The sequence below is a fragment of the Neoarius graeffei genome, chromosome 11 (genome assembly GCF_027579695.1).
Source record: "Neoarius graeffei isolate fNeoGra1 chromosome 11, fNeoGra1.pri, whole genome shotgun sequence".
In the NCBI taxonomy this organism is placed as follows: Eukaryota; Metazoa; Chordata; class Actinopteri; order Siluriformes; family Ariidae; genus Neoarius; species Neoarius graeffei.
In genome coordinates, this window is record NC_083579.1 from 34,159,123 (window position 1) to 34,209,585 (window position 50,463).

The following is a 50,463-nucleotide window of genomic DNA, read 5'->3' on the forward strand; positions in this document are numbered from 1 at the left end:
TATAGCTTGTGTCTTTATCATTCATCATTCAGTACGTGCCTCCTGGTTCAGTATTTCTACATTTTCTACATTTTTTTCTCCGATTGATTATTATCTCTTGTTTCTTACAAAATGCAAAATATGCTTTGGTTATGACAAATGAGATACGTGACACAAAGGAGGAGTTTGTCATTTTTTCAAGTTTGCTGCTTCCTGCAGTACAAACTGCTGTTATAATGACACATTCACAATCCTTTTCTTTCCTCCACATCCGACCCCATGTTCCCTAATGTCTTGTAATCAACTGACAGATTCCTCTTGAGCTACTGCTTATAGAAAAAAGGTCAGAGCTGAGCACATGTTGGGGTGGAGCTTAATTATTGGCTGGAAGAGTGCAAGCCAAGGCCTGAAAATCCATCCATCCATTATTCATAACCACTTATCCTGTTCTACAGGGTAGCAGGCAAGCTGGAGCCTATCCCAGCTGACTACGGGTGAAAGGCGGGGTACACCCTGGACAAGTCGCCAGGTCATCACAGGGCTGACACATAGACACAGACAACCATTCACACTCACATTCACACCTACGGTCAATTTAGAGTCACCAGTTAACCTAACCTGCATGTCTTTGGACTGTGGGGGAAACCGGAGCACCCGGAGGAAACCCACGCGGACACGGGGAGAACATGCAAACTCCGCACAGAAAGGCCCTCGCCGGCCACGGGGCTCGAACCCAGACCTTCTTGCTGTGAGGCGGCAGTGCTAACCACTACACCGCCGTGCCACCCCGGCCTGAAAATAAAAAGTAAAAATCCAGAGCCACTGGAAGGGAATACGGAGGGATCAGATTGGTCAGTGAATTTTTCAAAGTCATGTTTGAGATGATTATTGTGAACAGGTCCAGATTACAAACTGCATCTTTAAGTCACTTAGTAGTTGAATTTGAATAATAATAAGGTGAAGCCTGTTAGAACAATTAGACACATTAACTTGTATTTCCGGTAACAATTAAAACGGGAGCGTCCAGATTTGTTGCTGCATTCAAATTTAACGGTTGTTTCATGACGTTATTGTATTGGCTTCACACTTGCTCTGTAGTTCCTGACAGTTAAGGAATTTGGTTGTTATACCTACGATACAGGGGCGGCGCGGTGGTGTAGTGGTTAGCACTGTCGCCTCACAGCAAGAAGGTCCGGGTTCGAGCCCCGTGGCCGGCGAGGGCCTTTCTGTGCGGAGTTTGCATGTTCTCCCCGTGTCCGCGTGGGTTTCCTCCGGGTGCTCCGGTTTCCCCCACAGTCCAAAGACATGCAGGTTAGGTTAACTGGTGACTCTAAATTGAGCGTAGGTGTGAATGTGAGTGTGAATGGTTGTCTGTGTCTATGTGTCAGCCCTGTGATGACCTGGCGACTTGTCCAGGGTGTACCCCGCCTTTCGCCCGTAGTCAGCTGGGATAGGCTCCAGCTTGCCTGTGACCCTGTAGAACAGGATAAAGCGGCTACAGATAATGAGATGAGATGAGATGAGACCTACGATACAACTTGTATGATTCATTAAATCTGTATGAGGAGTATTACTCATAGATGTGAATCAAGGTGGCAGATTGATGGCAACAGGACACTCATTTGGCCACACCCCTTTAAATAATTCATATAAAATAACAAGTCATGACTCTCACAAACACACAACCTGCTGGACTTGTCCTTTTTACGAAAAAAAAAGACGCAAGGTGCATTGGTGCCCTTTTCTTGTTAATATTGCCAACCATGACTTACTCAAGAAAAGCTCTTCTGAATATTAGCTGCACAATGCCATTTAAGCTGCATCTGAACAACATCAGCGAATCTGTTCTGTAGTATTTGTTCTGTTTAACTTATTTGTATTTGTTATACCAAAACAAATACAGTGCATCATCCCTACAGCGAAGCACAGTGGTGGTAGCATCATGTTTAGAGTTAGCTTTGGGCTCTTGGTTGCTTCTCTCTTACCTGTCAACACGTAAGGAATAGCCGAAATATTATCGATTTTTAGATTTTTGTCTTATGGGTGTATTTTAATAGTCTTCCTAGTTTTTCACCAAATTATTCGAATTTATTCTGCAAATACTTCTTCCGTGTGATCACAGTGCGCATTAAGCACGAAACAATCGAACCAGAAACAATCGGGTTACGCAGGCAGAGGGTCTCGTTCACAACATTTCTGCTATTATCGTTCCGCGACCAGGTTTGCTAGGCGCTTGAAAGCTCAGACTTCGATATCATACTTGAAAGTCAAGCATCCGCATGAAACCGAATAACATTTCGTGCCATCGTGAGCTGAACACGGAGTCATTCCGTTTTTCCAGTCGAAAGTTTTGAAAGTGTACTCACCACACAGAGAGAGAAGCAATGGGAACCCCGGTGAAAAGAATGAGGCAGGAGGTTTCTTCCTAAATGGTTTGACCTATTTAAAGGGCAGATTGTTTCCGCTGTTTATTAAATAGTTAAAATGTTTTACAATTCATCTGTACGTTCCACTTGTAGATTCTTTTCAGATGAGTCACATGTATAGAATGCGCATACTTGTGCATTCATATTGACCCTATTTCTGAAAGAGATATCATTATTTTGAATTATGAGATGGACATGGGGGCGGCACGGTGGTGTAGTGGTTAGCGCTGTCACCTCCCAGCAAGAAGGTCCGGGTTTGAGCCCCGTGGCCGGCGAGGGCCTTTCTGTGCGGAGTTTGCATGGTGTCCGCGTGGGTTTCCTCCGGGTGCTCCAGTTTCCCCCACAGTCCAAAGACATGCAGGTTAGGTTCATTGGTGACTCTAAATTGACCGTAGGTGTGAATGTGAGTGTGAATGGTTGTCTGTGTCTATGTGTCAGCCCTGTGATGACCTGGCGACTTGTCCAGGGTGAACCCCGCCTTTCACCCGTAGTCAGCTGGGATAGGCTCCAGCTTGCCTGCGACCCTGTAGAACAGGATAAAGCGGCTACAGATAATGGATGGATGGATGGATGGATGGATGGACACGATCATGAACTTCATATAGCAAATTATGATGTGAAAAAAGTGCTCTTGAAGTTTTTTGTTTTTCAATATATTATGCCTCAATATAGTTGTCTCATTTTTAGCTTGTAAGGATTTTTTTTTGTCTTCAATAAAAGGTTTTATGAGGGCTTATAAGGCTGGACTCTGAAATGGGTTGACAGGTACGTTCTCTGATTTATCCCGTATTTACCCAGTTACTGACTTTTGAATCATGGTTGTTGCATTTTCTTTCTACTTTTTTCCCCCTAACAGATTATATTACAGATTATATTATTTCAAACAGAGTATATTTATATTTTTACAAGCAAGTCCTGATTTTCCAGAACTTTTTTTTTTTACCAGGCTTGTTTAGCTCCTTGGCCTTCACGACACTATTTGTTCATGTAATAAAGTCTGGGTTGTTCCAGGAACAGGTCTGTTTCTAGTTTGCCACTTTAACTGCCAACAGGTTGACTCCAGGCCGATTAGATCAGACCGATTAGATCAGAACTAATTTAGTGGTTTCTCAGCCAGTGTACGCAATATTACTGACGATTTTGTGTGCAAATATGACACACATTTTTAGGTTGTAACACTACAAAATGTACAAAAGGGGATCGGTAGAGTGCCTCTGATTCATATCATCAGCTGTATTGTGAGATCAGGTGTGTCCGAGTCTCTGGGTGGATCACTGGGAGGAGAGTGCAGTGCTGGCTGAGTTCATTAGTGTGTAATGCAGTTTTACTGCAGTTTTTTTCCTCTCTAAAAACTTTCAACAAAGGATGGGAACACCCATTTGGCACTGTGCCACAATTTGGGGTTTGTCTGCGGCCTGAACGAGTGATTCTGTTCCTATCAGTTTAATATGAGGTTATTTAACTGTATGAGACTCTGCACTAAATAAATGGTAGTGTGAGTAACAGAGACAGAGAGAGCGTTTGAATCGATGCTTTCTCTCCCAGTTCATATTTCATGTTAATTCAATGTGCTATGCGATGATAGAAAATTTTCTGACAGGATGTAAAAAATAAAAAAAATCACCAGGTGAAGAAAATATAACAACGATCATTGTTTGGATAATTTAGTGTTACTGTTTGATGATAATACAACGATATTCAGGAATTATATTGTCAGGTTGTGATGTGATGTGTGATGTTTAAATTCTGGGTGTGCTGCTTCAGCCCCACCTCAAAACTGCAATTACAACAAGGAACAGGTTCATATAACCTGATAGAAGACTATCCCTACTTTGGATCACTTTTTTCACTTCGCTTCACCTCACCCAAGGAAATATTCCTCAAATGTTCTTGAACAATGAGTCTTTTTAAGTAACAAAGACAAAAAAACAAGCAAAAAAATAAGTAAGCTGAAAATATGATTATGAAGCGTGGCATGATGAGTGATGATGCAAATGTACAAACAATCTAAGCTCTATTCATTTCGTTTCATTTCGAAGAAAAAGGAAAATGAAGTCAAAGTCAACGTACGTGTTCTTGCTGAACTGTTCACCGCTTTGTTGATGCTGACGTTCCTCTTGACCTCTTGACCTTTTTCTGAGATCACAAGCAGAGCTCCTTCTCCATGTGTGTGTCCTGCATATCAGTGTGGTTTAATAAGAGGCTCAGCACCGTGTCCTGTCTGTGTGAGTGTATGAGTGTGTGTGTGTGTGTGTCACACACAGGTGATATAAACCTTCCTGAAAGCCTCACTTCCTCATTCTCTCTCTCTCTCTCTCTCTCTCTCTCTCTCTGTTCTTATCAGCATTCCCTGTACCGGTAATTATAAACCCATTTCCTTTGCTCATGATATTTGCATACACATCTACATAGATGCAAGTGTGTGTTAGAGAATTTGTTAGATGTCACAGCACAACCTTTGTATAGCCAGAATATGAGGAAATAAATTCAACTGGAAGTTTGTTTCTGCAAACTCTATGTATAGGTTCAGTTATATACGCTGACATGGACTGTACTTTTCATTTCTGACATAATTTTATGCAAAACATTTTTGGAACAAAGGTTTAAGAAGGAAAAAATAGACTATTTTCTTTAGTAGATGGTAAGAGATTTTTAACAATATTTCACGGTAACTTCGTTAAATAATTTATGGACAGCACGGTGGTGTAGTGGTTAGCACGGTCGTCTCACAGCAAGAAGGTTCTGGGTTCGAACCCAGTGGCTGGTAAGGGCCTTTCTGTGTGGAGTTTGCTCCGGTTTCCCCCACAGTCCAAAGACATGCAGGTTAGGTTAACTGGTGACTCTAAATTGACCGTGAGTGTGAATGGTTGTCTATGTGTCAGCCCTGTGATGACCTGGTGACTTGTCCAGGGTGTACCCTGCCTTTCGCCTGTAGTCAGCTGGGATAGGCTCCAGCTTGCCTGTAGAACAGGATAAAGCGGCTACAGATAATGAGATGAGATGTTTAGATTGTAGTTTTATGCACATAAAGGAACCAGGTCATCCTACCCTTCCCAGAATCCAGTTGGTTATTTATTTATTTATTTATTTATTTACATATGGACCACTGCAGTGGTGTAGTCTACATGATACACAGGTATGACTTCCGTATAAGGGTCTGTCTCAGAAACTGGGGCACCGCACTAAATATACTCACAGTCAATAAACTATACGGTTTTGAATGGTGATGTTGGTTTTAATTTGAAATAAAATGATGAAAGAAATAATACAGATAAAACTAAATCTTTGATGTGAATACTCTATTCAGAATTTGGCAAAAATTCTGCAAATTTGTGGAAAAATGGCGGCTTGATCTGGGACATGATAAATGGTTGACTACATCGCATTCCCTTAAAAAGGTTCTAGTCCACTGAAAAGTCTACACTTATCACGAATTGTATTTTAAGTTGTAACTTTATACACCTAAGGATTGGTGCGCTCACAGAATAATCATAACCGTAATAAAACATCATGCAAAATATTTGATCACTGTTGTAACTCCATTTTCTGCAGACCCAAAACCAATACGATCGTGTGTTTTGATCTAAACGGAAAGCCTCAGGGTCAAGGTCACTACCTCACCAAAAGTAGTAACTTAAAATCACTAAGCCATATAAACATTTAGTTATAAATCTGTGATTTTCTTTTTTAAAACAAAAGCTGAAAGTTAGGTATAGAATATGTTTCTTACAGAATATGTTACGATGGTCGCTGGTCTTGTATGAATTTCTGAGCTATAAAATGAGTTGTGGTCTATTTTTTACCGTAGCGTGTTATTTGTGTGCGGGGAAGGACACACATTAACAATTTGCATGTGTAGAATGGGATTTTCCACTCCAACAGTTAGAAGTTGATCGCGCTTCCATTTGCGGTCTCTCTGTTACGTGGGTGACCTGTTCGGACGTTATCACTGAAAAGGTGAGTTTTGACAGTTTTATTTTGTTTTAGTCTTGCAGTATAAGGCAATAGAATGTTTCTTTTTCATCTTACTTTCATAATACCTAGTGTTTGCATATTGTTGGCCAATATTTTGCAACCATGGTCAATTTAGATCGAACTTTTGATAGAATCTACGGCCAGTCATTTTGTCCCGCCCCCGCCTCGCGCTCCGTCCGGTGCGGTATTGATGTCCCGTTGCTCGCGCGCCGCAGCAGAGACCCGTGCGACCTTCAGCCAGTACAGTCGCTGTTCTTTTACCACCGCCGTTATTCTCATCTTTCCGGTGTGTTCTTGATTTTTCCATTGTGTCCTATTTCGCCATATCAAATACCCAAAATGTATCATATTATTCATATTTAAGCGAATAATCAATTCAGTCATCATAACTTGGCATTTTTAACCCAAGCAATCAAAAAGAGGAAATTTATTCAATATTTTCACTCATCTGTGAAGGAGGGGCTTTAATTCTTCATGATGTAGTTATTTTATATGTAAATCAAGTTTACAAAACTATTTGAATTGTAATAAAAAATTTTCCACAGTGGAGGCCAGATAAAGCAAGATACTATCTTTATTCTTATTAAACATGACAAAAGAAACATTGAGTGTTAGGTAAATGCAAAAAAATAGTAAAATTAGAAAATTTATTTTTTGAACATAATGTCCCAAATGAGAGACCAGTTTCTGAGACGGACCTATATCCTCTTAAAAATGCATGAGGATACGTAATAACATCATTTTGTGATGGAGCTTTCACACTTTCATGCATTAAAATCATCGTCTGTCAGCACTGACCTCTTGGACCTCTGGGGCTTCTGTCGCCTGTGACCTGTGATCTGTTGCCAAGCAACAACAACGCACTTGCTTGGCGGTCATCTCATTTTAACACATAAGAAAATTAACGACTATGAATCACAGAATTGGGCGGCACGGTGGTGTAGTGGTTAGCACTGTCGCCTCAGAGCAAGAAGGTCCGGGTTCGAGTCCAGTGGCTGGCGAGGGCCTTCCTGTGTGGAGTTTGCATGTTCTCTACATATCTGCATGGGTTTCCTCCGGGTGCTCCGGTTTCCCCCACAGTCCAAAGACATGCAGGTTAGGCTAATTGGTGGCTCTAAATTGACCATAGGTGTGAATGTGAGCATGAATGGTTGTCTGTGTATCAGCCCTGTGATGACCTGGCGACTTGTCCAGGGTGTACCCCGCCTCTTGCCCATAGTCAGCTGGGATAGGCTCCAGCTTGCCTGCAACCCTGCACAGGATAAGTGGCTACAGATAATGGATGGATGAATCACAGAATTGAATGATGAAGCGAAAACAAAGTCAAACAGCACTCTTTGAGTGTTTTCGAAAGCTTTCCCGTGAAGCTACTGCTGCTTCGAGTGACACGAACATTAAGGTTGGAGAAGAAAAAGAGCCAGATGAGACTGAGGCCGTCCTACATACAGTGGGGCAAAAAAGTATTTAGTCAGCCACCAATTGTGCAAGTTCTCCCACTTAAAAAGATGAGAGAGGCCTGTAATTTTCATCATAGGTACACTTCAACTGTGAGAGACAGAATGGGGGGAAAGAATCCAGGAAATCACATTGTAGGATTTTTAATGAATTAATTGGTAAATTCCTCGATAAAATAAGTATTTGTTCACCTACAAACAAGCAAGATTTCTGGCTCTCACAGACCTGTAACTTCTTCTTTAAGAGGCTCCTCTGTCCTCCACTCGTTACCTGTATTAATGGCACCTGTTTGAACTCGTTATCAGTATAAAAGACACCTGTCCACAACCTCAAACAGTCACACTCCAAACTCCACTATGGCCAAGACCAAAGAGCTGTCAAAGGACACCAGAAACAAAATTATAGACCTGCACCAGGCTGGGAAGACTGAATCTGCAATAGGTAAACAGCTTGGTGTGAAGAAATCAACTGTGGGAGCAATTATTAGAAAATGGAAGACATACAAGACCACTGATAATCTCCTTCGATCTGGGGCTCCACGCAAGATCTCACCCCGTGGGGTCAAAATGATCACAAGAACGGTGAGCAAAAATCCCAGAACCACACGGGGGGACCTAGTGAATGACCTGCAGAGAGCTGGGACCAAAGTAACAAAGGCTACCATCAGTAACACACTACGCCGCCAGGGACTCAAATCCTGCAGTGCCAGACATGTCCCCCTGCTTAAGCCAGCACATGTTCAGGCCCATCTGAAGTTTGCTAGAGAGCATTTGGATGATCCAGAAGAGGACTGGGAGAATGTCATATGGTCAGATGAAACCAAAATAGAACTTTTTGGTAAAAACTCAACTTGTCGTGTTTGGAGGAGAAAGAATGCTGAGTTGCAGCCAAAGAACACCATACATACTGTGAAGCATGGGGGTGGAAACATCATGCTTTGGGGCTGTTTTTCTGCAAAGGGACCAGGACAACTGATCCGTGTAAAGGAAAGAATGAATGGGGCCATGTATCGTGAGATTTTGAGTGAAAACCTCCTTCCATCAGCAAGGGTACTGAAGATGAAACGTGGCTGGGTCTTTCAGCATGACAATGATTCCAAACACACTGCCCAGGCAACGAAGGAGTGGCTTCGTAAGAAGCATTTCAAGGTCCTGGAGTGGCCTAGCCAGTCTCCAGATCTCAACCCCATAGAAAATCTTTGGAGGGAGTTGAAAGTCCATGTTGCCCAGTGACAGCCCCAAAACATCACTGCTCTAGAGGAGATCTGCATGGAGGAATGGGCCAAAATACCAGCAACAGTGTGTGAAAACCTTGTGAAGACTTACAGAAAACGTTTGACCTCTGTCATTGCCAACAAAGGGTATATAACAAAGTATTGAGATGAACTTTTGTTATTGACCAAATACTTATTTTCCACCATAATTTGCAAATAAATTCTTTAAAAACCAGACAATGTGATTTTCTGGATTTTTTTTCCTCATTTTGTCTCTCATAGTTGAGGTATACCTATGATGAAAATTACAGGCCTCTCTCATCTTTTTAAGTGGGAGAACTTGCACAATTGGTGACTGACTAAATACTTTTTTGCCCCACTGTAGTACTGCAGAGAACGAGCCCGACGTTAGCGTAACGTTACCTGCTAAGTGAAATTAGCATATGTTATCATTAATGTAACCATGATATCACAGGCGATCGCTCTAATGCCGCTTTTCCACTACCAACGCGGCTGAGTTGGGCTGAGCCGTGCCGTGCTGAGTTGGGCTGAGTCAAGCTGAGTGGGGCTGTTGGAGTTGCATTTCGACTACAACCGCGCTGAACCGTGCTGGCTGGAAGTGGGTGGACACATTGGGTGGAGTTAGCGAAAGTGGGTGGACGTCACGTGATGTCGTTAGGCGGTGCAAACAGTGATATCAGTGACCTTTTAAGCGGTAGTCTCACGACCCGGATAGTAAACAATAAACATGGAGGACATGGAGTCGTTAGTGTTGCTGGTCTTGGTGCTGTGGCTTGTTGTCACCGACAACGCCAACAGATACTGGCAAGAGCGTATAGATGAGGCGAGGCGCATAAGGCTTCAGAAATTCTCGTAATTCGTAATTATTCTTCTTCCGGGTTTACGGTGTTTACAGATCCCAGCGTGCTCGCGGGGCGTGTGTGGGCATGTGAGGACACTCCTCCTCACCAATCAGTGCACAGGGGAGTGTCTCCTCACGCCCCTAGCCCCACTCGGCTCGGTTTGGCTCGCTTCAGCCCTACTCCAAAACCATGCGAGTTTTGGGTGCTGAGCAGGGCTGAAGCGAGCCGAGTCGTGCTGCTCTGAGGTAGTCGAAACGCGAGCCATGTCGGGCTGAAGTGAGCTGAAGTGAGCTGAAAAAGGGTAGTGGAAAAGGGCCATAAGACAACGAGGGAGGCTCAGCCTCCTCTAAAAATGACGAACATCGTGTAGGATAAATTGCGCTAGGCTTATGTTATAGCCGACCTTATAACATTGCTATTTCAGATCCAGAATCATAGAAATATATGTGCTCAACCCAACTACAGTGCGAAATCATTCCGTTATAACTTTCCCCAGTTCGCCTAATGTGTGTGTGAGTTTTTCCCCCTCGTGACAGCGCGATGCAGCCCAGCCTCAGTGCACTTCAATGGCATTTGGGAGCTATGCGCTTGTCAATCTCAAAATGCAAGAAGGTTATTGGACAAATACTGCGAAAATGCCCGCCCACGGAGTCCCACGGACTTCCAGCCTCAGTGGACTTCAATAGCATTTGGGAGCTATGCGCTTGTCAATCTCAAAATGCAAGACGGTTATTGGACAAATACTGCGAAAATGCCCGCCCACGGAGTCCCACGGACTTCCAGCCTCAGTGGACTTCAATAGCATTTGGGAGCTATGCGCTTGTCAATCTCAAAATGCAAGACGGTTATTGGACAAATACTGCGAAAATGCCCGCCCACGGAGTCCCACGGACTTCCAGCCTCAGTGGACTTTAATAGCATTTGGGAGCTATGCGCTTGTCAATCTCAAAATGCAAGACGGTTATTGGACAAATACTGCGAAAATGCCCGCCTACGGACTCCCAGCCTCACATGGGAGAGACATGGCAGTTTCCGCGAGGAGACTGGTGATTGGTGAAAGCGGCCGGATATTTTCTTTGATTGACAGCTTGTTTCAACTATAGACAGGCAGCGGTAAATCTCAGTTCAGTCCCATGCGGATTCGCAAGTGCTGTGGTGTATTGTAAGAGATCAGCTTACATTTCGATTTCATTCATTACATACGGTTTCTACCAGCTTTTTTAGTTTGTATATATTTTCATTGTAAATAAAGTGTAAATATAGTATTGTCAAGTTTGCTATCTTAGTTCCAGAAATGTCGTTTATTTGAGTGACTGAACTTGAACTTGAGGGGGCTAGTCAGCTAGCAAGAAAGCTGCGCACGGATGCCAACCATTGCTGATTTAATTTTGGCGAAGCCATTTGCCAGTCTTCCTTTCGAGGAAAAAATTAAAATTAAAGAGCAGGGTAGACCAACGCCTCAAATTGACTTGGTGAAAAAGGTAGGGAATAATACTCGTTCCTTTCAGCTGTCCTGGTACAAGAAAGTGAATTGGCTAACAGCAAGTGACCCACATCAACAACAGTAAATAGGCTACTTTAGTAATATGTCATGGATGGACCAAAAATATAGAATCTATTTAAAATGTTTATGCTGAGTATATTATGTTGGAATATATATTTTTCTGGATATGAATTAAACACCGCTACAATTTGGAAACAAACAAAAACACAGCCGAGAACATTTCACACTACAGACCTGGATTAGAAGTGAAGGGTTATCAAAATTGTCAATAAAACATTTCTCAGTCAAAATAAGTAAAATATAGGGAAAGTGTCATTGAATGAAACATATCTGTGAAGATTCTCAGTCATCCAGGTACATAGTAATCTGTGGTTGGTAGAAGAGAGCAACTGGACTTGCTTGAAGATTCTTGAAAACGTTTCACCAGTGCTTGTGCCTATTCCAGAACACTCTGCTGTTACTGCTGAGGTTCCCGACAAAGAGCTGCTTTCAATAATGATCAATTTTTAAACAACATGCCACAATTTTAAAATATAAAATGTTAAAATATACCCCTCCCCCCCAACACCACCATCATGTATATTGGACAGTAGGCTAATGGGCCAAAAGAACCTGTTATTTCACAGTTTGTGACCCTGCCAACAATCAGCCAGATCAGAGGCAAGAGTATGGGGAAAATTTATGTGTTTTTCTTTTTTCTTTTAAAATCTGGAAATATCGTAACCGACCAGCCTCCCCTGTTTGAAAGACTACCAGCCGCCACTGCATGATATGACATTCATGCCCATGATGAGTGTATGTAAACTTCAGACCACAACTGTATATACAGTGTAACTCCTTTAAAGGTAAGAAGTGCCATTTTGTTTCCTGATGCTGTGAGCGGCCATTTTGATTTGACCTGACTTGCTGATGTTGGGGTTGAGGAGACCGACCTGTATAGGAATTATGAGTTGAGCGGGTGCTTTATTTGGTTTGTTTGTTTTTTCCTGGTCAGAGGTCAGGAATTACAAGTTACATAAAGCTCAGGCTGATTGGACTGTCCTTCTCTTTTTATTCCCCTTTTAATCTGCCGCTGTTTATTCTCCAACCGGCCTCTCCGTTATCTCTTTTATTTTATTCATTCATTTATTATTTCTCTCTTTGTATCTTAATTTTTTATCTCAACTGCATTGTTTTATTTTGTAGCTGTTGTAATTGATAATATTCTTAGATTTTTAAGAGCTTATTGGACATTGAAAGATGTTTTTACATGTGCATTATAGTAAATTTGATGTAACTTGCCTTGACTGACAAGCACCGTTTTGGCCCTGACTCTGACCTGTTTGTTCCAACATAAAAGATTTGTTATTATGGATCCATAAATCTCTCATGTAGCTTTCTCTGGAAAAGATCATCTGCTAATGCTGTAAATGTAAATGTATGTAAATGCAAATGTCCACGTTTTGCCTATGGAATTGTCTCCATGCTCTTTTATGCTCTCTGGATCGTCCACAATGCTTTAAATCATTGTTTTGTTCCAGAATACAACATTTAATATTTAGCATCTTTTTTTTTTTTTTATTTAATTTAATCTGAAATCAGATTTTCCTATCTGGAAGGGGGTGTGCAAACTTTTGCACTCTGCTTTATAAATCTCTTCGTCTCAAATCTCTTGAATGGCCAGGGGCGTGTGGGATGACGTCATCACGATGTCATGTGATACGGAGTGTCACCTAGTGGAGGTTGAGAAAAAGTGTACTTTGAGTTATTAGTGAGAGAGCAGGATATTATGGGATGTGAAAAATATTATTTTATTATGATTTAAGGTTTATGGTAATTAGTTTATAAGATTAGAATAAAATGTATATTTATTTAGTTTCCTACGTTTGAGTATTTTGCCTATGTTTACATCGTAGTTTTAAACTGTTATTATTTTTTATCCATCCATCATCTGTAGCCGCTTTATCCTGTTCTACAGGGTCGCAGGCAAGCTGGAGCCTATCCCAGCTGACTACGGGCGAAAGGCGGGGTACACCCTGGACAAGTCGCCAGGTCATCACAGGGCTGACACATAGACACAGACAACCATTCACACTCACATTCACACCTACGCTCAATTTAGAGTCACCAGTTAACCTAACCTGCATGTCTTTGGACTGTGGGGGAAACCGGAGCACCCGGAGGAAACCCACGCGGACACGGGGAGAACATGCAAACTCCACACAGAAAGGCCCTCGCCGGCCGCTGGGCTTGAACCCGGACCTTCTTGCCGTGAGGCGACAGCGCTAACCACTACACCACCGTGCCACCCCTATTGAATACTTATACATTTTAAATTTTTAGTTGCAAATTATATTTGAAGATTTATTTGTAATTATTTCATTTTTATTTGAATATTTATTTGAATATTTATTTTGTTTTTTGTTTTTGTCTATCTATTGCAATTTTATATAAATTAATTATTGATATAAATTAGATTGATTCTTTAATATTATTGAGCTTATTTCGTTTAAGCCTTTGTAAATATTGCAATTTCATCTCATCTCATTATCTGTAGCCGCTTTATCCTGTTCTACAGGGTCACAGGCAAGCTGGAGCCTATCCCAGCTGACTACGGGCGAAAGGCGGGGTACACCCTGGACAAGTTGCCAGGTCATCGCAGGGCTGACACATAGACACAGACAACCATTCACACTCACAGTCAATTTAGAGCCACCAATGAACCTAACCTGCATATCTTTGGACTGTCGGAGGAAACCCACGCAGACACTGGGAGAACATGCAAACTCCACACAGAAAGGCCCTCGTCGGCTGCTGGGTTTGAACCCAGAACCTTCTTGCTGTGAGGCAACAGTGCTAACCACGACACCGTGGTGTAATGTACGCTGGTGAATTGGGGATTTGTTAGGAATTAAAGTACGTAGCCTAGAGTTACCAGATATAGTATCATTTATTAAATGTAAATTCTGAGGAGAAACATTTAAGGATTTTTTTTTTCAAAAGGGCCAGATGGGGAGAGTTGGGACAGTTCATCATCTCATCTCATTTCATTATCTCTAGCCACTTTATCCTGTTCTACAGGGTGGCAGGCAAGCTGGAGCCTATCCCAGCTGACTACGGGCGAAAGGCGGGGTACACCCTGGACAAGTCGCCAGGTCATCACAGGGCTGACACATAGACACAGACAACCATTCACACTCACATTCACACCTACGGTCAATTTAGAGTCACCAGTTAACCTAACCTGCATGTCTTTGGACTGTGGGGGAAACCGGAGCACCCGGAGGAAACCCACGTGGACACGGGGAATATTGCAATTTTATGTAAATTAAATGAAAGATTAAATAAAATATAACTGAAGACTGATTTGGGGTTTTTATGTTTTGCATGTGTTTTTTTCCATGTTCATAAAAATAATTTTTCAATATTTATTAATTTATTTGTATTTGATTTTTTTAAAAATTATTATTATTATTTTAAAAATATATATTTTTCCTCCCATTTATTAACACAGATGGGTAACGTCATGCCCACACACATTTTCAATCTGACATTTCACTGTTGCTCTGGTAACTCCTGTGGAACGTGTGTGTGTGTGTATTTTATTCAGCTCTGCATGCATCTCATCCTTGCTGACGTGAACGATGCTGACTCTTAAAGGGGAAGAGAGAGAGAGAGAGAGAGAGTGAGCAAATCAAAATAGATTCATTTACAGAGTAGGATTGGGACGCAGCCTGAGCTGGAGAGAATCAGCTGCTCTGGCTGTGGTGTACTGTACACACACACACACACACAGATCCTGGAGCAGATACCGCACAGAGGAGAATCAGGGTGTAACAGCACAATGCCAGCTCCATGTATGAGCCTGGCAGGACAGCAGAGAAACTGGAGGCAGACTGGCAAGGCAACGTTCCCGAGGCACTCCATCCTTCCAGAAGTAGACAAGATGAAAGGTAGGTGAATGGATTATTAACACTAACGAGCCTGATGATGTATGCTGTATTTTTTGTGGATGTGTGTTAATGACATTTACCTACATACTGCTATGTTTTTTGCTGCTCAGGATGTTTCATGAACATATACAGTATAGAATTGTGTCATCATATTAGATGGTACCATCCCAAGCTACAACGAACTTACTGATTCCCCAGGGTTCTCTCAGAATCATATGGTTCTCGATTATGTAATACACACACACCTACTCACACACACACGCACGCACACACACACACACACACACACACACACACACACACACACACACACACACACACACCAAAGATTCGAACAATCTGACCAAACAAATCATACCTTCCTCACAAGCTCTGTTCTAACATCCAGCATCTGAGTTTCGAGTTGAGCAATCAGAGTCAGGTGCTCTGGATGTGTTATCTCATCCACGTCGTCCCCAGAACACAGTCTCAGTTCAGACAAATAATGTCTTTGTAGTTTTCTCTTCAGGCCCTGGGCTGTGCTGGAGAACAACACAACATTCTCAGAGTCAGCACGGGATGGGTCTGGCGTCGGCCTGCTGGTTATTAAAGATCTTACAGTGATGATAATCAGAAAATAAAATGTTCAGTTTTCTAGGTTTGTTTTTACACTGTATGAATTCAGCGCTCTTTTAAGGTCATGCTGTACAGGATCCCGATGGAATCTCGTCAGAATTCTGTACCAGGATATCCGATGATGTGTGTTCGCCATGTCGGATTGTAAACAGAAATAAAATTCGGATGTTCTGTTTATCAATCAGTGTCAAGTTGAAAACTGGCTCACATAAACACAAATATGATAAGATGATTTTTTTTCTGTCCATCAGCATGTTGCTATCGCAACTAGTGTATTTGTAGCTGGCAAGTGAGTTTGCAAACTCCACGTTCAGCACCCCCTCAATCACTCCCCAAACCCCTCCCCCTCAAAAACGTTGTCTATCCACCAGTGGCGGGTCTTGAAAATTTTCTCAGGAGGGGCAAATTATCCAATAATGTCATAAGGTGACTCATTCAGCAGGCACATTATAGGTGGCCAGACATTATTGATTCTTTTTTTTTGTTTTCTCTCTGCATATCACAGTTCCATGCCACTTCTGTCCACTAGATGGCAGCATATGACAGAAATCTTTTCCTTGTAGCTACCTAAGCTATAGGCTGTGGTGTAAAGTTGCAAACAACATTCACAATCGAAGAATAGTGTGGCTCCACAATGACCAATTTCAATTACGCCCTATTCACTATTCACATTATTTCAATATTGTATGATGTGAATGATATCTTTATAAAAGATATGTCCAACAACTAAATAAGAAAGGAAACCATATTTTTAAAAAATAATACATACAGTGGTGCTTGAAAGTTTGTGAACCCTTTAGAATTTTCTATATTTCTGCATAAATATGACAGAAAACATCATCAGATTTTCATACAAGTCCTAAAAGTAGAAAAATAGAACCAAGTTAAACAAATGAGAAAAAAATATGATACTTGGTCATTTATTTATTGAATAAAATGATCCAATATTACATATCTGTGAGTGGCAAAAGTATGGGAACCTCTAGGATTAGCAGCTAATTTGAAGGTGAAATTAGTGTCAGCTGTTTTCAATCAATGGGATGACAATCAGGTGTGAGTGGGCACCCTGTTTTATTTAAAGAACAGGGATCTATCAAAGTCTGATCTTCACAACACATGTTTGTGGAAGTGTATCATGGCACGAACAAAGGAGATTTCTGAGGACCTCAGAAAAAGCGTTGTTGATGCTCATCAGGCTGGAAAAGGTTACAAAACCATCTCTAAAGAGTTTGGACTCCACCAGTCCACAGTCACACAGATTGTGTACAAACGGAGGAAATTCAAGACCATTGTTACCCTCCCCAGGAGTGGTCGACCAACAAAGATCACTCCAAGAGCAAGGCGTGAAATAGTTGGCGAGGTCACAAAGGACCCCAGGGTAACTTCTAAGCAACTGAAGGCCTCTCTCACATTGGCTAATGTTAATGTTCATGAGTCCACCCTCAGGAGAACACTGAACAACAATGGTGTGCATGGCAGGGTTGCAAGGAGAAAGCCACTGTTCTCCAAAAAGAATATTGCTCCTCATCTGCAGTTTGCTAAAGATCATGTGGACAAGCCAGAAGGCTACTGGAAAAATGTTTTGTGGATGGATGAGACCAAAATAGAACTTTTTGGTTTAAATGAGAAGCGTTATGTTTGGAGAAAGGAAAACACTGCATTCCAGCAGAAGAACCTTATCCCATCTGTGAAACATGGTGGTGGTAGTATCATGGTTTGGGCCTGTTTTGCTGCATCTGGGCCAGGACGGCTTGCCATCATTGATGGAACAATGAATTCTGAATTATACCAGCGAATTCTAAAGGAAAATGTCAGGACATCTGTCCATGAACTGAATCTCAAGAGAAGGTGGGTCATGCAGCAAGACAACGACCCTAAGCATACAAGTCGTTCTACCAAAGAATGGGTAAAGAAGAATGTTTTGGAATGGCCAAGTCAAAGTCCTGACCTTAATCCAATGGAAATGTTGTGGAAGGACCTGAAGCGAGCAGTTCATGTGAGGAAACCCACCAACATCCCAGAGTTGAAGCTGTTCTGTACGGAGGAATGGGCTAAAATTCCTCCAAGCCGGTGTGCAGGACTGATCAACAGTTACCACAAACGTTTAGTTGCAGTTATTGCTGCACAAGGGGGTCACACCAGATACTGAAAGCAAAGGTTCACATACTTTTGCCACTCACGGATATGTAATATTGGATCATTTTCCTCAATAAATAAATGACCAAGTATAATATTTTTGTCTCATTTGTTTAACTGGGTTCTCTTTATCTACTTTTAGGACTTGTGTGCAAATCTGATGATGTTTTAGGTCATATTTATGCAGAAATAGAGAAAATTCTAAAGGGTTCACAAACTTTCAAGCACCACTGTATTTATTTGCCAATCTTGAAAGTACTGTTCTACAGAATGTTCTGTAAATAGATTTTGTACTTCAAACTCCATGACCAGCAAGAATTTCACAGACTGTGGAACTTAAGGACAACAGGAAAGTGCACTTACTGTAACAAAACATTGTAAATAGTTGGCTAACATAACAATAGCAGTTGAATAAATAGATGAGTGGAGCTTTAGATCTTGCAATTACTGGTATTTACCAAGGATATTACCAAAGTGCTAACTCTCAGAGCAAAGTGTGGCAAATATAAAAATGCAAATTGAAAACATCAAACGTGAACTGATTGTGTGTGTGTGTGTGTGTGTGTGTGTGTGTGTGTGTGTGTGTGTGTGTGTGTGTGTGTGTGAGTGAGTCACGGAGTCAACCAAACCCAGAAAAACACCATGGTGACTGGAGCCCTCAGTTTCGTCTTTGCCTCGTAGAGCTAACTCGAACACTCCACAAAATTTCACGCGTTGGATGAGCCGGTTTAATATGTGCCTGTTCTTGCTCACCTCATCGTTGTGGCGGCAAACTGCTAGCCTGTAGCCCTCATCCAGCTGTGTAGCGATGTTCACTCTCCCAAAAGCCGAAAATTTCAGGCAGCTGCCCATGTGAATCTTTGATGACTCATGTTTTTTTATTTTCTCCGACAAATGATGCATGTCCGAAACTCCAGTGACCGTCCAAGCAGCGTTGTCCGTGGAGCCACCTCCAGGGTGGAAAAGTAAGCAGGGGGAGCAGAAAACCGCTGAGGCGTCCTTGCAGCCAGCTCGCCAGGATTTGCGCTGGGACCATGTTGAAGTAAAACCTCGAGTATATGATTTCCCCCCTTGTCGAAATTTGTTTTATGTTTCGATTTGGTCGAGGGGGGTCCAGCTTGTTTTGTTGCCAATTTAGCTCGATTTGATCGCTGACTAAATGGAATTTCTTTTAAGGACCGCACTGAATCGCTTTCCGAATCCATCTCACCTCAGAAACTGAGAGGATCGAACGCAACTTTGCCGCGTTTCGCAGTGACGTAAGCACGTTAGGGCAAGCCCCCCCCCCCCCCCCCCCCCCCCCCCCCCCCCCCGGAACCCATAGATATTGCATTGAAGTGTCAGTCAGGAAAAAATATATATATTAACATGGGACTCTATCAGTGAACTCTTGGGCGATTTTCAACGTGACTGAAATTGCCCCAAAAGGGGCGGTACTCTAGAAGCAAGACCACCCTGATTGGACAATGATACCCAGAGACAGAGTAAAAGGCCTAGAGCAACACTGGTGAAAGTTTGTTTAAAAAAAAAAACTTTTTTTTTTCGTTTTGGCAGTGCATCGCCCAATCGCCCTTATGCACCACCCGCCCTTGCTATCCACCCCGCGTTTACACTGAAATTCAGTGTATGAATCTAAATACATTTGTTGCACAATAAAATACACATTTCATGATGCACAATTTATCAATCTTTCAGAAGAGGAATCAAATGAACCAAACAACCTCCATAAGAAACCCCAAAAGACTCAATATATCACAAAAAGTACAAAATATCAGCAAAATATAGAGATCTTTTAAGTTGACCTATAGCATTGGAAATTCCCCTTACAGGAAACCTTTATGATGTGACCTCAATGAAAGTGAACCAAATCAATAATAGTATGTTAGTTAGGTTATAATCATTTTTCTGCAAGGTACACAAATTCTCATCTCATCTCATTATCTCTAGCCGCTTTATCCTTCTACAGGGTCGCAGGCAAGCTGGAGCCTATCCCAGCTGACTACGGGCGAAAGGCGGGGTACACCCTGGACAAGTCGCCAGGTCATCACAGGGCTGACACATAGACACAGACAACCATTCACACTCACATTCACACCTACGGTCAATTTAGAGTCACCAGTTAACCTAACCTGCATGTCTTTGGACTGTGGGGGAAACCGGAGCACCCGGAGGAAACCCACGCGGACACGGGGAGAACATGCAAACTCCGCACAGAAAGGCCCTCGCCGGCCCCGGGGCTCGAACCCAGGACCTTCTTGCTGTGAGGCGACAGCGCTAACCACTACACCACCGTGCCGCCCATGACAAAACTGTGTGGGGAAAATGGAATATATATATATATATATATGGCACACTCCAGACAGCGCACGTGCCAAGCGGACTTTCAGGCGCACGCCGTAAACGACTCGCACCTGCACAGGATTAAGGTGCAAACAGTGTGCCTATATAAAAACTGTGAAAACACATTTACTTTGCGAAGTATTGAGTTGCATTGCTGACCCATTACCGAGCCTTATTTCCTTGTTTGGTTTCCTGATCCCTGATTTCCTGTTTCTCGTCTTTGATTCTGCTGAGTCTACGATAGCTTGTTTGTGCCTCGCTCGACCTATTGCCTGTTCCACCGTTTTATGATTTTGCTTGCCGTTCTGGATTGTTTACCTGTCTTCACTTGGATTAATAAACACACCTTCTGCACTTACATCCGTCTCCCAACCATCTTTGACAGAATACTTCACACTCCCTGACAAAGAGACGCACATTCACCTGTTCATACATCATGTTCAGGAGCAAACTAATGTTATGGCGCTAAAACAGCCACCGTCAAATGGTGCAGTTGGAATGCTGGACTCGACTTGGATCAATAGTGGCCTCAACTCGGACTTGAATTTGTTTTTAATGACTTGGACTTGACTCAGACTTGAACGCTGGGGACTAGAGACTGGACTCGGGCTTGAGGTTTAGTGACTTGACTACAACACTGATATATATAAAACACACACACACACAAAATAGCATCTGGTGGATTGGCGCACCTAAGCTTTCCCTGTTGTAATCAAATACTAGATCGTTTATACTACCTTAGGTATGTTTTTATTTGTACCGAGGCCATTTATACATTCGTTCATTAAGAAAAACAGTAAAAAGATTAATGAGAAATGACTAAGAATAACAGAATGTTTCACTCTCCTGGCGTTTTCTACAGCAGCGTTAATGTCCAGTGGAATGACGCAGGCACCAGTCTCTGTAGGAAGAGGCGTGTTCCGTACAGTCTGGTAGTCAATAGATGCCAAAACTGTGTACAGCTCTTTTAACATTTGGTAATATGAGAAAGTCTTTAAAACAAGAACAGCAGAAACTATTAAAAAGATTGATGAAAATAAAATTGTTTTTTGGGCAGCATGGTGGTGTAGTGGTTAACACTGTCGCCTCACAGTTCTGGGTTCGAGCCCAGTGGCTGGCGAGGGCCTTTCTGTGCGGAGTTTGCATGTTCTCCCCGTGTCCGCGTGGGTTTCCTCCGGGTGCTCCGGTTTCCCCCACAGTCCAAAGACATGCAGGTTAGGTTAACTGGTGACTCTAAATTGACCGTAGGTGTGAATGTGAGTGTGAATGGTTGTGTGTGTCTATGTGTCAGCCCTGCGATGACCTGGCGACTTGTCCAGGGTGTACCCCGCCTTTCGCCCGTAGTCAGCTGGGATAGGCTCCAGCTTGCCTGTGACCCTACACAGGATAAGCGGTTATGGATAGACAGTTGTTTTTTTTTCCACAAATGCTCATTTCAGTTGAAACTTTTATAATTCATGACAACAAACTGGGCAGAAGAATGAACATTTCTTCTTCTTCTTTTGACTGTTCCCGTTAGGGGTCGCCACAGCGGATAATATCCCTCCATCTCCTCCTGTCCTCCATATCTTTTTGTGTAGCACCAACCGTCCTCATGTCCTCCTTCACCATATGCATAAATCTCATCTTTGGTCTTCCTCTTTTCCTTCTACCTGGCAACTCCATCTCTAGCATTCTTTTCCCAATAGAGGAATGAACATTTAAACATATTTAAACTTAACACTGCGTCATTCCACTGGACTTGAAGGTAATGTTCTGTAAGCTAGGCGGGCAGAAACTGGAATATTGTTGTCCTGTATGTACAAGCAATGTAGGCTAACAAACATAAGTGTCATACTAGACTGTTTCATTCCATGCATAATATTATACTCATATACAGATGACACAGCTGTATACCTTTATCTTTTGCATGTTTCTCCTATGATTTTACTGAGGAATGAAACAAAGTGAGGACTAAAACACTCTGTGGTGCTGCTCATCTCATCTCATTATCTCTAGCCGCTTTATCCTGTCCTACAGGGTCACAGGCAAGCTGGAGCCTATCCCAGCTGACTACGGGCGAAAGGCGGGGTACACCCTGGACAAGTCGCCAGGTCATCACAGGGCTGACACATAGACACAGACAACCATTCACACTCACATTCACACCTACGGTCAATTTAGAGTCACCAGTTAACCTAACCTGCATGTCTTTGGACTGTGGGGGAAACCGGAGCACCCGGAGGAAACCCACGCGGACACGGGGAGAACATGCAAACTCCACACAGAAAGGCCCTCGCCGGCCACGGGGCTCGAACCCGGACCTTCTTGCTGTGAGGCGACAGCGCTAACCACTACACCACCGTGCCGCCCTGTGGTGCTGCTATAGAAAAATAATCAATCCGCAAGTGTTTTATTCCTCTTACACCACAGCAATTTGCCAAGGCAAACAATTTTGAAAAAATAAATCCTGGCAGGGTTTTTTTTTCCTGTTTATAGATGCATTTAATATGATGGGATGTCTGAAAAACAATTTATTTCCTGTTGTCAAATAAGTTACAGCAGCTATAAACACTATTAATGGTAGTTATCAACATTCATTTCCAAATACAGCTTTATAAAAGGTGAGTAGGCAGATACAGTACTGTGCAAAAGTCTTAGGCACCCTTTTTTCATCCAAACTTAGTTATAGATTTCTGTTTTATAATTTCTACGTTGGGCGTCACGGTGGTGTAGTGGTTAGCGCTGTCGCCTCACAGCAAGAAGGACCTGGTTCGAGCCCAGCGGCCGGCAAGGGCCTTTCTGTGCGGAGTTTGCATGTTCTCCCCGTGTCCGCGTGGGTTTCCTCCGGGTGCTCCGGTTTCCCTCACAGTCCAAAGACATGCAGGTTAGGTTAACCGGTGACTCTAAATTGAGCGTAGGTGTGAATGTGAGTGTGAATGGTTGTCTGTGTCTATGTGTCAGCCCTGTGATGACCTGGCGACTTGTCCAGGGTGTACCCCGCCTTTCGCCCGTAGGCAGTTGGGATAGGCTCCAGCTTGCCTGCGACCCTGTAGAACAGGATAAAGCGGCTACAGATGATGAGATGAGATTAGATGAGACTTCTACGTTAGGGCAGCACGATGGTGTAGTGGTTAGCACTGTCGCCTCACAGCAAGAAGGTCCTGGGTTCGAGCCCAGTGGCTGGAGAGGGCTTTTCTGTGTGGAGTTTGCATGTTCTCCCCGTGTCCACATGGGTTTCCTCCGGGTGCTCCGGTTTCCCCCACAGTCCAAAGACATGCAGGTTAGGTTAACTGGTGACTCTAAATTGAGCGTAGGTGTGAATGTGAGTGTGAATGGTTGTCTGTGTCTATGTGTCAGCCCTGTGATGACCTGGCGACTTGTCCAGGGTGTACCCCGCCTTTCGCCCGTAGGCAGTTGGGATAGGCTCCAGCTTGCCTGCGACCCTATGGGACAGGATAAGCAGCTACAGATACTGGATGGATGGATGGACTTCTACATTATTGAGTCAGTACAAAAAAGAGAAAAAAAAGAAAAAATGTTGTATCCGAGCAGAATATTACATAAGAGACCATTTTTCAGATTAAAAAAGAAACCATAATGAAGGCTGCTGGGTTTTGGTGCAAAATTACGAAGCGAGTGTGACCGTCACAGTGTCCAGAAGAACTGTGGCTGGTTCTGTAAGATGCTCAGTAAAACCTACAGCTCATTTCCGCATAAAACTGCACTTGCTGTACCTGAGACTACTATTTTTTTAAAGCAAAGGGTTTATAGTATGCTGTTTATAGTAGTTCTTTAATGTTGAAACATTTCATTTCATTATTTTTGAAGCCATCTTTGCTCTACAGCATTTCATTACATGTGCCTAAGACTTTTTCCCAGTACTGTATATCAATAGTTTACGTTATTTAAGAAAATAATAATTTTGGTCAGTGTCAGAAACCTGAAATGAACAAATTAGCAACATCCATCAAATGTCATATTGTGAATCACAGAGTTTAGGAGGACGTTATGTGGCTGTTACAGGTTTGTAAAATGTTTATACATGACACAGATCACCTTTAACCTTGAACAGAGTCACTGAGTCTGATCTGATGCTGTTTTCCAGGAGATGACCCCGATGTGAAGTCCAACATGGAGCAGAAGCAAGCGTCCTGTTCCCCCTCAGCACAGATCAGTAGGCACAGAAGAAACGGAAACGCTGCTGCAGGTGCGAAACAGCTCAAGCTTGACCATCAGTCCGTCTGTCTTCCTTTCCGCCTTCACTTCATCTCATTCAGTCCAAGTTGTGGTGTTGATGTGGTGCAGTTGCACAACAGGCCTCTTTGTACTATTCACCAGAAGTAGGAGAAGAAATTGTGGGGAAAATCCCCAAACAAAACTAAAAAGACAAGAGCTTTTAAAGCTCTCAGGGGGAAAAAAAAAAGTCCATTAGCAAATCAGATTAAAAAAAGCATGTGACTCTCTCTGTGCACCACCATGAGATTTAACCATGAGACTGATGTGTTTTCACACCAGGGGTTGAAAAAGTACTGAGAAATTATACTTCACTTAAAGAAATAAATATACTTCACTTAAAAAAATAAATTAAAAAGTTGCTACTTTTTAAAGTCTCATCTCATTATCTCTAGCCGCTTTATCCTGTTCTACAGGGTCGCAGGCAAGCTGGAGCCTATCCCAGCTGACTACGGGCGAAAGGCGGGGTACACCCTGGACAAGTCGCCAGGTCATCACAGGGCTGACACATAGACACAGACAACCATTCACACTCACATTCACACCTACGGTCAATTTAGAGTCACCAGTTAACCTAACCTGCATGTCTTTGGACTGTGGGGGAAACTGGAGCACCCAGAGGAAACCCACGCGGACATGGGGAGAACATGCAAACTCCACACAGAAAGGCCCTCGCCGGCCATGGGGCTCGAACCCAGACCTTCTTGCTGTGAGGCGACAGCGCTAACCACTACACCACTGTCCCGCCCACTTTTTAAAGTACTTAAAAGTATTAAACAGTAAAAACGTAAATGTTTTAAACTTTCATCTTAATCATGTAAACTTTCATAACAGATCTAAAACTACTTCATGATTTTTTTATTTGAAGCAGCAATGCCTTTTTGCCCGAAAACATAATTTAATCTCTGTAAATTTGCAATATTTTCGCTTCTATCTGGACGTTTGACCTCATAGTCAACCTCCCCCATTCATTTGACCTTGAAGGGCCCTTGCCAATTGGCGATTAATTTTGAGCTTGAGGTGGGCAGTAAAATGAGGACTTTATCTCCTGGTGCAAATTCCCTTAGCCGTGTCCCTCTGTTGTGCAGGTGAGATTGACATTCTTGGGCCTCTAGCAAATTCTCCTGGGTTATGTGGATTAGTGCATGAATTTTTGCTCTCAGGTCATGAATGTATTGAATTTCATTTTTGCTTTGAGAAAGTCCCTCTTCCCATTTCTCTCTATTTATGTCTAAGACACCACGGGGCTTGCACCCATACCATAAGCCCTGGTGGAGGCTTGTGGGACCTCGCACACTGCAAACAACAGAGGGTCTAGCCACCTGTCCCAGTTTTTAGCGTCCTCGTGAACAAACTTACGAATCGTGTTTTTAAGTGTTTGGTTAAATTGTTTGACCAGCCTGTCTGTTTGCAGATGATAAACACTAGCATGAACCGATTTAATCCCCAATAATTTGTACAGTTCACACAGTGTGCATGACGTAAAAGTAGGGCTTTGATCAGTCAGGATTTCTTTCGGAAGATAGAAAGATAACCGATTCAGGAGATAATGTAGAAGAGTGCCTCAGCAACACTACGTGCTGAAGTATTGCAAAGAGGCACTGCTTCTGGATATCGTGTTGCATAATCCACTATGACTGGTGCAAAGTGATACCCGTGTTGCAGGTCTATCTAATCACCTGATGAGATCCATGCCAATTTTTTTCGAAGGGGATCTCAATTAATGGTAATGGGCACAATGGCACTTTTGGTGTGGCTGTTGGATTTACCAGCTGGCATTCGCAACATGCCACACACCACTTGCGGACACTGACACAAATCCCCGGCCAATAGAAACGGGCCATAAGACAATTTAGTGTTTTATCCTGCCCCAAATGCCTAGCCATAGGATTATGATGAGCCACATGGAATAGAAGTTCTCTACGGCTCTTCGGGACCAACAATTGTGTCACTTCCTCTTTAGTTTGAGTGTCCTGCATTACTCGATATAGTCTATCCTTAATAATACAAAAATACAGGAAGGAAAGCACAAGGTTACGTTGGAGGATTTGGCCATCAATTACTTTCACTTGGTCAAAGCCGTGTCTCAGAAACTCATCATGCACCTGCTCCAATGGGGAAATCCCTTAAGGGATTCCCCAGAGAGAGAGGAGAGCACCCCCCCCCCCCCCCATGTCATCATGATGTGGAGCTGACACAGACGGCCCTGGGACTGTCTCCACATCTAACGTTTCAGCGGGATTCCTCTGTGACATACTACTGCAGGACCCACCCACCACTAACTGTTTCATTCACATTTTAAACCCTGGTCAATCTATTCCCAGGATAAGTAGATGGGTGAGGCTCGGACTAACCACTGCCTCCACACTATGCTTTTCTCCCCGGAAGTGAATAGTGACAGGCATTAGCAGGTATTTGTGAATGTCCCCGTGCACACATTTGACCCTCACCAATCGTGCATTTCCCAGTGCCCTGCACTGAATCAGGCTTTGATACATGGAGGTCTGATTACAACCAGAATCCATCAAAGCCTGATGTGTACCCCCTTGAATATTCACAACGATTCTATATGCTCCTGCTCGATCAGGGGAAGCCGGTGGTGCATCAGGAACGTGAATCAGTAGCCCCGCCTCCATGCGGAAGCACTGATTCCCTGCCTTCCCTCCGCACTGACAGACCTGTATGGGCTCGCTCCTGTTCTGGCGAGCATGGATGAGTCCACCTGTGGAGAGCGAGAGGGGGTTAACAGCGGCACAAACACAGATGGAGAAGGGAGGGAAGAAACATGAGGACAGACATGAGGGCAGGGAGTGGGTTTCAGGGGAATTGGCTCCCATTTCCACAGAGCTGGGTTAGGGGAAGGGCGAGGAGAGAGAGGGAGAGGGAGGGGGAGAAAACGAAAGTGAGAGAGAGGAAGAGAAGCTGCGGGAGCGCCTGCTCCCGGAAACACCATCAGGTGTTCCTCAGACAGCTGGATCACCTCCTCCAGCGATGCCACTTGGTGACACCAGATCCATGCTGACGTCTCGCTAGGTAGTTGGATGACGAACTGCTCCAGTGTCACTCGCTCAAGGATGGGCTTGACATCGCACTCACCTGCCAGCAGCCACTGTCAGCAGGTGTCCCAGAGCTGTTGTGCAAATGCAAATAGCCAGCCCACTTCAATGAATGCCAGCTAGCGAAAGTGCTGGTGCTGCTCTTCTGGGCCATGGTCGACCCACTGTAGGATGGCCCGCTTCAGATTGGGGTACTCCAGCATGCAGGTGGCTGGGAGCTGCCAAGCAGTGAGCTGGGCTTCCCCCGAGAGGAGCAGCAGTAGGCGAGCCACCCACTGTGAGGTTGGCCATGAGCTCGCCTCCATGACATGCTCGAACAACTTGAGAAAGGCTTCAGGGTCATCCTGCAGCCCCATCTTGGCCAGCTGGGTGGGCACGCTGGCCACAGGGACGGCTGCTGGAGCACCTGTTGACTGGACCCAGCTCCGTATCACCTGCTGGTCTTCCACCTGGGCCTCGAGCAGAGCCAGGAAGCGCCGCCCCGATACAATGGATGGCACTGGAGGTCACTGGTGAGCATCTGGAGGAGCTCTCTGACTGGTTCAGACTCCATAGCGATGTTCATTCCTCAGTCCCGGGTTTTGGCACCAGTGTAACAACTCTTTGACATTGGGAAACAGAGGAACTGGGAGCAGGCTTCAGAACAGGTGTGTTCTTTTTATTGTTCACACTTTTCAGTGACTATTCATGAAACATAAACACACTTAACACACAGACGCGATGGGGTGTCACAGCTCACTCTCTCGTTTCTGGCTGTCTGAATGGCACACAGAGACACAGGTTAATAGACAGCCAGTAATTAGACACAGGTGCACCTCGCCACATGTTTCCTACTGGTTCAACCTGACTCCTCGCCATTCAGAGCCGATGCTCAACTACACCCCCGCTGCCACAGACATCCATCATTACTTTAAGACATGAAGTGACTTTTAATGAATACAAATAAAGAAAAATCATTGAATCAGAAGAAGGTGTGTCCAAATTTTTTACTGGTACTGTAAACGGATTAATAAACACATGTAATCATTGATGTGGTGATGTTTTCTGTAAGGAGATGTTTATTTAACATTTATGGAAGAAGTCTCCAGTGTCAGTATTAATGCTGTACCTTTGTACTGTATGTTCTATTAGAAGTAGAATGCAACAGCCAGCGACTGTAGTTGTGTTTCACAGAGTCTCACACGCTGAAGGTAGATGAGAGGCTACGACTGGCTCGGGAACGAAGAGAGGAGCACCTCAAACAGCTCGGTATTTATTCCAGGAGCATCATTTTCTCAAAGTTTTTTATTTTCACAGGATTTCTTTTTTTAATGAACTGTTACCTTGTGGTTGTGTTTAGCATCACGGGAGCGTGGTTGGCTGGCCCGAGAGGAAAGAGCCCGGAAGTTCTATGAGAAACACCTGGAGGAGCGTCAGAAAAAGCTGGAAGAGCAGAGGCAGAGGGAGGAGAGGAGGAGGAATGCTGTGGAGGAAAAACGCAGACAGAGGCTCAAAGAAGAGCGAGTGAGTCTCAACGAATTCCTCAAGGGGTTCAAGGAAAGAAAGTTTCCAGGAACCCTCAAAAAGAAATAGTTTGTTGTAAGGATGTACTGTATATATAACCTTTAAAAATCCTTTATGGTTCTCTAATTAACCCCTTTTTTCTCACAGTTTTTTATTTTGTTTTTGTTTTTTTGGTCATTTGCCAGTGGCTAACGGTGTTCTCGTAGAAAAATGGGCTCCTCATGGGTTAAGGTTTCTTATCTTACTAAATAGATCCTGCTCAGAATTCTTTGTGTAATTTCAATGCTGTTAGAAAAATGGGTTCTACTTAGAACCTTTGAAAGGTCCTCCAAATAGACACACTGAAGAATAATTTAATATTCTACTAAAATTTTTTTTAAGAGCGTTCGATTTTGTCATTTATTGGTTGCTATGATTAGATTTTCTATTTATACAACCTTCAAAAGTTCCTCCAAATGAACAGGATGAAGAACGCAGAATTAACCTTTTTTCTAACCTTTTCATTCGACTTGGAACCCTTTCTGAAAGGGACATACTTTGTCCTATAGTAGAAGAATGGGTTCCTCAAGGGTCCTTCGAATAGTTAAGTTCTTCATGGAACTCTCTCTGATAGGGAAACACTGTTGATTGGTTCTACATAGAACCTACATAGAAGCTTTAAGGGTTTCAACACACTCTTAGAAGAAAAAGAATCATTTAAAAATTCATCATTGATTCTTTGTGTAATATACATATAGCACCTTTAATGGTTTACCCACAGTCTTAGAAAAGAACAGGGGTTCTTTGAGTAAATTTAGATATAATGCTTCTTAGCTTCTTCAAAGGGTTCTATATTTTCTACTTTTAAGCATCCCTTTAAGGCGTCCCATAGGTTCTCGAGTCCTAGATCTTTTTTCTAAGAGTGTACTGAAGTCCAGGGCTTTGGACAAGGACTTAATTATCTATGACTTGAGCTGTTGACTTGGACGTGGATGTTCTATATAAATATTATTACCCAAACTATGCTGCTGGAGCCGATTAAAGTTCTCTAGTCAACTGACTTTACTAGAACTCTGGGGTGTAACCTAATGTTCTGGTCTTTTCTCTCAGGAGCGGTATGAGTCTGTGGTACAGAAGACCATGGAGAGGAGCCAGAAAGCCAAACAGAGAAGTACACAGAGGAAAGTGTACAATACTAAAAACAACACAAATGGTAAAATTCTGCAAGTGCATGTCTTTAAAGGACTAACCCCCTCTCCTTGGCTTCTAGTGTGTTCTTTACTACTCTTGTACTTTCCTCTTTGCTTTGCTTTAAGTGCCTGTGCTTTGCTTCTCTCCAGCTAAACGCCGCTCTCTTAGTCAGTGGGAGATAAACCTGGTTAATCGCCTTCAGACCCCTACCATCTCTTATCTAGCCAGGAGCAGGAGTGCCGTATGTCTGTCCAGAGGAGAAGGTAACCAGAGATAGTGCATTAAAGGTGCATTATGTAGTATATTAAAGGTGCACCTTGTAATTTAAAAAATGTTTCTCAAACTGTCACCTTAAAATCAGTGACATCTTAGGAACATTGTGAAGCATTCACAATATTGCCGTGTAACAGTCCAGGACACTTTCTTCATTTGAGAATGTTATTTTCAGTTTTTTCTGACCCTAAAATTGGCTCCACCTCCTGTTAAACAATACTGCTTAGCTTTGCCTTCTTAAAAGATAATTCACTAAAAATAAGTAGTTTCAGCCAAGGGAGTAAATTACCTTGCAGACAACTGAAGGAAGGTAACCAGAGGGAGTGCATTAAAGGTGCGATTTATAGTATATTAAAGATGCAGTTTGTAATTTTCAAAATGTTTCTTGAATTATAATCTTATAATTTGGACAGCAGAGGGTGCAATAATATATAATAGAAGGATTGCATGTGACTTCACTATAGGCGGTAACACAGCTCTAATGCCATGAAAACACACCAAAAATAGATCTAAAATAGGAAAGAGTTGGTGCAATTGACTGTACAAATAGATATAACAGGAAATTAGAGGGGGCGGCACGGTGGTGTAGTGGTTAGTGCTGTCGCCTCACAGCAAGAAGGTCCTGGTTCGAGCCCCGTGGCCGGCGAGGGCCTTTCTGTGCGGAGTTTGCATGTTCTCCCCGTGTCCACGTGGGTTTCCTCCGGGTGCTCCGGTTTCCCCCACAGTCCAAAGACATGCAGGTTATGTTAACTGGCGACTCTAAATTGACCGTAGGTGTGAATGTGAGTGTGAATGGTTGTCTGTGTCTATGTGTCAGCCCTGTGATGACCTGGCGACTTGTCCAGGGTGTACCCCGCCTTTCGCCCGTAGTCAGCTGGGATAGGCTCCAGCTTGCCTGCGACCCTGTAGAACAGGATAAAGCGGCTAGAGATAATGAGATGAGATGAGGAAATTAGAGGTATTGGACTGCCAAAAGCTAAAGAAAAAAAGAAGCAAATTGAGGTAATACAAATGTTCATAAATGTTCATGGACACCTTCGTTTTGATTCACAGTATTCCCATATGGGCAGCACAGCGGGGCAATGGTTAGCACTGTCACCTCACAGCAAGCAGGTTCTGGGTTTGAACCTGCCAGCTGACTGGGACTTTTCTGTGTGATAGGCATGTAATGATATATTGTGTGACAATAAATTGCAGTACAAATCTGTGACGATTTGAATAAATGAAATTTAAAAAAAGCACAGTAATTGTCAGGCTGTGTAGTCTAAGGCCCTGTCCACACGGCAACGGATTCAGGTGAATCTGATAAAATTGTTTATCGTTTCGGCCTGGCGTCCACACGGCACCGGCATTTTGGGTGCCCCAAAATGAAATCTTTTGAGAACGGGTTCCAGAGTGGAAAGATCTGGCAATGGCGCCGTTGCGAAGTCATCTGGATGAGTAGAACAGATTTGTTTATGATGACGTCACAACCACATGTGCTTCACGGCAGGTAGAAATGTAACGAAATCGATGCGAGTTGTCAACAAATCCTATAAGTTGGTTCATGAAATGCGCTTACAAAATATTTTCACTGTGAATATTTATTGTGTAATGGTGCAAAGTGAGAGAGAGAGAGAGAGAGAGAGAGAGAGAGAGAGAGAGAGAGAATAGCCCTTAGGGCAGAGTCAATCCAGCCAGCAAAAATGGGGAAAAAAAGGAGCGATCTCACCTCTTCAGATGTTGGTTTAAGTCCTACAATACATTCCTCAAAAAGGGCGTAGAAGAACAAATTAATCCATCAACGTGTAGCATTCAATTTATTCCGGACCATTAAAGACGCCGCCTTCCGCGTAGAATCATACGTCATCCTCGCCGCCATATTGGATGGGTCAAAGCGGAGAATAAAGATGCCTCATTCATGTGCTGCGTTTAACTGTACCAACAGGTTTGCCATCCAAACGAGATCACATGGGATTACCTTTTACAGGTGAGACTGGAAAAATACTTTTCATTGTATTTGGTCATTATAACGTAATTTTACGAACAGATTTTTCTGACTTTGTGGCTAATATGAAGTCTCGCACATAATAGTTTATGCGCATGCGTCCTTACTTCTTCTATTGTTCTGGTGTCTCCGATGGGACCGTCTTACAGTGCACCTAGAGGTGTGGCATGTGTATTGCATCGTTTTCAGCAAGCGTTGCGTTGCCATATGTACCTGATATTTTACTGATCCGTTGTCCATGTGGACGCGATATTTTTTTTTAAAAATCTCGTTGCCGTTGTCGTGTGGATGTAGCCTTAGTTTTTCTTAGCTGCAAGTTTTGTTTGGACAGCAGAGGGTGCAATAATATATAATAGACGGCTTGCATGTGACTTCACTATAGGCGGTAACACAGCTATAATGCCATGAAAACACACAAAAAACAGATCTGAAATAGGAAAGAGTTGGTGCAATTGACTGTACGGTACAAATAGATATAACAGGAAATTAGAGGTATTGGACTGCCAAAAGCTAAAGAAAAAAAGAAGCAAATTGAGGTAATACAAATGTTCATAAATGTTTATTAAGAAAAGGCCTGTTTGTTTTTAATTTTTTTTTATTTTTAATTAAAGGAATGTTTTAGCTAATATCCTATTATTTTTGCTCCAACCTTTACAAATGTGAGTAAATAATTATTGTTGGTTATTAATAAAATGAAAAATGTTTTTTTTATTTAACAAAAGAAATATTAAGTTGATTAAAGAATAGGAAAATAAATGTTTGGTAATAAAATTTTCTTCATTTAATTTCAAAATATAATGGGAAAATGGAATTGTGAACCCAATATTGCGGATCAAATCGAATCATGAATTGGGTGAATTGTTCCATGCCTACTGTGTGCAGTTTGCATGTTCTTCATGTGTTTTTGTGGGATCCCTCAGGGTGCTCTGGTTTCCTCCCACAGCCCAAAAATATGAGGATCGGGTCAACAGCTTACTCTAAATTGCCCATAGGAGTGAATGGCTGTCAATCTCTCTGGGTTAGCCCTGTGATAGATTGGTGACCTGTCCAGAGTGTACCCCACCTCTCACCTAATATTATATTCATTTTAAAGCTTTTTTTCTTGCCCTGAAATTGGCTCCACTTCCTATAGACCCCTTGCGCGTGACATCACACATCACGCCATAATTTCTCCTGGGGGAAAACCAGACACCATTTTTCCTGTAAGTAAGGCTTAATCTGTCTTAAATATGGCTCATTTTTGTGCTGCTTTTCTTGTTCCAATTGTTCAAATAGAGGAAAAGATAAAATGTATTACTGTCTCCCTGGAGCTTTATCTTGAACTTCTGATTGTGGCTTAGGAACTTGACCTGGGCATTTCTTTAGAAAGGAAATATCTCTGATCTGGGAGGAGGAGATTTTTTTCACAGCAGTAGGAAGAACCCAGTACGCCTTTTTTATCTGTAACTGTCAGTTAATCCCTTTGTTTCACTCCAGCTTTGACCCCACAACAACGATGCTATGTGAGAACAGCTCTCTCCAAGGCCTGCCATACAGTCACAATGTGGGGCCACCATCTTGCCATGTTTTTCACTGACAATCCGTAGAGTTAAAGGTTTTTCGGTCATTCTTTGCGAGTGATTAACCTGGAATAGAATATAGGTTGCATTCAGTCACGTGACTTTTGCTTGCGAGTTTACTTCCGGTGAATTAAGTGGTGGTCAAGTAAACCGATTTGGCTGCCATGATGCAAACAGCTAGTAAAACTGTCTCTGACTGTTTTCGCAGTTTAGAGGCCGATGCACAGTCAAGATACCTTCAGAAAGTTGCTCTTTGTGATGGGATAGATCCTTACACGCTAGTAAAGAAGGATTTTTTCAATGATTTGAAAAATTAACCATCCGTTGAGTTCCCCAACATCTCAAACTACCCGGTGTTGCAGATATCGTTCTACATAGACAAACAGATGAAAATCTGGAAGAGCATGGAGGCGTACAACTTTTTATATGTAGCTGGGTTAAAGATCTGGTGATCAGGACACTAGGAAATAAATCCTGTATCGTTTATGCCTGGATAAGGAGGCATTTTGGGGCTTTTTGTACACATTTTTGTGGTGGTTGCTAGGATGCTACAAGTTTTAGTATCGGGTATAAACAAACCACACCTGCTCGATTCTCAACCCTCCCTGCTCTTCTCTTCCAACAAACGATAAAGTTTTTTAAAAATTAAAACAGAGAAAATACAGTGACGAGGTACACTACCGTTCAAAAGTTTTGGGTCACCCAGACAATTTTGTGTTTTCCATGAAAAGTCACACTTTTATTTACCACCATAAGTTGCAAAATGAATAGAAAATATAGTCGAGACATTTTTCTGGCCATTTTGAGCATTTAATCGACCCCACAAATGTGATGCTCCAGAAACTCAATCTGCTCAAAGGAAGGTCAGTTTTATAGCTTCTCTAAAGAGCTAAACTGTTTTCAGCTGTGCTAACATGATTGTACAAGGGTTTTCTAATCATCCATTAGCCTTCTGAGGCAATGAGCAAACACATTGTACCATTAGAACACTGGAGTGAGAATTGCTGGAAATGGGCCTCTATACACCTATGGAGGTATTGCACCAAAAACCAGACATTTGCAGCTAGAATAGTCATTTACCACATTAGCAATGTATAGAGTGGATTTCTGATTAGTTTAAAGTGATCTTCATTGAAAAGAACAGTGCTTTTCTTTCAAAAATAAGGACATTTCAAAGTGACCCCAAACTTTTGAATGGTAGTGTACATTCCAACATCTATGTAGGTAATGCTAGGCCACAAATCTACACCGTCACTCCAGTCATTTTGAGGAATTTTGTACATATCATAACCACTAATAAATTCTAATTCCCGTGTAGATCTACTGTATCCTTCGCTTCTTTCTGACTTAGATTATCCAAGTAATCTGGTGGTAAAGCTTTTGTAGCTGTAGTTTTCTTCGAACTACAGACGTCTGACATCTTCAGTATCGCTTGTCTTCAGTATGTAGACAAAGTTCACTTGCCCCCCAGGACAAGGGTAGCAACAGTTGTTAATGTACACTACCGTTCAAAAGTTTGGGGTCACTTTGAAATTTCCTTATTTTTGAAAGAAAAGCACTGTTCTTTTCAATGAAGATCACTTTAAACTAATCAGAAATCCACTCTATATATTGCTAATGTGGTAAATGACTATTCTAGCTGCAAATGTCTGGTTTTTGGTGCAATATCTCCATAGGTGTATAGAGGCCCATTTCCAGCAACTCTCACTCCAGTGTTCTAATGGTACAATGTGTTTGCTCATTGCCTCAGAAGGCTAATGGATGATTAGAAAACCCTTGTACAATCATGTTAGCACAGCTGAAAACAGTTTAGCTCTTTAGAGAAGCTATAAAACCGACCTTCCTTTGAGCAGATTGAGTTTCTGGAGCATCACATTTGTGGGGTCGATTAAATGCTCAAAATGGCCAGAAAAATGTCTCGACTATATTTTCTATTCATTTTACAACTTATGGTGGGAAATAAAAGTGTGACTTTTCATGGAAAACACAAAATTGTCTGGGTGACCCCAAACTTTTGGACGGTAGTGCAAGTGTGACATCAGTGCAAGGGGTCTTTAGAATCAGTACTGCTTAGCTGCGCCAGTTTATTTTTTTATTTTTTTATTAAAAGATGACTCTGAAAGCATAGGTTTCAACAGAATGAAGGGGTCAGTTTGGAGAAGGAGAAGGCAATCGCAGCGAGCCCTAAATTTGACAAACTGCTTCTTTAAAAATAGCAAATCCCAATCACCCAGAGATTTATAGAAAACTGCAAGTGAAGCAGCTGTATTAATGCTAGTGCTTGCTTTTCTCTTGTCCTCTTTTCCTTCATTCATCTTCATGCTTCTTTTTTAAACAAAAACCCATATTGTTATTGTTTAGTTGTTCATATTTGTCGACGTGCAGTTTCATGCCACACCATGAGCAATAGCAGTCCTCAGAAACCTGGTGGAACATCAACCAGACACAGCAAGGCCATCAGGCCCGGGGTGAATGACGGAAGCCGCCAAACCTCTGGAAATAAACCAGTGAGCTTTCTGCTTTACTTATTAAGATTGCTAATAATGTGCGCTGACATGGGAATGTGATGGAAGCTCTTTGTCTCTGTGTGTGTTCTGGGTCTCAGGATTCAAATCCCGAGAGGCGAGAACAGAAAAAGCCCCATTCTCACACAGCGAGTGTTAAAGTCAGCTCCACATCAGGGACAGAGGACAAAACAATATCCTCGTTAACAGGGTATGTCATATATAAGTTATGTAAAGTATGAGGTATATATATACGTATGTTTCCTTTGAACAAACACTAAAGCTATATGTTAGCTAAGGAAGGAAGAGCAAGATGGTGCCAGTGAGCATGAGCATGGCAAGTGGTCTGTCACGTCTGCTCGGGTTCTTGTTTGCTGTCGCTTTGTTGTCAGGGTCTCGCGCTCTTTCTTTCTATGATTGCCAAGGAATAAAACTCTCAGTTTTGTGGTGGTATAGGAAACTTGTCAATGACAAGGTGGTGTGATGAAGTTGAGTTACTGTTACCATTTGATGGCTGTTGGAAACAGTAATGATCAGTGATTGGTCAATAGGAATAATGGTGATCAGTGGTTGGTTGTTGGGAAAGAATGGTGATCAGTGATTGGTCAGTGGGAGTAAAGATGAGCATTAATTGGTTGTTGGGAGCAATGGTGGTCAGGGATTTGTCAATGGGAAGAATGGTAAGCAGTAATTTGTCATTAGGAACAACGATGATCAATGATTGGTTGTTGGAAACAATGATGACCAGTGATCGGTTGTTGGCTGGTGGTACATTAATTGATCCAGCTGTCTTGTGTTGTAACTTGTATAAACCAGCAGCTCTGGTGTGAGTTTGAGAGACGTATCAAATAAAGGACAGTCACTAAAGTCTGCTCAAAAAGTTGCTATGTCTTTTGCCATGCCTGCTGATGATATCACTTACACTACCATAGTAACTGGTTAGAATTACGAAGTGGAGTTTTATGTGACAAGCAGAGTGATAAACACGGTGAAACGTCCCATTCCCATGAATTTTCACAAAATATCAGCATTCTTGGAAAGCCGCTTGACCAATCAAATCAGTGGACTGGAGCTAACTTGTATAAAAAGATAATAAACAGATTCTCTCTGTGTTACTAGACCGAAGCTGACTCTAAGAGTGTCCCCCAGTCAGGAGTGTTTGCCCCCCCTGCCTGAGGAAGAATATCCGAAGCCAGAGAGCACGCCGAACTCCCATCAGCCTCAGCTTAACCAGTCAGCTACGGTGTGCTCATACAAGGATGTTGGGTGTGATGGACTGGTCCAGGAGAACCCGGGCTCTAACAGACCTCTGACTGCTCCTGCATGCTCTCACACTCCTACTGGTGAGGGAAAGAACAGCTTTTGATCCACAACCAGTTTAAAAACTTGAATACAGGACAGAATTAGCAAGTTATAAGTTTTTTCCCCCCACCATGTTCCTAAAGTTTTGGTACTGGAAAACTTGAGCTGTTTTTTTCCCCTATTATCCATCCTTTCAGCAACAAATTTTCCATTTGGGTTGGTTTCGGTTACTGCACAAGATCATGGTACAGAGCTAGCAGCACTGTCCATTATATATACAATACATGTGGTATGTATCTGGGCGGCATGGTGGTGTAGTGGTTAGCACTGTCGCCTCACAGCAAGAAGGGTCTGGGTTCGAGCCCAGCGGCCGGCGAGGGCCTTTCTGTGCGGAGTTTGCATGTTCTCCCCGTGTCTATGTGGGTTTCCTCCGGGTGCTCCAGTTTCCCCCACAGTCCAAAGACATGCAGGTTAGGTTAACTGGTGACTCTAAATTGACCGTAGGTGTGAATGTGAATGGTTGTCTGTGTCTATGTGTCAGCCCTGTGATGACCTGGCGACTTGTCCAGGGTGTACCCCGCCTTTCGCCCGTAGTCAGCTGGGATAGGCTCCAGCTTGCCTGCGACCCTGTAGAACAGGATAAAGTGGCTACAGATAATGGATGGATGGTATGTATCCATGAAAGCACAACAGAGAACATTTAGGGCACTGTTAACTTTAGTATCCAAATGATTTTGCATAGAAAGTACAGAATACCCACAATGCATCTTGCTGTTTGTGGGAAATTGGGAGTAAAAAGTACCGAGTAAAAACAGAACAAAATTTTATATTTTTTTGGCACTGTTTGTGCCATTCAAAGGCGTTTTTATTTCTCAACATTTAATTTCATTTACTAATTGTGTGCTGACATTACATAAGGAATTACACTCTCTGTGTCATGCCGTTATAGGAAAATAATCCACGACAATATAGTGTGATGAAGCGCAGTTAATGTTACCACTCGAAAGTTGATTATTTTCCTATAAAGAGCATGTCTTGAAGTGTTTTATTCCTCTTGTACCGCATCAATTTTGCCAATGATTGTAATTTTTATTTATTAACAAGCGACGTGGCATACCCGTACTTTTATACTACACTCATAGTATACATTTAATGTTATGAAATGCACATGAAACAAGTTAATTCCTCTTATAGCAGCTTGAAGTTACAAAAGCATTGCTTGTGACGTTAACAAGAAATCTGAAAGTCCAGAGATGCTCCTGTGAAGGAAAAATGGAGAATATATCAAATAGAGTATAACTAGAAATTGACATTTTTTAAATTTTATAATAATTTTGGTCAGCAGTGACCTTAAAATTAATATCTTCAATCTGCTGTCTTGTCTCTATCATTGGCAAGAGGAGAAATTTGAAATGTTTTGTCAGTAGTGTTACTTAGAGCACTTCCTCCATGTTAACGTTAACAGTGGTGTTGTTATGTGCTGTAATGATGATGCGGTCACTTTTACCGTCGTGCATTTTACCATTACAGTCATCTCTGAATGTGGTGAAAAATAAATAACCCCAAGTTCCATTGGTTCCTGTTTGGGCTTTTTTTTTTCTTTTTTCTTTATAGTAGCTGCAAACTAAGCACAATTAATTTCTTGCCTCACAATCAAGTAAAACAATTTGGTTATTCGTTCAAGGTGAAGCATCTGTGCTTTTTTAAGTCAAAGCAGCTGTTCTTTGTTGTTGTTGTTGTTGTTGTTGTTGTTGTCGTTGTTGTTGTTGTTGTTGTTATAGAGCGGAGTGTCGGAACTCAGAGCAGACCCTCAGCAGGAACCACAGATCCTGAAGAGGCTTCACGTCTACTGGCGGAGAAGAGACGACAAGCTCGACTGCAGAGAGAGCGAGAAGAAGAAGAACGCAGGCAGAGGGAGGAAACAGAGCAGTAAGGGGAAAGAGAGAGAGAGAGAGAACCCATACTGTCAAGAATTCATACTCCTGCAAGCTTATTTCTTTATATAGTAAATGCATGTCTGTGTGTGTTTTCAGGCGAGGGAGAGAAGAATTAGCCTGTCGAAGAGCTGAGGAGCGAGTAAGGCATGAGGCAGAGGCCCGGCGTGAGGAGAAAAGGATGAGGGAGGAGGAAGAACGAAGGAAGGCAGAAGAGGAAAAGGCTCAGAGACAGAGAGAAGAAGAGAGGAGACTTCAGCAACAGGTCACAGATGTGTTTATAAACTTGTGTATCACGGTGGTGTTGAATTCTCCAGTCTGATTGGTCAGAAGGTAGATATAGTACTCTGACACTAGTGCGGCTACAAATTTAAAGTAATACGCTCCTTCGAATAGCTTATCGTTTCTATAGTAACAGCACATTTACAGGGATTTGTACGACGGACATGTCACATTAAAAAAACCCGTATAAATTGGTGGTATGGCGAAATTTTCTGGAAGAAGATGTTTGTTTAAAATTTATGGAAGGAGTCTCCAGTGTCAGCTCTCTCATTCAGTGTCAGTCTGAGGTAAAGCTTCAGGGCAGAGGACAGAGGAGTTTCTGTGTTTTATCACTCACTTGAATGATGCTTTAATCCGTATAAACCTACAGAAAACCTTCACCATAAAATCATTATTTCTACTTTACCCGTAATACAAAGGTGCGGTTTGTCATTTTCAAAAGTGCCTCTAGACCTATGATGATTACATACTTTTAAAGATCCGCTACAAAATGCATGATTCACAATAGGTTGCTTGCATCCGACGTCACATCCGCCTCATTAGATACAGTGGTGCTTGAAAGTTTGTGAACCCTTTAAAATTTTCTATATTTCTGCATAAATATGACCTAAAACATCATCAGATTTGCACACAAGTCCTAAAAGTAGATAAAGAGAACCCAGTTAAACAAATGAGACAAAAATATTATACTTGGTCATTTATTTATTGAGGAAAATGATCCAATATTACATATCTGTGAGTGGCAAAAGCATGTGAACCTTTGCTTTCAGTATCTGGTGTGACCCCCTTGTGCAGCAATAACTGCAACTAAACGTTTCCAGTAACTGTTGATCAGTCCTGCACACTGGCTTGGAGGAATTTTAGCCCATTCCTCCGTACAGAACAGCTTCAACTCTGGGATGTTGGTGGGTTTCCTCACATGAACTGCTTGCTTCAGGTCCTTCCACAACATTTCGATTGGATTAAGGTCAGGACTTTGACTTGGCCATTCCAAAACATTAACTTTATTCTTCTTTAACCGTTCTTTGGTAGAACGACTTGTGTGCTTAGGGTCGTTGTCTTGCTGCATGACCCACCTTCTCTTGAGATTCAGTTCATGGACAGATGTCCTGACATTTTCCTTTAGAATTTGCTGGTATAATTCAGAATTCATTGTTCCATCAATGATGGCAAGCCGTCCTGGCCCAGATGCAGCAAAACAGGCCCAAACCATGATACTACCACCACCATGTTTCACAGATGGGATAAGGTTCTTATGCTGGAATGCAGTGTTTTCCTTTCTCCAAACATAACGCTTCTCATTTAAACCAAAAAGTTCTATTTTGGTCTCATCCGTCCACAAAACTTTTTTCCAATAGCCTTCTGGCTTGTCCACATGATCTTTAGCAAACTGCAGATGAGCAGCAATGTTCTTTTTGGGGAGCAGTGGCTTTCTCCTTGCAACCCTGCCATGCACACCATTGTTGTTCAGTGTTCTCCTGAGGGTGGACTCATGAACATTAACATTAGCCAATGTGAGAGAGGCCTTCAGTTGCTTAAATGTTACCCTGGGGTCCTTTGTGACCTCGCTGACTATTTCATGCCTTGCTCTTGGAGTGATCTTTGTTGGTGGACCACTCCTGGGGAGGGTAACAATGGTCTTGAATTTCCTCCATTTGTACACAATCTGTGTGACTGTGGACTGGTGGAGTCCAAACTCTTTAGAGATGGTTTTGTAACCTTTTCCAGCCTGATGAGCATCAACAACGCTTTTTCTGAGGTCCTCAGAAATCTCCTTTGTTCGTGCCATGATACACTTCCACGAACATGTGTTGTGAAGATCAGACTTTGATAGATCCCTGTTCTTTAAATAAAACAGGGTGCCCACTCACACCTGATTGTCATCCCATTGATTGAAAACACCTGACTCTAATTTCACCTTCAAATTAGCTGCTAATCCTAGAGGTTCACATACTTTTGCCACTCACAGATATGTAATATTGGATCATTTTATTCAATAAATAAATGACCAAGTATCATATTTTTTTTCTCATTTGTTTAACTGGGTTCTATTTTTCTACTTTTAGGACTTGTATGAAAATCTGATGATGTTTTCTGTCATATTTATGCAGAAATATAGAAAATTCTAAAGGGTTCACAAACTTTCAAGCACCACTGTACGCAAGACATGAAGTGGTGGTCAACCGAGTTCACTGTTCATAAAGTGTTACTATCGCCGGGGTGCCTTGCTGGTCGTTAAAATGCCTTGCGCTTGCATTGTTGTGCTCTGTTCGAATCAAACAAACCGTGAAACTGATAAAAGTTTCTTCCGGGTTTCCTATGAAGGGATAAAAAAGGTGAAAGAGCAAAGGATTTTACCAAAAGATGACGAGAAAGGTGGCTCTTGAACCTTTCACTGAGATGGAAGGTAGCCGAGTCGAAGAACGCTCAAGTTTTCAGTAATCACTTCGTGAAAGGTTTGTAAATTCCTCCGATTTATTTTGTTTGGATTCGCAAGTCACTTTTCTCACCATTTTCTGTTATTTCATGATATTTTGAAGTTCAGGAGACACTTGTGTCCTCAGATGTGTTTTTGTGTACTGTTTGATTGTGGTCGCCATATTGTAAACTAACGCGTACTTTATTTATCAGGATGTCTTAGCAATCTTGACGATATGCAGCATTTATTTATTCTCACTGCATTTTCTCTGTTTTAATAATTATTATTAAAAAATGTATTGTTTGCTGGAAGAGAAGGGCAGGGAGGATTGAGAATTGAGCGGCTGTGGTTTGTTTATACCCGATACTAAAACTTGTAGCTTCCTAGCAGTCATCACAAAGACACGTACAAGAAGCCCAAAAAGCCCTACTTACCCTAGCATAAATGATACAGGATTTACCTCCTAGTGTCCTGATCCACAGATCTTTAACCCAGCCACATATAAAAAGTTGTACTCCATGCTCTTCCAGGTTTTCATCTGTTTGTCCGTGTAGAACGAGGTCTGCAGCACCAGGTAGTTTGAGATATCAGGGAACTCAATGGATGGATAATTTTCCAACTCATAGGAAAAATCCTTCTTTAATAACATGTAAGGATCTATCCCATTACAAAGAGCAACTTTTTGAAGGTATCTTGACCGTGCACTGGTCTCTAAACTGCGAAAATAGTTGGAGACGGTTTCACTAGCTCTTTACATGACGGCAGCCGAATCTTTTTGCCTGCCCACCACTTCATTCACTGGAAGTAAACTTGCAAGAAAAAGTCACGTGACTGAATGCAACCTATATTTGCCATTTTTTTCTGGACCTGGAATTAGCGCCACCCCTAATCTCAAAACAAGCTGCTTATGTCTGGTGCTTTCTGTAAAAAAAGGCCAACTCATAATCATGCATAGTTTAAAACACATAAGAATGTTAAATCCATAGTAGTGATCCATGTTTTAATTGCTGTTGCAGTTCACATCACAGCCAGCAGAGGGCTCTAAACATCTCAAACTGCTCCTTTAACTTCAGTAACGAAGCTCAGTATGCATCCAACTTCCTTTGTACGTTTCTCAAAGGTACTACATACTGTCCTTTCTTTCAGAAAGAAGAAGAGGAAGAGAGGCAGAGGCTCGAGAGAGTGACACGATTCCAGAGAGAGGAAACCGAACGGCAGGAGAGAAAGAAGGTAAGCTGGCCATCAGCTCAGGAGTGAATGTAGGTCATCCCGAGCACTGAGACTGAGAGCTGGCCTCATCCACTGTATTTATATCTCACATCCTAGAAAATTACAGGGCAACCATCTCAATCTGCATAGTGAAAAAGCCACAAAGAGCTGTTTTATGTGCTAATATGTTATATTGGTCTCCACAGCGGTTAGAAGAAATTATGAAAAGAACAAGGAAGACAGATGCTGAGAAGGTAATAAAGAGAATTACGTATTATTCTTTTACTTTTTTAATTTGAACAAAACCACAGATGTGTAATATTTTCTCTACGTGGCAGAAGCAAAGATATTACTAAGGTCACCTTCGTTTTTATGTCTTTATCCTTTATAATGAACAAATAAAATGAAAAGGTAAAAAAAAAGAATCATCCTTACTGGAATGTTTCTCCACAATTTTGTGATCGTAAGAAAACCATGTATTCATACGTATACTGACATTGTCTCATAGAAACCTGCCTTGTCGTCCACGCCGCTGAATGAGAACATGAAACCCCTCCACAGCCTCCCCTTAGAAGAAGTGATCAAGCTTCCCAGCCCAGCCAAGGGCTCCATGATAAGCTTAGCCAACGAGGAGGACATCCTTCCCACGGTGGCCTTCAAGGAGCGCAGGTCTATTCGCACCCTCACGGGTTTGGAGGAGATACAGGCCCATCAAAGGGCAGGTGAGGACCCAAAAATAATTTTTAAAAATATGCTTTCAGGAACATCTGTAACATGACGTAGTAAACTATAATGGCACAGAGAGTCAATCGGTCAATTAGCTTTAACCAGGAGCCACCGATGGAGATAACAATTTAAACTTCCCTGAAACTGAAAAGCTTGATTTATACAGTTTGACGAATCTCTCTCAACCAGCTTATTCTGATGGGTTCTTGGGTTATATTTCCATTTAAACCACAAAGGTGATTCAAAAGAGCTTGGGTTTTGATGTCACAACACAGGCGAATAACTAATCACTTCCAGTATGCAAATTACCAAAGGATAACATGATGCCTGACATCATTTATCCACAGAATGAGCTTTTCTAGCTAATATTAGTGACTAACCATATTACACTCACTGGCCACTTTATTAGAAACACCCACATATCCACCTGCTGTTTGATGCGGTTCTCTAATCAGCCGATCCCTTGACAGCAGCACGATGCATCAAATCATGCAGATACAAATCAAGAGCTTCAGTTAATGTTCACTTCAAACATCAGAATGGGGAAAATTGTGATCTCAGAGTGTGATTTTCTTTCACTGTGGCATGGGTGTTGGTTTGAGCCAGATGGGCTGGGTTGAGTATTTCAGAAACTGCTGATCTCCTGGGGGTTTCACACACAACAGTCTCTAGAGTTTACACAGAATGGTGCGAAAAACAAAAAACACTGAGTGAGTGAGTGACAGTTCTATGGGTGGAAACAAACGCCTTGTTGATAAGAGAGGTCAGAGGAAAATGGCCAGATTGGTCTGAGCTTTTTTGCCAGGAAGGATAGATATAGTAACTCATATAATCACTCTTTACAACCGCGGTGAGCAGAAAAGCATCTCAGCATGCAACAGCAGAAGAACACATTGGGTTCCAGTCCTGCAGCCAAGAACAGGAATCTTAGAATCAAGAACAAGTTCCTATTAAAGTGGCCGGTGAGTGATAAATAAAGGTTGACAAATAAGCCGACGGTTGGCTCTATTTTAATTAAACAGTAACAAATTGGCAATAATAATTAATAAAAATAAAGACTCTGGTGTTAAAACCCCACTTGTGTTAACTTGCTACAAATGTGCGTGAGTTTATTAGCAGCTAACTAGCCGGTTAGCTATTTAGGCTAGCAGAATGACAAGAAAATCTTTCCAATTTGCATATCATGTATATTTATAGATCCTGGTATTGATATGATGGTGAATTTGTAATGTCAGGTAGATTATTTTTGAATGGTTTCACATTCTTGGATAGCTTGACCCAGTTTTTATTGTTTTGTTTTTCATTCTTCAGAAGTCATCTAAAGATGAGATCTCCAAGGAACATGCAACTCTGTACTTTATATATGAAAGCAAGTAGAATCGCTTCACCTGCACTTTAAGAACCTTCGACACCTTTCATATCTTTGAAGTGAAGCAGAAGTATTTGACCCCCTGCTGCTCTTCTGAAACGTTATTGTTTTTTTCATTGCCGTTTTGATAAATCGCTACGTAAAGGTTCTGACTGCAAAGTTGAATTCTGGGCAAAATGTTCGATTTCTATTGCTGTTGGAGTTTCGAGATGTTTCGCTGCTGCACACACCGTGTATCCCATGTGTAGGTGTTTTGCCGAGATAAAGAGCGTCCTGCATTTTACGATTTTGGAGATCACCGAAGCAAGTGAGCAACAATATTATGTGACTGCCGTGGGGCGTGTTTGACCTACTTTTAACCAAAACAAGTTGGTGTGGACAAACATCATGGACTCGGCTCTCCTGCCAGCTAAAAGCCAGCAGAAAAGAAAAAGAAAGCCTGCCTAATGAGTGCAACCACAAGATAGAGCAAGGTTAGATGATGTCATTTTTCTGGACAGATAACTAAATTATTCTAGCTAGCGCTTAGCTATCTTAGCCTTAGAGTGCATGAGCTTGACTCCACAGTAGCAAGTATGGAGTTCTACACCTAATGTTTTAATCTTACACAGAAACGAGAACACAAAAGCAGTAACAGAGAAAAGATATATTCATCTTTTGTTTCACAGATTTATTCGCGAACGTCAGCCACAAATTACATCCCTGTGACTCAAAACTCTCCGAAGTCGATGCAGAGTTATGATGTTCTCCGTGTGTCGCCATCTTGGTGTCATGCAGTTCCGTAGTTATGCTAATTAGTTAAAGCTCCTCACGTTCGGCTGTTTCTGTAGGACCATACTGTTTACCTCAAGAGGGAGGAAAACGGTCCCAAAACGGAGAAAAGCGACCCTCAGGACATCAGAATGATCACATCTCATCCGCATGATATTGTTCTTGTGAGATATAGGAAAATGCCATGTACAATAAAAAATTTTTGAAAATTTCAGATGACTTTGCAGTCAGCACCTTTAACTAATAACTTCCCAGTGTAACCTTTTACGGTCAACTTCATAAACCTGACACAATCATGTTAAACCCGTGTCATGGCACATCATCATATCCAGGCTTGTCATGTTAGTGTTGCAGATAACCGTCTGCTTATATCACATGCTTTTTTTGCAAAGTGTCCTCTAGTGCTTCATAGTAATGGTAGATCTTAAGGTCAACATGCTTTATCTTGCATGTCCTGAACTGTTTATTTCTGTTATACTATTACAATTTAGTATTTATTAAAAAAAAACAACTCACATCATACTTTTTATCCATTTGTACAGTGGCGTGCACAGACATTTTGGGGGGCGAGTGCTCTGGGGGGAAAAAGGGCACTTTTTTGCGCATGTGGAACACCTTATTATAAAAGTCTGAGATTTAACCCTCCTCTTGTGTTCATAATCATATCAAAGTTTTGGGTATTTTTCTGTAGTTCCATCTTTAAAAAGTCTGATAAAGTCTGAAAGTCTGATCTTCCCGTCACTGACTTGAGTCTCAAGACTGTGTTTATTCACAAATTTCCGTGAGATCATCTTAAAATTTGTAACGAAATATACACACTCAATGGGCTCAACGGAGCTCTCCTTTATTTGCATAACGGCGTGCATACCGAGATATTCTTAATCATGTTATAAAAACAGGTCGGAATTGATGGAGAGTGGGGTTGCCTAAATGGTTTAGGCTACATTTAAAATGTTGTTCAGTTTGTTTCTCCATATGGAAAGGGAGCAAATAAGCTGGCAAAGGCTGCCATGTGCAGTTGTTTCTGTATGCGACGGGCTACTTCACGACAAAATAATTACAGCTTGGGCTTAGAGGGCAAACAATACATTTTCACTCGATTCATGTGTTACCTGGCTGGTGGGGCAGAGGAAGAGCTGACTGACTGCCCGATGTGTTGTCTGCGCTACGACAAGGCCGTGGCTTCCAGGACGCTATGCTGCTGCAACCTCACATTGAATGCACTGCACGCTTGTTCACGTGACAGAGCAAGACAGACAGAGGTCCGGTGTGTGTGCGGAGGGGGCACACATCGGGACATTATTTTCACACACGCTTTTAATGCCGCGGCTTTTCTAAAAGATCATGTCGACATTGGCCTCAGTAAACTGTCCAATCTCGTCAACTGTCTAAATGCTGTTAACAACTGGATGGTGCAGAATTTTCTTAAATTAAATCAAGACAAAACAGAAGCCATCCTCATTTCCACCCCTTCTATCTTGAAAAAACTGGAGCACTCACAGCTATCTATTCCTGGTTATTTCACTTCCACTACTGTTGAAGTAAGAAATTTGGGTGTTATTCTGGACTGTACTCTCTCTTTTGATTCACACATTAAAAGTATCACTAAAACAGCTTTTTTTCACCTGAAAAGTCTCTCCAAACTCCGTCCCTCCTTGACTTCATCAGCAGCTGAAACACTTATACATGCTTTTGTCACCTCAAGACTGGACTACTGCAATGCCCTGCTCGATGGCATCCCAGCCAAGTGACTAAATAGGCTGCAATATGTCCAAAACTCAGCTGCTAGGGTACTCACTCACACCAGGCCCTGGGATCATATCACGCCTGTTCTATACAACCTGCACTGGCTCCCAGTTAAATACCGCATTCAGTACAAAATTATTTTACTTGTTTACAAATCCCTACATAACCTGGCCCCTCCCTATTTATCAAATCTCCTAACTCCATATCAGTTACCTTTAAATCTTTGCTCTACAGATGCCCACCTATTAGCAGTCCCTTACTCTCGGCTCTGTTCTATGGGTGGCAGAGCTTTCAGTGTAAATGGCCCAAAGCTGTGGAATGCCCTGCCACTAGCGTTACGCCAATGCTCAACACTCAACACTGTCCTCTTTCAAAAAAACAGCTAAAAACACATCTCTTTAGCTTGGCTTTTTCTCTTTAATTTTTAATAATGTTGTTATTGTTATTATTGATTTCTTATTATTGTTATTTTATTGTTCTGCTTTTATTGTTTGTTTTCTACTGTTCAGTGTCCTTGGGTACCTTGAAAGGCGCTTATAAATGAAATGTATTATTATTATTATTATTATTATTATTATTATAAACTGTAAAAAAAAATTTCAAAAGGGCACTTTTTTGGACAGAGGGCAGAGGGGCAGGTGCTTGAGCACCACCTCGTGTCTATCTGTGCACGCCACTGCATTTGTAGTTACATTTAAACAAGCTCGTACCTGTTCTCACTTATGTTATAGCAGCTATAAACAGTCTTTCCCTCACCAGCCTCTCTGTTTTTTTTTTCTCTCTTAAAATTAATAAGACAAACAAAATCACAGCTTGTCATATTACAGAGAAACTGGAAAGTAAAAACTGGCTGCTACAAAGCACCGACACTGGAGAATCCTTTTACAAATAGTAAAAAAAAAAAAAACATATCCATCATGTCAAAAGATTACAGTATCTAATATTCTTAAATGCAGCATATTTTAAATCTATTTTAATTATTATTAGTTTATGTGGCACATCTGCTGTACAAGTCCCTCTGAATGAACTGTTACTATCGAAACAGAGACATATTATAATCTGCTAGCTGATCACAAATGAGTAATTGTTGTAGCGATGATATACAATACGTCATATGTCATAAAAACCTATGCAAACTAGCCCACTTGTAACATTAGCTAGCTATCATAACATCAAACATAAAGAAAGTTGTCGCAGTAATAAACCTGACGATCATAGAGTATAAATTCTGTCATGGCCGGTTTATAACATGGTTATGTCAGCCTATCGATGCATGCTTCACAGAAAGTGTTACCCAACAATCTTCACCTCAGAAGTGGAGATGCTTTAGAGGAGAAATGCTAAGTGTTTAATCTAGAAACAGTATACACACTGATATACAGAAGGCTCAGCTTCAGGAACCTTCTTTGTGAAGCGGTTATTTTGTGTTTATTAGTAAGAAATTGAAGTGCTTTAGCATCAGCTGTGCTTTGCTGTGCAGTATTACACCCTGCTGCTGCTGGGACACAAGCTGCTTCCTCAATAAACTTCACGTTTAGCACCGCTGCTATTCAGCTAGTCCAAACGAGAGTAAGAAAATTACTGTCCTGGGTTCGGTTTCCCAAAAGCACCGAAGCACAGAGATCATTATTAAATTCTCTTTCTCTCTGTGTGTATATACACTACTGTGCAAAAGTCTTAGTCCCCCTATTTTTTTTCATACAAACTTTATCGATTTCTGTTTCTACATTATCGAATCAGTACAAAAATATTTTAGAGTCCAAATGTTCAGTTTCCAGCACAAAATTAAATGTTACAGAGAAAAAAAGTTTGTATCTGAGCAGCATGTTACATAAGAGAGCACTTTTCAGATTAAAAAAGAAAACATTATGAAGGCTGCTGGGTTTTGGTGCAAAATTACGAAGCGAGTGTGACCGTCACAGTGTCCAGAAGAACTGTGGCTGGTTCTGTAAGATGCTCAGTAAAACCTACAGCTCATTTCCGCATAAAACTGCACTCAC

General features: G+C 42.0%; 2 protein-coding genes across 7 annotated transcripts in view; one reads left to right on the forward strand and one right to left on the reverse strand.

Annotated features, from left to right (window-relative positions):
- si:ch73-204p21.2 (uncharacterized) overlaps positions 1-4,684 on the reverse strand; it is a 16,774-nt gene extending 12,090 nt beyond the window's left edge. The window contains exon 1 of one of the 4 annotated variants that reach the window (XM_060933748.1): positions 4,476-4,684. The gene's annotated coding sequence lies outside the window, so the exon portion shown is untranslated. The remainder of the gene's footprint in view (positions 1-4,475) is intronic. The other 3 variants (XM_060933747.1, XM_060933751.1, XM_060933750.1) reach the window with 3 other exon arrangements.
- A 10,392-nt stretch (positions 4,685-15,076) lies between these two features.
- map7a (microtubule-associated protein 7a) lies at positions 15,077-49,218 on the forward strand. Of its 3 annotated transcripts, XM_060933752.1 has the most exons (15): positions 15,077-15,347; positions 24,526-24,627; positions 28,883-28,957; positions 29,049-29,212; positions 30,302-30,404; positions 30,532-30,645; positions 36,587-36,708; positions 36,807-36,916; positions 37,825-38,048; positions 39,789-39,936; positions 40,041-40,206; positions 43,789-43,872; positions 44,058-44,105; positions 44,360-44,573; positions 45,889-49,218. In XM_060933752.1, the coding sequence occupies exons 1-15, from the start codon at positions 15,239-15,241 to the stop codon at positions 45,897-45,899; spliced, it is 1,794 nt and encodes a 597-aa protein (XP_060789735.1). In that variant the 5' UTR covers positions 15,077-15,238; the 3' UTR covers positions 45,900-49,218. The 3 variants fall into 3 exon arrangements, with proteins under 3 accessions (XP_060789735.1, XP_060789736.1, XP_060789737.1); XM_060933753.1 differs by lacking the exon at positions 30,532-30,645; XM_060933754.1 differs by lacking the exons at positions 43,789-43,872; positions 44,058-44,105; positions 44,360-44,573; positions 45,889-49,218 and adding an exon at positions 42,549-42,605.
- Positions 49,219-50,463: the final 1,245 nt, after the last annotated feature.

What these genes read in the sequence shown, in the direction of transcription:
- map7a (XM_060933752.1), top strand. Translation starts at nt 15,239, where the DNA reads ATGCCAGCTCCATGTATGAGCCTGGCAGGACAGCAGAGAAACTGGAGG. An exon ending in AGAGGCTCAAAGAAGAGCGA is followed by an intron (nt 29,213 to 30,301) that starts GTGAGTCTCAAC and finishes CTTTTCTCTCAG; the next exon opens with GAGCGGTATGAGTCTGTGGT. An exon ending in ATGCTCTCACACTCCTACTG is followed by an intron (nt 38,049 to 39,788) that starts GTGAGGGAAAGA and finishes TTGTTGTTATAG; the next exon opens with AGCGGAGTGTCGGAACTCAG.